Raw genomic sequence first — 70,603 nt, 5'->3', positions numbered from 1 at the left:
TCATGCCACATGTCAACAATGGGTCTGACTGAGGGCCTCCAGGAGAGAAGCCCCAGCAAGATGCGCCCCGAGGAGCGTCTTGCCACATGTCAACACTGGGTCTGACTGAGCGCCTCCAGGAGAGAGGCCCAAGCAAGACGCGCCCCGAGGGGCGTCTTGACACATGTCAACACTGAGTCTGACTGAGGGCCTCAATGAGAGAAGCCCAAGCAAGACGCGCCCCGAGGAGCGTCTTGCCACAAGTCAACACTGGGTCTGACAGAGGGCCTCCAGGAGAGAGGCCCAAGCAATATGTGCCCCGAGGAGCGTCTAGCCACATGTCACCACTGGGTCTGACTGAGCGCCTCCAGGAGAGAGGCCCAAGCAAGACGCGCCCCGAGGAGCGTCTTGCCACATGTCAGCACTCGGTCTGACTGAGCGCCTCCAGGAGAGAGGCCCAAGCAAGACGCACCCCGAGGAGCGTCTTGCCACATGTCACCACTGGGTCTGACTGAGAGCCTCCAGGAGAGAGGCCCAAGCATGACGCGCCCCGAGGAGCGTCCTGACACTTGTCAACACTGGGTCTGACTGAGGGCCTCCATGAGAGAATCCCAAGCAAGATGTGCCCCGAGGAACATCTTGCCACATGTCAACACTGGGTCTGACTGAGCGCCTCCAGGAGAGAGGCCCAAGCAAGAAGCGCCCCGAGGAGCGTCTTGCCACATGTCAACAATGGGTCTGACTGAGCGCCTCAAGGAGAGAGGCCCAAGCAAGACGCGCCCGAGGAGTGTCTTGCCACATGCCAACACTGGGTCTGACAGAGGGCCTCCAGGAGAGAGGCCCAAGCAATACGCGCCCCGAGGAGCGTCTTGCCATATGTCACCACTGGGTCTGACAGAGGGCCTCCAGGAGAGAGGCCCAAGCAAGACGCGCCCCGAGGAGCGTCATGCCACATGTTACTACTCGTTCTGACTGAGCGCCTCCAGGAGAAAGGCCCAAGCAAGACGCGCCCCGAGGAGCGTCTTGCCACGTGTCAACACTGGGTCTGATTGAGGGCCTCCAGGAGAGAGGCCCAAGCAAGACGCGCCCCGAGGAGCGTCTTGCCAAATGTCACCACTGGGTCTGACTGAGCGCCTCCAGGAGAGAGGCCCAAGCAATACACGCCCCGAGGAGCGTCTTGCCACATGTCAACACTGGGTCTGACTGAGCGCCTCCAGGAGAGAGGCCCAAGCAAGACGCGCCCCGAGGAGCGTCTTGCCACGTGTCAACACTGGGTCTGATTGAGGGCCTCCAGGAGAGAGGCCCAAGCAAGACGCGCCCCGAGGAGCGTCTTGCCACATGTCAACACTGGGTCTGACAGAGGGCCTCCAGGAGAAAGGCCCAAGCAATACACGCCCCGAGGAAAGTCTTGCCACATGTCACCACTGGGTCTGACTGAGCGCCTCCAGGAGAGAGGCCCAAGCAATACACGCCCCGAGGAGCGTCTTGCCACATGTCAACACTGGGTCTGACTGAGCTCCTCCAGGAGAGAGGCCCAAGCAAGACGCGCCCCGAGGAAAGTCTTGCCACATGTCACCACTGGGTCTGACTGAGCGCCTCCAGGAGAGAGGACCAAGCAAGACGCGCCCCGAGGAGCGTCTTGCCACATGTCAACACTGGGTCTGACTGAGTGCCTCCATGAGAGAAGCCCCAGCAAGACGCGCCCCGAGGAGCGTCTTGCCACATGTCAACACTGGGTCTGACTGAGCGCCTCCAGGAGAGAGGCCCAAGCAAGACGCGCCCCGAGGAGCGTCTTGACACATGTCAACACTGGGTCTGACTGAGGGCCTCCATGAGAGAAGCCCAAGAAAGACGCGCCCCGAGGAGCGTCTTGCCACATGTCAACACTGGGTCTGACAGAGGAACTCCAGGAGAGAGGCCCAAGCAATACGCGCCCCGAAGAGCGTCTTGCCACATGTCACCACTGGGTCTGACTGAGCACCTCCAGGAGAGAGGCCCAAGCAAGACACGCCCCGGGGAGCGTCTTGCCACATGTCAACAATGGGTCTGACTGAGGGCCTCCAGGAGAGAAGCCCAAGCAAGACGCGCCCCGAGGAGCGTCTTGCCACATGTCAACACTGGGTATGACAGAGGGCCTCCAGGAGAGAGGCCCAAGCAATACGCGCCCCGAGGAAAGTCTTGCCACATGTCGTCACTGGGTCTGACTGAGCGCCTCCAGGAGAGAGGCCCAAGCAATACACGCCCCGAGGAGCGTCTTGCCACATGTCAACACTGGGTCTGACTGAGCGCCTCCAGGAGAGAAGCCCAAGCAAGACGCGCCCCGAGGAGCGTCTTGCCACGTGTCAACACTGGGTCTGATTGAGGGCCTCCAGGAGAGAGGCCCAAGCAAGACGCGCCCCGAGGAGCGTCTTGCCACATGTCAACACTGGGTCTGACAGAGGGCCTCCAGGAGAGAGGCCCAAGCAATACACGCCCCGAGGAAAGTCTTGCCACATGTCACCACTGGGTCTGACTGAGCTCCTCCATGAGAGAAGCCCCAGCAAGACGCGCCCCGAGGAGCGTCTTGCCACATGTCAACACTGGGTCTGACTGAGCGCCTCCAGGAGAGAGGCCCAAGCAAGACGCGCCCCGAGGAGCGTCTTGACACATGTCAACACTGGGTCTGACTGAGGGCCTCCATGAGAGAAGCCCAAGAAAGACGCGCCCCGAGGCGCGTCTTGCCACATGTCAACACTGGGTCTGACTGAGTGCCTCCATGAGAGAAGCCCCAGCAAGACGTGCCCCGAGGAGCATCTTGCCACATGTCAACACTGGGTCTAACTGAGCGCCTCCAGGAGAGAGGCCCAAGCAAGACGCGCCCCGAGGAGCGTCTTGACACATGTCAACACTGGGTCTGACTGAGGGCCTCCATGAGAGAAGCCCAAGCAAGACGCGCCCGGAGGAGCGTCTTGCCACATGTCAACACTGGGTCTGACAGAGGAACTCCAGGAGAGAGGCCCAAGCAATACGCGCCCCGAAGAGCGTCTTGCCACATGTCACCACTGGGTCTGACTGAGCACCTCCAGGAGAGAGGCCCAAGCAAGACACGGCCCGAGGAGCGTCTTGCCACATGTCAACAATGGGTCTGACTGAGGGCCTCCAGGAGAGAAGCCCAAGCAAGACGCGCCCCGAGGAGTGTCTTGCCACATGTAAACACTGGGTCTGACTGAGCGCCTCCAGGAGAGAGGCCCAAGCAAGACGCGCCCCGAGGGGCGTCTTGACACATGTCAACACTGGGTCTGACTGAGGGCCTCAATGAGAAAAGCCCAAGCAAGACGCGCCCCGAGGAGCGTCTTGCCACATGTCTACACTGGGTCTGACAGAGGGCCTCCGGGAGAGAGGCCCAAGCAATACGTGCCCCGAGGAGTGTCTAGCCACATGTCACCACTGGGTCTGACTGAGCGCCTCCAGGAGAGAGGCCCAAGCAAGACGCGCCCCGAGGAGCGTCTTGCCACATGTCAACACTGGGTCTGACTGAGCGCCTCCAAGAGAGAGGCCCAAGCATGACGCGCCCCGAGGAGCGTCTTGCCAAATGTCAACACTGAGTCTGACTGAGCGCCTCCAGGAGAGAGGCCCAAGAAAGACGCGCCCCGAGGAGCGTCTTGCCACATGTCAACACTGGGTCTGACTGAGCGCCTCCAGGAGAGAGGCCCAAGCAAGAAGCGCCCTGAGGAGCGTCTTGACACATGTCAACAATGGGTCTGACTGAGCGCCTCCAGGAGAGAGGCCCAAGCAAGACGCGCCCCGAGGGGCGTCTTGACACATGTCAACACTGGGTCTGACTGAGGGCCTCAATGAGAGAAGCCCAAGCAAGACGCGCCCCGAGGAGCTTCTTGCCACATGTCAACACTGGGTTTGACAGAGGGCCTCAGGGAGAGAGGCCCAGGCAATACGTGCCCCGAGGAGCGTCTAGCCACATGTCACCACTGGGTCTGACTGAGCGCCTCCAGGAGAGAGGCCCAAGCAAGATGCGCCCCGAGGAGCGTCTTGCCACATGTCAACACTGGGTCTGACTGAGCGCCTCCAGGAGAGAGGCCCAAGCAAGACGCGCCCCGAGGGGCGTCTTGACACATGTCAAGCCTGGGTCTGACTGAGGGCCTCAATGAGAGAAGCCCAAGCAAGACACACCCCGAGGAGCGTCTTGCCACATGTCCACACTGGGTCTGACAGAGCGCCTCCAGGAGAGAGGCCCAAGCAATACGTGCCCCGAGGAGCGTCTAGCCACATGTCACCACTGGGTCTGACTGAGCGCCTCCAGGAGAGAGGCCCAAGCAAGACGCGCCCCGAGGAGCGTCTTGCCACATGTCAGCACTCGGTCTGACTGAGCGCCTCCAGGAGAGAGGCCCAAGCAAGACGCGCCCCGAGGAGCGTCTTGCCACATGTCAACACTGGGTCTGACTGAGTGCCTCCATGAGAGAAGCCCCAGCAAGACGCGCCCCGAGGAGCGTCTTGCCACATGTCAACACTGGGTCTGACTGAGCGCCTCCAGGAGAGAGGCCCAAGCAAGACGCGCCCCGAGGAGCGTCTTGCCACATGTCAACACTGGGTCTGACAGAGGGCCTCCAGGAGAGAGGCCCAAGCAATACGCGCCCCGAGGAAAGTCTTGCCACATGTCACCACTGGGTCTGACTGAGCGCCTCCAGGAGAGAGGCCCAAGCAATACGCGCCCCGAGGAGCGTCTTGCCACATGTCAACACTGGGTCTGACTGAGCTCCTCCAGGAGAGAGGCCCAAGCAAGACGCGCCCCGAGGAGCGTCTTGCCACATGTCAACACTGGGTCTGACTGAGTGCCTCCATGAGAGAAGCCCCAGCAAGACGCGCCCCGAGGAGCGTCTTGCCACATGTCAACACTGGGTCTGACTGAGCGCCTCCAGGAGAGAGGCCCAAGCAAGACGCGCCCCGAGGAGCGTTTTGACACATGTCAACACTGGGTCTGACTGAGGGCCTCCATGAGAGAAGCCCAAGCAAGACGCGCCCCGAGGAGCGTCTTGCCACATGTCAACACTGGGTCTGACAGAGGAACTCCAGGAGAGAGGCCCAAGCAATACGCGCCCCGAAGAGCGTCTTGCCACATGTCACCACTGGGTCTGACTGAGCACCTCCAGGAGAGAGGCCCAAGCAAGACACGCCCCGAGGAGCGTCTTGCCACATGTCAACACTGGGTCTGACTGAGCGCCTCCAGGAGAGAGGCCCAAGCAAGACGCGCCCCGAGGGGTGTCTTGACACATGTCAACACTGGGTCTGACTGAGGGCCTTAATGAGAAAAGTTCAAGCAAGACGCGCCCCGAGGAGCGTCTTGCCACATGTCTACACTGGGTCTGACAGAGGGCCTCCGGGAGAGAGGCCCAAGCAATACGTGCCCCGAGGAGTGTCTAGCCACATGTCACCACTGGGTCTGACTGAGCGCCTCCAGGAGAGAGGCCCAAGCAAGACGCGCCCCGAGGAGCGTCTTGCCACATGTCAACACTGGGTCTGACTGAGCGCCTCCAGGAGAGAGGCCCAAGCAAGACGCGCCCCGAGGGGTGTCTTGACACATGTCAACACTGGGTCTGACTGAGGGCCTCAATGAGAAAAGCCCAAGCAAGACGCGCCCCGAGGAGCGTCTTGCCCCATGTCTACACTGGGTCAGACAGAGGGCCTCCGGGAGAGAGGCCCAAGCAATACGCGCCCCGAGGAGCGTCTTGCCACATGTCAACACTGGGTCTGACTGAGCGCCTCCAGGAGAGAGGCCCAAGCAAGACGCGCCCCGAGGGGTGTCTTGACACATGTCAACACTGGGTCTGACTGAGGGCCTCAATGAGAAAAGCCCAAGCAAGACGCGCCCCGAGGAGCGTCTTGCCACATGTCTAGACTGGGTCTGACAGAGGGCCTCCGGGAGAGAGGCCCAAGCAATACGTGCCCCGTGGAGAGTCTTGCCACATGTCAACACTGGGTCTGACTGAGCGCCTCCAGGAGAGAGGCCCAAGCATGATGCGCCCCGAGGAGCGTATTGCCAAATGTCAACACTGGGTCTGACTGAGCGCCTCGAGGAGAGAGGCCCAAGAAAGACGCGCCCCGAGGAGCGTCTTGCCACATGTGAACACTGGGTCTGACTGAGCGCCTCCAGGAGAGAGGCCCAAGCAAGACGCGCCCCGAGGAGCGTCTTGCCACATGTCAACACTGGGTCTGACTGAGCGCCTCCAGGAGAGAGGCCCAAGCAAGAAGCGCCCCGAGGAGCGTCTTGCCACATGTCAACAATGGGTCTGACTGAGCGCCTCCAGGAGAGAGGCCCAAGCAAGACGCGCCCCGAGGAGCGTCATGACACATGTCAACACTGGGTCTGACTGAGGGCCTCCATGAGAGAAGCCCAAGCAAGACGCGCCCCGAGGAGCGTCTTTTCAATTGTCAACACTGGGTCTGACAGAGGGCCTACAGGAGAGAGGCCCAAGCAATACGCGCCCCGAGGAGCGTCTTGCCACATGTCACCACTGGGTCTGACTGAGCGCCTCCAGGAGAGAGGCCCAAGCAAGACACGCCCCGAGGAGCGTCTTGCCACATGTCAACAATGGGTCTGACTGAGGGCCTCCAGGAGAGAAGCCCAAGCAAGACGCGCCCCGAGGAGCGTCTTGCCACATGTCAACACTGGGTCTGACTGAGCGCCTCCAGGAGAGAGGCCCAAGCAAGACGCGCCCCGAGGGGCGTCTTGACACATGTCAACACTGAGTCTGACTGAGGGCCTCAATGAGAGAAGCCCAAGCAAGACGCGCCCCGAGGAGCGTCTTGCCACATGTCAACACTGGGTCTGACAGAGGGCCTCCAGGAGAGAGGCCCAAGCAATATGTGCCCCGAGGAGCGTCTAGCCACATGTCACCACTGGGTCTGACTGAGCGCCTCCAGGAGAGAGGCCCAAGCAAGACGCGCCCCGAGGAGCGTCTTGCCACATGTCAGCACTCGGTCTGACTGAGCGCCTCCAGGAGAGAGGCCCAAGCAAGACGCACCCCGAGGAGCGTCTTGCCACATGTCACCTCTGGGTCTGACTGAGAGCCTCCAGGAGAGAGGCCCAAGCATGACGCGCCCCGAGGAGCGTCCTGACACTTGTCAACACTGGGTCTGACTGAGGGCCTCCATGAGAGAATCCCAAGCAAGACGTGCCCCGAGGAACATCTTGCCACATGTCAACACTGGGTCTGACTGAGCGCCTCCAGGAGAGAGGCCCAAGCAAGAAGCGCCCCGAGGAGCGTCTTGCCACATGTCAACAATGGGTCTGACTGAGCGCCTCAAGGAGAGAGGCCCAAGCAAGACGCGCCCGAGGAGTGTCTTGCCACATGCCAACAATGGGTCTGACAGAGGGCCTCCAGGAGAGAGGCCCAAGCAATACGCGCCCCGAGGAGCGTCTTGCCATATGTCACCACTGGGTCTGACTGAGCGCCTCAGGGAGAGAGGCCCAACCAAGACGCGCCCCGAGGAGCATCTTGCCACATGTCAGCACTCGGTCTGACTGAGCGCCTCCAGGAGAGAGGCCCAAGCAAGACACGCCCCTAGGAGCGTCTAGCCACATGTCAACACTGGATCTGACAGAGGGCCTCCAGGAGAGAGGCCCAATCAAGACGCGCCCCGAGGAGTGTCTTGTCACATGTCACCACTGGGTCTGACTGAGCGCCTCCAGGAGAGAGGCCCAAGCAAGACGCGCCCCGAGGAGCGTAATGCCACATGTCACTACTCGGTCTGACTGAGCGCCTCCAGGAGAGAGGCCCAAGCAAGACGCGCCCCGAGGAGCGTCTTGCCACATGTCAACACTGGGTCTGACAGAGGGCCTCCAGGAGAGAGGCCCAAGCAATACGCGCCCCGAGGAGCGTCTTGCCACATGTCAACACTGGGTCTGACTGAGCTCCTCCAGGGGGAGGCCCAAGCAAGACGCGCCCCGAGGAGCGTTTTGCCACATGTCAACACTGGGTCTGACAGAGGGCCTCCAGGAGAGAGGCCCAAGCAATACGCGCCCCGAGGAAAGTCTTGCCACATGTCACCACTGGGTCTGACTGAGCGCCTCCAGGAGAGAGGCCCAAGCAATACACGCCCCGAGGAGCGTCTTGCCACATGTCAACACTGGGTCTGACTGAGCGCCTCCAGGAGAGAGGCCCAAGCAAGACGCGCCCCGAGGGGCGTCTTGACACATGTCAACACTGGGTCTGACTGAGGGCCTCAATGAGAAAAGCCCAAGCAAGACGCGCCCCGAGGAGCGTCTTGCCACATGTCTACACTGGGTCTGACAGAGGGCCTCCGGGAGAGAGGCCCAAGCAATACGTGCCCCGAGGAGTGTCTAGCCACATGTCACCACTGGGTCTGACTGAGCGCCTCCAGGAGAGAGGCCCAAGCAAGACGCGCCCCGAGGAGCGTCTTGCCACATGTCAACACTGGGTCTGACTGAGCGCCTCCAGGAGAGAGGCCCAAGCATGACGCGCCCCGAGGAGCGTCTTGCCAAATGTCAACACTGGGTCTGACTGAGCGCCTCCAGGAGAGAGGCCCTAGAAAGACACGCCCCGAGGAGCGTCTTGCCACATGTCAACACTGGGTCTGACTGAGCGCCTCCAGGAGAGAGGCCCAAGCAAGAAGCGCCCCGAGGAGCGTCTTGCCACATGTCAACAATGGGTCTGACTGAGCGCCTCCAGGAGAGAGGCCCAAGCAAGACGCGCCCCGAGGGGCGTCTTGACACATGTCAACACTGGGTCTGACTGAGGGCCTCAATGAGAGAAGCCCAAGCAAGACGCGCCCCGAGGAGCTTCTTGCCACATGTCAACACTGGGTTTGACAGAGGGCCTCCGGGAGAGAGGCCCAGGCAATACGTGCCCCGAGGAGCGTCTAGCCACATGTCACCACTGGGTCTGACTGAGCGCCTCCAGGAGAGAGGCCCAAGCAAGACGCGCCCCGAGGAGCGTCTTGCCACATGTCAACACTGGGTCTGACTGAGCGCCTCCAGGAGAGAGGCCCAAGCAAGACGCGCCCCGAGGGGCGTCTTGACACATGTCAAGCCTGGGTCTGACTGAGGGCCTCAATGAGAGAAGCCCAAGCAAGACGCACCCCGAGGAGCGTCTTGCCACATGTCAACACTGGGTCTGACTGAGCGCCTCCAGGAGAGAGGCCCAAGCAAGACGCGCCCCGAGGAGCGTCATGCCACATGTCACTACTCGGTCTGACTGAGCGCCTCCAGGAGAGAGGCCCAAGCAAGACGCGCCCCGAGGAGCGTCTTGCCACATGTCAACACTGGGTCTGACAGAGGGCCTCCAGGAGAGAGGCCCAAGCAATACGCGCCCCGAGGAGCGTCTTGCCACATGTCAACACTGGGTCTGACTGAGCTCCTCCAGGGGGATGCCCAAGCAAGACGGGCCCCGAGGAGCGTCTTGCCACATGTCAACACTGGGTCTGACAGAGGGCCTCCAGGAGAGAGGCCCAAGCAATACGCGCCCCGAGGAAAGTCTTGCCACATGTCACCACTGGGTCTGACTGAGCGCCTCCAGGAGAGAGGCCCAAGCAATACACGCCCCGAGGAGCGTCTTGCCACATGTCAACACTGGGTCTGACTGAGCTCCTCCAGGAGAGAGGCCCAAGCAAGACGCGCCCCGAGGAGCGTCTTGCCACATGTCAAAACTGGGTCTGACTGAGTGCCTCCATGAGAGAAGCCCCAGCAAGACGCGCCCCGAGGAGCATCTTGCCACATGTCAACACTGGGTCTAACTGAGCGCCTCCAGGAGAGAGGCCCAAGCAAGACGCGCCCCGAGGAGCGTCTTGACACATGTCAACACTGGGTCTGACTGAGGGCCTCCATGAGAGAAGCCCAAGCAGGACGCGCCCGGAGGAGCGTCTTGCCACATGTCAACACTGGGTCTGACAGAGGAACTCCAGGAGAGAGGCCCAAGCAATACGCGCCCCGAAGAGCGTCTTGCCACATGTCACCACTGGGTCTGACTGAGCACCTCCAGGAGAGAGGCCCAAGCAAGACACGCCCCGAATAGCGTCTTGCCACATGTCAACAATGGGTCTGACTGAGGTCCTCCAGGAGAGAAGCCCAAGCAAGACGCGCCCCGAGGAGCGTCTTGCCACATGTCAACACTGGGTCTGACTGAGCGCCTCCAGGAGAGAGGCCCAAGCAAGACGCGCCCCAAGGGGCGTCTTGACACATGTCAACACTGGGTCTGACTGAGGGCCTCAATGAGAAAAGCCCAAGCAAGACGCGCCCCGAGGAGCGTCTTGCCACATGTCTACACTGGGTCTGACAGAGGGCCTCCGGGAGAGAGGCCCAAGCAATACGTGCCCCGAGGAGTGTCTAGCCACATGTCACCACTGGGTCTGACTGAGCGCCTCCAGGAGAGAGGCCCAAGCAAGACGCTCCCCGAGGAGCGTCTTGCCACATGTCAACACTGGGTCTGACTGAGCGCCTCCAGGAGAGAGGCCCAAGCATGACGCGCCCCGAGGAGCGTCTTGCCAAATGTCAACACTGGGTCTGACTGAGCGCCTCCAGGAGAGAGGCCCAAGAAAGACACGCCCCGAGGAGTGTCTTGCCACATGTCAACACTGGGTCTGACTGAGCGCCTCCAGGAGAGAGGCCCAAGCAAGAAGCGCCCCGAGGAGCGTCTTGCCACATGTCAACAATGGGTCTGACTGAGCGCCTCCAGGAGAGAGGCCCAAGCAAGACGCGCCCCGAGGGGCGTCTTGACACATGTCAACACTGGGTCTGACTGAGGGCCTCAATGAGAGAAGCCCAAGCAAGACGCGCCCCGAGGAGCTTCTTGCCACATGTCAACACTGGGTTTGACAGAGGGCCTCCGGGAGAGAGGCCCAGGCAATACGTGCCCCGAGGAGCGTCTAGCCACATGTCACCACTGGGTCTGACTGAGCGCCTCCAGGAGAGAGGCCCAAGCAAGACGCGCCCCGAGGAGCGTCTTGCCACATGTCAACACTGGGTCTGACTGAGCGCCTCCAGGAGAGAGGCCCAAGCAAGACGCGCCCCGAGGGGCGTCTTGACACATGTCAAGCCTGGGTCTGACTGAGGGCCTCAATGAGAGAAGCCCAAGCAAGACGCACCCCGAGGAGCGTCTTGCCACATGTCAACACTGGGTCTGACAGAGGGCCTCCAGGAGAGAGGCCCAAGCAATACGTGCCCCGAGGAGCATCTAGCCACATGTCACCACTGGGTCTGACTGAGCGCCTCCAGGAGAGAGGCCCAAGCAAGACGCGCCCCGAGGAGCGTCTTGCCACATGTCAGCACTCGGTCTGACTGAGCGCCTCCAGGAGAGAGGCCCAAGCAAGACGCGCCCCGAGGAGCGTCTTGCCACATGTCAACACTGGGTCTGACAGAGGGCCTCCAGGAGAGAGGCCCAAGCAATACGCGCCCCGAGGAAAGTCTTGCCACATGTCACCACTGGGTCTGACTGAGCGCCTCCAGGAGAGAGGCCCAAGCAATACACGCCCTGAGGAGCGTCTTGCCACATGTCAACACTGGGTCTGACTGAGCTCCTCCAGGAGAGAGGCCCAAGCAAGACGCACCCCGAGGAGCGTCTTGCCACATGTCAACACTGGGTCTGACTGAGTGCCTCCATGAGAGAAGCCCCAGCAAGACGCGCCCAGAGGAGCGTCTTGCCACATGTCAACACCGGGTCTGACTGAGCGCCTCCAGGAGAGAGGCCCAAGCAAGACGCGCCCCGAGGAGCGTCTTGCCACATGTCAACACTGGGTCTGACAGAGGGCCTCCAGGAGAGAGGCCAAAGCAATACGCGCCCCGAGGAAAGTCTTGCCACATGTCACCACTGGGTCTGACTGAGCGCCTCCAGGAGAGAGGCCCAAGCAATACGAGCCCCGAGGAGCGTCTTGCCACATGTCAACACTGGGTCTGACTGAGCTCCTCCAGGAGAGAGGCCCAAGCAAGACGCGCCCCGAGGAGCGTCTTGCCACATGTCAACACTGGGTCTGACTGAGTGCCTCCATGAGAGAAGCCCCAGCAAGACGCGCCCCGAGGAGCGTCTTGCCACATGTCAACACTGGGTCTGACTGAGCACCTCCAGGAGAGAGGCCCAAGCAAGACACGCCCCGAGGAGCGTCTTGCCACATGTCAACAATGGGTCTGACTGAGGGCCTCCAGGAGAGAAGCCCAAGCAAGACGCGCCCCGAGGAGCGTCTTGCCACATGTCAACACTGGGTCTGACTGAGCGCCTCCAGGAGAGAGGCCCAAGCAAGACGCGCCCCGAGGGGTGTCTTGACACATGTCAACACTGGGTCTGACTGAGGGCCTCAATGAGAAAAGCCCAAGCAAGACGCGCCCCGAGGAGCGTCTTGCCACATGTCAACACTGGGTCTGACAGAGGAACTCCAGGAGAGAGGCCCAAGCAATACGCGCCCCGAAGAGCGTCTTGCCACATGTCACCACTGGGTCTGACTGAGCACCTCCAGGAGAGAGGCCCAAGCAAGACACGCCCCGAGGAGCGTCTTGCCACATGTCAACAATGGGTCTGACTGAGGGCCTCCAGGAGAGAAGCCCAAGCAAGACGCGCCCCGAGGAGTGTCTTGCCACATGTCAACACTGGGTCTGACTGAGCGCCTCCAGGAGAGAGGCCCAAGCAAGACGCGCCCCGAGGGGCGTCTTGACACATGTCAACACTGGGTCTGACTGAGGGCCTCAATGAGAAAAGCCCAAGCAAGACGCGCCCCGAGGAGCGTCTTGCCACATGTCTACACTGGGTCTGACAGAGGGCCTCCGGGAGAGAGGCCCAAGCAATACGTGTCCCGAGGAGTGTCTAGCCACATGTCACCACTGGGTCTGACTGAGCGCCTCCAGGAGAGAGGCCCAAGCAAGACGCGCCCCGAGAGCGTCTTGCCACATGTCAACACTGGGTCTGACTGAGCGCCTCCAGGAGAGAGGCCCAAGCATGACGCGCCCCGAGGAGCGTCTTGCCAAATGTCAACACTGGGTCTGACTGAGCGCCTCCAGGAGAGAGGCCCAAGAAAGACGCTCCCCGAGGAGCGTCTTGCCACATGTCAACACTGGGTCTGACTGAGCGCCTCCAGGAGAGAGGCCCAAGCAAGAAGCGCCCTGAGGAGCGTCTTGACACATGTCAACAATGGGTCTGACTGAGCGCCTCCAGGAGAGAGGCCCAAGCAAGACCCGCCCCGAGGGGCGTCTTGACACATGTCAACACTGGGTCTGACTGAGGGCCTCAATGAGACAAGCCCAAGCAAGACGCGCCCCGAGGAGCTTCTTACCACATGTCAACACTGGGTTTGACAGAGGGCCTCCGGGAGAGAGGCCCAGGCAATACGTGCCCCGAGGAGCGTCTAGCCACATGTCACCACTGGGTCTGACTGAGCGCCTCCAGGAGAGAGGCCCAAGCAAGACGCGCCCCGAGGAGCGTCTTGCCACATGTCAACACTGGGTCTGACTGAGCGCCTCCAGGAGAGAGGCCCAAGCAAGACGCGCCCCGAGGGGCGTCTTGACACATGTCAAGCCTGGGTCTGACTGAGGGCCTCAATGAGAGAAGCCCAAGCAAGACGCACCCCGAGGAGCGTCTTGCCACATGTCAACACTGGGTCTGACTGAGGGCCTCCATGAGAGAAGCCCAAGCAGGACGCGCCCGGAGGAGCGTCTTGCCACATGTCAACACTGGGTCTGACAGAGGAACTCCAGGAGAGAGGCCCAAGCAATACGCGCCCCGAAGAGCGTCTTGCCACATGTCACCACTGGGTCTGACTGAGCACCTCCAGGAGAGAGGCCCAAGCAAGACACGCCCCGAATAGCGTCTTGCCACATGTCAACAATGGGTCTGACTGAGGTCCTCCAGGAGAGAAGCCCAAGCAAGACGCGCCCCGAGGAGCGTCTTGCCACATGTCAACACTGGGTCTGACTGAGCGCCTCCAGGAGAGAGGCCCAAGCAAGACGCGCCCCAAGGGGCGTCTTGACACATGTCAACACTGGGTCTGACTGAGGGCCTCAATGAGAAAAGCCCAAGCAAGACGCGCCCCGAGGAGCGTCTTGCCACATGTCTACACTGGGTCTGACAGAGGGCCTCCGGGAGAGAGGCCCAAGCAATACGTGCCCCGAGGAGTGTCTAGCCACATGTCACCACTGGGTCTGACTGAGCGCCTCCAGGAGAGAGGCCCAAGCAAGACGCTCCTCGCCACATGTCAACACTGGGTCTGACTGAGCGCCTCCAGGAGAGAGGCCCAAGCATGACGCGCCCCGAGGAGCGTCTTGCCAAATGTCAACACTGGGTCTGACTGAGCGCCTCCAGGAGAGAGGCCCAAGAAAGACACGCCCCGAGGAGTGTCTTGCCACATGTCAACACTGGGTCTGACTGAGCGCCTCCAGGAGAGAGGCCCAAGCAAGAAGCGCCCCGAGGAGCGTCTTGCCACATGTCAACAATGGGTCTGACTGAGCGCCTCCAGGAGAGAGGCCCAAGCAAGACGCGCCCCGAGGGGCGTCTTGACACATGTCAACACTGGGTCTGACTGAGGGCCTCAATGAGAGAAGCCCAAGCAAGACGCGCCCCGAGGAGCTTCTTGCCACATGTCAACACTGGGTTTGACAGAGGGCCTCCGGGAGAGAGGCCCAGGCAATACGTGCCCCGAGGAGCGTCTAGCCACATGTCACCACTGGGTCTGACTGAGCGCCTCCAGGAGAGAGGCCCAAGCAAGACGCGCCCCGAGGAGCGTCTTGCCACATGTCAACACTGGGTCTGACTGAGCGCCTCCAGGAGAGAGGCCCAAGCAAGACGCGCCCCGAGGGGCGTCTTGACACATGTCAAGCCTGGGTCTGACTGAGGGCCTCAATGAGAGAAGCCCAAGCAAGACGCACCCCGAGGAGCGTCTTGCCACATGTCAACACTGGGTCTGACAGAGGGCCTCCAGGAGAGAGGCCCAAGCAATACGTGCCCCGAGGAGCATCTAGCCACATGTCACCACTGGGTCTGACTGAACGCCTCCAGGAGAGAGGCCCAAGCAAGACGCGCCCCGAGGAGCGTCTTGCCACATGTCAGCACTCGGTCTGACTGAGCGCCTCCAGGAGAGAGGCCCAAGCAAGACGCGCCCCGAGGAGCGTCTTGCCACATGTCAACACTGGGTCTGACAGAGGGCCTCCAGGAGAGAGGCCCAAGCAATACGCGCCCCGAGGAAAGTCTTGCCACATGTCACCACTGGGTCTGACTGAGCGCCTCCAGGAGAGAGGCCCAAGCAATACACGCCCTGAGGAGCGTCTTGCCACATGTCAACACTGGGTCTGACTGAGCTCCTCCAGGAGAGAGGCCCAAGCAAGACGCGCCCCGAGGAGCGTCTTGCCACATGTCAACACTGGGTCTGACTGAGTGCCTCCATGAGAGAAGCCCCAGCAAGACGCGCCCAGAGGAGCGTCTTGCCACATGTCAACACCGGGTCTGACTGAGCGCCTCCAGGAGAGAGGCCCAAGCAAGACGCGCCCCGAGGAGCGTCTTGCCACATGTCAACACTGGGTCTGACAGAGGGCCTCCAGGAGAGAGGCCAAAGCAATACGCGCCCCGAGGAAAGTCTTGCCACATGTCACCACTGGGTCTGACTGAGCGCCTCCAGGAGAGAGGCCCAAGCAATACGAGCCCCGAGGAGCGTCTTGCCACATGTCAACACTGGGTCTGACTGAGCACCTCCAGGAGAGAGGCCCAAGCAAGACACGCCCCGAGGAGCGTCTTGCCACATGTCAACAATGGGTCTGACTGAGGGCCTCCAGGAGAGAAGCCCAAGCAAGACGCGCCCCGAGGAGCGTCTTGCCACATGTCAACACTGGGTCTGACTGAGCGCCTCCAGGAGAGAGGCCCAAGCAAGACACGCCCCGAGGAGCGTCTTGCCACATGTCAACACTGGGTCTGACTGAGCGCCTCCAGGAGAGAGGCCCAAGCAATACGAGCCCCGAGGAGCGTCTTGCCACATGTCAACACTGGGTCTGACTGAGCGCCTCCAGGAGAGAGGCCCAAGCAAGACGCGCCCCGAGGAGCGTCTTGACACATGTCAACACTGGGTCTGACTGAGGGCCTCCATGAGAGAAGCCCAAGCAAGACGCGCCCCGAGGAGCGTCTTGCCACATGTCAACACTGGGTCTGACAGAGGAACTCCAGGAGAGAGGCCCAAGCAATACGCGCCCCGAAGAGCGTCTTGCCACATGTCACCACTGGGTCTGACTGAGCACCTCCAGGAGAGAGGCCCAAGCAAGACACGCCCCGAGGAGCGTCTTGCCACATGTCAACACTGGGTCTGACTGAGCGCCTCCAGGAGAGAGGCCCAAGCAAGACACGCCCCGAGGAGCGTCTTGCCACATGTCAACACTGGGTCTGACTGAGCGCCTCCAGGAGAGAGGCCCAAGCAATACGAGCCCCGAGGAGCGTCTTGCCACATGTCAACACTGGGTCTGACTGAGCGCCTCCAGGAGAGAGGCCCAAGCAAGACGCGCCCCGAGGAGCGTCTTGACACATGTCAACACTGGGTCTGACTGAGGGCCTCCATGAGAGAAGCCCAAGCAAGACGCGCCCCGAGGAGCGTCTTGCCACATGTCAACACTGGGTCTGACAGAGGAACTCCAGGAGAGAGGCCCAAGCAATACGCGCCCCGAAGAGCGTCTTGCCACATGTCACCACTGGGTCTGACTGAGCACCTCCAGGAGAGAGGCCCAAGCAAGACACGCCCCGAGGAGCGTCTTGCCACATGTCAACAATGGGTCTGACTGAGGGCCTCCAGGAGAGAAGCCCAAGCAAGACGCGCCCCGAGGAGCGTCTTGCCACATGTCAACACTGGGTCTGACTGAGCGCCTCCAGGAGAGAGGCCCAAGCAAGACGCGCCCCGAGGGGTGTCTTGACACATGTCAACACTGGGTCTGACTGAGGGCCTCAATGAGAAAAGCCCAAGCAAGACGCGCCCCGAGGAGCGTCTTGCCACATGTCAACACTGGGTCTGACAGAGGAACTCCAGGAGAGAGGCCCAAGCAATACGCGCCCCGAAGAGCGTCTTGCCACATGTCACCACTGGGTCTGACTGAGCACCTCCAGGAGAGAGGCCCAAGCAAGACACGCCCCGAGGAGCGTCTTGCCACATGTCAACAATGGGTCTGACTGAGGGCCTCCAGGAGAGAAGCCCAAGCAAGACGCGCCCCGAGGAGTGTCTTGCCACATGTCAACACTGGGTCTGACTGAGCGCCTCCAGGAGAGAGGCCCAAGCAAGACGCGCCCCGAGGGGCGTCTTGACACATGTCAACACTGGGTCTGACTGAGGGCCTCAATGAGAAAAGCCCAAGCAAGACGCGCCCCGAGGAGCGTCTTGCCACATGTCTACACTGGGTCTGACAGAGGGCCTCCGGGAGAGAGGCCCAAGCAATACGTGCCCCGAGGAGTGTCTAGCCACATGTCACCACTGGGTCTGACTGAGCGCCTCCAGGAGAGAGGCCCAAGCAAGACGCGCCCCGAGGAGCGTCTTGCCACATGTCAACACTGGGTCTGACTGAGCGCCTCCAGGAGAGAGGCCCAAGCATGACGCGCCCCGAGGAGCGTCTTGCCAAATGTCAACACTGGGTCTGACTGAGCGCCTCCAGGAGAGAGGCCCAAGAAAGACGCGCCCTGAGGAGCGTCTTGCCACATGTCAACACTGGGTCTGACTGAGCGCCTCCAGGAGAGAGGCCCAAGCAAGAAGCGCCCTGAGGAGCGTCTTGACACATGTCAACAATGGGTCTGACTGAGCGCCTCCAGGAGAGAGGCCCAAGCAAGACGCGCCCCGAGGGGCGTCTTGACACATGTCAACACTGGGTCTGACTGAGGGCCTCAATGAGAGAAGCCCAAGCAAGACGCGCCCCGAGGAGCTTCTTACCACATGTCAACACTGGGTTTGACAGAGGGCCTCCGGGAGAGAGGCCCAGGCAATACGTGCCCCGAGGAGCGTCTAGCCACATGTCACCACTGGGTCTGACTGAGCGCCTCCAGGAGAGAGGCCCAAGCAAGACGCGCCCCGAGGAGCGTCTTGCCACATGTCAACACTGGGTCTGACTGAGCGCCTCCAGGAGAGAGGCCCAAGCAAGACGCGCCCCGAGGGGCGTCTTGACACATGTCAAGCCTGGGTCTGACTGAGGGCCTCAATGAGAGAAGCCCAAGCAAGACGCACCCCGAGGAGCGTCTTGCCACATGTCAACACTGGGTCTGACAGAGGGCCTCCAGGAGAGAGGCCCAAGCAATACGTGCCCCGAGGAGCGTCTAGCCACATGTCACCACTGGGTCTGACTGAGCGCCTCCAGGAGAGAGGCCCAAGCAAGACGCGCCCCAAGGAGCGTCTTGCCACATGTCAGCACTCGGTCTGACTGAGCGCCTCCAGGAGAGAGGCCCAAGCAAGACGCGCCCCGAGGAGCGTCTTGCCACATGTCAACACTGGGTCTGACTGAGCTCCTCCAGGAGAGAGGCCCAAGCAAGACGCGCCCCGAGGAGCGTCTTGCCACATGTCAACACTGGGTCTGACTGAGTGCCTCCATGAGAGAAGCCCCAGCAAGACGCGCCCCGAAGAGCGTCTTGCCACATGTCACCACTGGGTCTGACTGAGCACCTCCAGGAGAGTGGCCCAAGCAAGACACGCCCCGAGGAGCGTCTTGCCACATGTCAACACTGGGTCTGACTGAGCGCCTCCAGGAGAGAGGCCCAAGCAAGACGCGCCCCGAGGGGTGTCTTGACACATGTCAACACTGGGTCTGACTGAGGGCCTCAATGAGAAAAGCCCAAGCAAGACGCGCCCCGAGGAGCGTCTTGCCACATGTCAACACTGGGTCTGACTGAGCGCCTCCAGGAGAGAGGCCCAAGCAAGACGCGCCCCGAGGGGTGTCTTGACACATGTCAACACTGGGTCTGACTGAGGGCCTCAATGAGAAAAGCCCAAGCAAGACGCGCCCCGAGGAGCGTCTTGCCCCATGTCTACACTGGGTCTGACAGAGGGCCTCCGGGAGAGAGGCCCAAGCAATACGCGCCCCGAGGATCGTCTTGCCACATGTCAACACTGGGTCTGACTGAGCGCCTCCAGGAGAGAGGCCCAAGCAAGACGCGCCCCGAGGGGTGTCTTGACACATGTCAACACTGGGTCTGATTGAGGGCCTCAATGAGAAAAGCCCAAGCAAGACGCGCCCCGAGGAGCGTCTTGCCACATGTCTACACTGGGTCTGACAGAGGGCCTCCGGGAGAGAGGCCCAAGCAATACGTGCCCCGAGGAGAGTCTAGCCACATGTCAACACTGGGTCTGACTGAGCGCCTCCAGGAGAGAGGCCCAAGCATGACGCGCCCCGAGGAGCGTATTGCCAAATGTCAACACTGGGTCTGACTGAGCGCCTCCAGGAGAGAGGCCCAAGAAAGACGCGCCCCGAGGAGCGTCTTGCCACATATGAACACTGGGTCTGACTGAGCGCCTCCAGGAGAGAGGCCCAAGCAAGACGCGCCCCGAGGAGCGTCTTGCCACATGTCAACACTGGGTCTGACTGAGTGCCTCCATGAGAGAAGCCCCAGCAAGACGCGCCCCGAGGAGCGTCTTGCCACATGTCAACACTGGGTCTGACTGAGCGCCTCCAGGAGAGAGGCCCAAGCAAGACGCGCCCCGAGGAGCGTCTTGACACATGTCAACACTGGGTCTGACTGAGGGCCTCCATGAGAGAAGCCCAAGCAAGACGCGCCCCGAGGAGCGTCTTGCCACATGTCAACACTGGGTCTGACAGAGGAACTCCAGGAGAGAGGCCCAAGCAATACGCGCCCCGAAGAGCGTCTTGCCACATGTCACCACTGGGTCTGACTGAGCACCTCCAGGAGAGTGGCCCAAGCAAGACACGCCCCGAGGAGCGTCTTGCCACATGTCAACACTGGGTCTGACTGAGCGCCTCCAGGAGAGAGGCCCAAGCAAGACGCGCCCCGAGGGGTGTCTTGACACATGTCAACACTGGGTCTGACTGAGGGCCTCAATGAGAAAAGCCCAAGCAAGACGCGCCCCGAGGAGCGTCTTGCCACATGTCAACACTGGGTCTGACTGAGCGCCTCCAGGAGAGAGGCCCAAGCAAGACGCGCCCCGAGGGGTGTCTTGACACATGTCAACACTGGGTCTGACTGAGGGCCTCAATGAGAAAAGCCCAAGCAAGACGCGCCCCGAGGAGCGTCTTGCCCCATGTCTACACTGGGTCTGACAGAGGGCCTCCGGGAGAGAGGCCCAAGCAATACGCGCCCCGAGGATCGTCTTGCCACATGTCAACACTGGGTCTGACTGAGCGCCTCCAGGAGAGAGGCCCAAGCAAGACGCGCCCCGAGGGGTGTCTTGACACATGTCAACACTGGGTCTGATTGAGGGCCTCAATGAGAAAAGCCCAAGCAAGACGCGCCCCGAGGAGCGTCTTGCCACATGTCTACACTGGGTCTGACAGAGGGCCTCCGGGAGAGAGGCCCAAGCAATACGTGCCCCGAGGAGAGTCTAGCCACATGTCAACACTGGGTCTGACTGAGCGCCTCCAGGAGAGAGGCCCAAGCATGACGCGCCCCGAGGAGCGTATTGCCAAATGTCAACACTGGGTCTGACTGAGCGCCTCCAGGAGAGAGGCCCAAGAAAGACGCGCCCCGAGGAGCGTCTTGCCACATATGAACACTGGGTCTGACTGAGCGCCTCCAGGAGAGAGGCCCAAGCAAGACGCGCCCCGAGGAGCGTCTTGCCACATGTCAACACTGGGTCTGACTGAGCGCCTCCAGGAGAGAGGCCCAAGCAAGAAGCGCCCCGAGGAGCGTCTTGCCACATGTCAACAATGGGTCTGACTGAGCGCCTCCAGGAGAGAGGCCCAAGCAAGACGCGCCCCGAGGAGCGTGATGACACATGTCAACACTGGGTCTGACTGAGGGCCTCCATGAGAGAAGCCCAAGCAAGACGCGCCCCGAGGAGCGTCTTGCCAAGCTCAACACTGGGTCTGACAGAGGGCCTACAGGAGAGAGGCCCAAGCAATACGCGCCCCGAGGAGCGTCTTGCCACATGTCACCACTGGGTCTGACTGAGCGCCTCCAGGAGAGAGGCCCAAGCAAGACACGCCCCGAGGAGTGTCTTGCCACATGTCAACAATGGGTCTGACTGAGGGCCTCCAGGAGAGAAGCCCAAGCAAGACGCGCCCCGAGGAGCGTCTTGCCACATGTCAACACTGGGTCTGACTGAGCGCCTCCAGGAGAGAGGCCCAAGCAAGACGCGCCCCGAGGGGCGTCTTGACACATGTCAACACTGAGTCTGACTGAGGGCCTCAATGAGAGAAGCCCAAGCAAGACGCGCCCCGAGGAGCGTCTTGCCACATGTCAACACTGGGTCTGACAGAGGGCCTCCAGGAGAGAGGCCCAAGCAATATGTGCCCCGAGGAGCGTCTAGCCACATGTCACCACTGGGTCTGACTGAGCGCCTCCAGGAGAGAGGCCCAAGCAAGACGCGCCCCGAGGAGCGTCTTGCCACATGTCAGCACTCGGTCTGACTGAGCGCCTCCAGGAGAGAGGCCCAAGCAAGACGCACCCCGAGGAGCGTCTTGCCACATGTCACCACTGGGTCTGACTGAGAGCCTCCAGGAGAGAGGCCCAAGCATGACGCGCCCCGAGGAGCGTTCTGACACTTGTCAACACTGGGTCTGACTGAGGGCCTCCATGAGAGAATCCCAAGCAAGACGTGCCCCGAGGAACATCTTGCCACATGTCAACACTGGGTCTGACTGAGCGCCTCCAGGAGAGAGGCCCAAGCAAGAAGCGCCCCGAGGAGCGTCTTGCCACATGTCAACAATGGGTCTGACTGAGCGCCTCAAGGAGAGAGGCCCAAGCAAGACGCGCCCGAGGAGTGTCTTGCCACATGTCAACACTGGGTCTGACAGAGGGCCTCCAGGAGAGAGGCCCAAGCAATACGCGCCCCGAGGAGCGTCTTGCCATATGTCACCACTGGGTCTGACTGAGCGCCTCAGGGAGAGAGGCCCAACCAAGACGCGCCCCGAGGAGCATCTTGCCACATGTCAGCACTCGGTCTGACTGAGCGCCTCCAGGAGAGAGGCCCAAGCAAGACACGCCCCTAGGAGCGTCTAGCCACATGTCAACACTGGTTCTGACAGAGGGCCTCCAGGAGAGAGGCCCAAGCAAGACGCGCCCCGAGGAGTGTCTTGTCACATGTCACCACTGGGTCTGACTGAGCGCCTCCAGGAGAGAGGCCCAAGCAAGACGCGCCCCGAGGAGCGTCATGCCACATGTCACTACTCGGTCTGACTGAGCGCCTCCAGGAGAGAGGCCCAAGCAAGACGCGCCCCGAGGAGCGTCTTGCCACATGCCAACACTGGGTCTGACAGAGGGCCTCCAGGAGAGAGGCCCAAGCAATACGCGCCCCGAGGAGCGTCTTGCCACATGTCAACACTGGGTCTGACTGAGCTCCTCCAGGGGGAGGCCCAAGCAAGACGCGCCCCGAGGAGCGTCTTGCCACATGTCAACACTGGGTCTGACAGAGGGCCTCCAGGAGAGAGGCCCAAGCAATACGCGCCCCGAGGAAAGTCTTGCCACATGTCACCACTGGGTCTGACTGAGCGCCTCCAGGAGAGAGGCCCAAGCAATACACGCCCCGAGGAGTGTCTTGCCACATGTCAACACTGGGTCTGACTGAGCTCCTCCAGGAGAGAGGCCCAAGCAAGACGCGCCCCGAGGAGCGTCTTGCCACATGTCAACACTGGGTCTGACTGAGTGCCTCCATGAGAGAAGCCCCAGCAAGACGCGCCCCGAGCAGCGTCTTGCCACATGTCAACACTGGGTCTGACTGAGCGCCTCCAGGAGAGAGGCCCAAGCAAGACGCGCCCCGAGGAGCGTCTTGCCACATGTCAACACTGGGTCTGACTGAGTGCCTCCATGAGAGAAGCCTCAGCAAGACGCGCCCCGAGGAGCATCTTGCCACATGTCAACACTGGGTCTAACTGAGCGCCTCCAGGAGAGAGGCCCAAGCAAGACGCGCCCCGAGGAGCGTCTTGACACATGTCAACACTGGGTCTGACTGAGGGCCTCCATGAGAGAAGCCCAAGCAGGACGCGACCGGAGGAGCGTCTTGCCACATGTCAACACTGGGTCTGACAGAGGAACTCCAGGAGAGAGGCCCAAGCAATACGCGCCCCAAAGAGCGTCTTGCCACATGTCACCACTGGGTCTGACTGAGCACCTCCAGGAGAGAGGCCCAAGCAAGACACGCCCCGAGGAGCGTCTTGCCACATGTCAACAATGGGTCTGACTGAGGGCCTCCAGGAGAGAAGCCCAAGCAAGACGCGCCCCGAGGAGCGTCTTGCCACATGTCAACACTGGGTCTGACTGAGCGCCTCCAGGAGAGAGGCCCAAGCAAGACGCGCCCCGAGGGGCGTCTTGACACATGTCAACACTGGGTCTGACTGAGGGCCTCAATGAGAAAAGCCCAAGCAAGACGCGCCCCGAGGAGCGTCTTGCCACATGTCTTCACTGGGTCTGACAGAGGGCCTCCGGGAGAGAGGCCCAAGCAATACGTGCCCCGAGGAGTGTCTAGCCACATGTCACCACTGGGTCTGACTGAGCGCCTCCAGGAGAGAGGCCCAAGCAAGACGCGCCCCGAGGAGCGTCTTGCCACATGTCAACACTGGGTCTGACTGAGCGCCTCCAGGAGAGAGGCCCAAGCATGACGCGCCCCGAGGAGCGTCTTGCCAAATGTCAACACTGAGTCTGACTGAGCGCCTCCAGGAGAGAGGCCCAAGAAAGACGCGCCCCGAGGAGCGTCTTGCCACATGTCAACACTGGGTCTGACTGAGCGCCTCCAGGAGAGAGGCCCAAGCAAGAAGCGCCCCGAGGAGCGTCTTGCCACATGTCAACAATGGGTCTGACTGAGCGCCTCCAGGAGAGAGGCCCAAGCAAGACGCGCCCCGAGGGGCGTCTTGACACATGTCAACACTGGGTCTGACTGAGGGCCTCAATGAGAGAAGCCCAAGCAAGACGCGCCCCGAGGAGCTTCTTGCCACATGTCAACACTGGGTTTGACAGAGGGCCTCCGGGAGAGAGGCCCAGGCAATACGTGCCCCGAGGAGCGTCTAGCCACATGTCACCACTGGGTCTGACTGAGCGCCTCCAGGAGAGAGGCCCAAGCAAGACGCGCCCCGAGGAGCGTCTTGCCACATGTCAACACTGGGTCTGACTGAGCGCCTCCAGGAGAGAGGCCCAAGCAAGACGCGCCCCGAGGGGCGTCTTGACACATGTCAAGCCTGGGTCTGACTGAGGGCCTCAATGAGAGAAGCCCAAGCAAGACGCACCCCGAGGAGCGTCTTGCCACATGTCAACACTGGGTGTGACAGAGGGCCTCCAGGAGAGAGGCCCAAGCAATACGTGCCCCGAGGAGCGTCTAGCCACATGTCACCACTGGGTCTGACTGAGCGCCTCCAGGAGAGAGGCCCAAGCAAGACGCGGCCCGCGGAGCGTCTTGCCACATGTCAGCACTCGGTCTGACTGAGCGCCTCCAGGAGAGAGGCCCAAGCAAGACGCGCCCCGAGGAGCGTCTTGCCACATGTCAACACTGGGTCTGACAGAGGGCCTCCAGGAGAGAGGCCCAAGCAATTCGCGCCCCGAAGAAAGTCTTGCCACATGTCACCACTGGGTCTGACTGAGCGCCTCCAGGAGAGAGGCCCAAGCAATACACGCCCTGAGGAGCGTCTTGCCACATGTCAACACTGGGTCTGACTGAGCTCCTCCAGGAGAGAGGCCCAAGCAAGACGCGCCCCGAGGAGCGTCTTGCCACATGTCAACACTGGGTCTGACTGAGTGCCTCCATGAGAGAAGCCCCAGCAAGACGCGCCCCGAGGAGCGTCTTGCCACATGTCAACACTGGGTCTGACTGAGCGCCTCCAGGAGAGAGGCCCAAGCAAGACGCGCCCCGAGGAGCGTCTTGCCACATGTCAACACTGGGTCTGACAGAGGGCCTCCAGGAGAGAGGCCCAAGCAATACGCGCCCCGAGGAAAGTCTTGCCACATGTCACCACTGGGTCTGACTGAGCGCCTCCAGGAGAGAGGCCCAAGCAATACGAGCCCCGAGGAGCGTCTTGCCACATTTCAACACTGGGTCTGACTGAGCTCCTCCAGGAGAGAGGCCCAAGCAAGACGCGCCCCGAGGAGCGTCTTGCCACATGTCAACACTGGGTATGACTGAGCGCCTCCAGGAGAGAGGCCCAAGCAAGACGCGCCCCGAGGAGCGTCTTGACACATGTCAACACTGGGTCTGACTGAGGGCCTCCATGAGAGAAGCCCAAGCAAGATGCGCCCCGAGGAGCGTCTTGCCACATGTCAACACTGGGTCTGACAGAGGAACTCCAGGAGAGAGGCCCAAGCAATACGCGCCCCGAAGAGCTTCTTGCCACATGTCACCACTGGGTCTGACTGAGCACCTCCAGGAGAGACGCCCAAGCAAGACACGCCCCGAGGAGCGTCTTGCCACATGTCAACAATGGGTCTGACTGAGGGCCTCCAGGAGAGAAGCCCAAGCAAGACGCGCCCCGAGGAGCGTCTTGCCACATGTCAACACTGGGTCTGACTGAGCGCCTCCAGGAGAGAGGCCCAAGCAAGACGCGCCCCGAGGGGTGTCTTGACACATGTCAACACTGGGTCTGACTGAGGGCCTCAATGAGAAAAGCCCAAGCAAGACACGCCCCGAGGAGCGTCTTGCCACATGTCTACACTGGGTCTGACAGAGGGCCTCCGGGAGAGAGGCCCAAGCAATACGTGCCCCGAGGAGTGTCTAGCCACATGTCACCACTGGGTCTGACTGAGCGCCTCCAGGAGAGAGGCCCAAGCAAGACGAGCCCCGAGGAGCGTCTTGCCACATGTCAACACTGGGTCTGACTGAGCTCCTCCAGGAGAGAGGCCCAAGCAAGACGCGCCCCGAGGAGCGTCTTGCCACATGTCAACACTGGGTCTGACTGAGTGCCTCCATGAGAGAAGCCCCAGCAAGACGCGCCCCGAGGAGCGTCTTGCCACATGTCAACACTGGGTCTGACTGAGCGCCTCCAGGAGAGAGGCCCAAGCAAGACGCGCCCCGAGGAGCGTCTTGACACATGTCAACACTGGGTCTGACTGAGGGCCTCCATGAGAGAAGCCCAAGCAAGACGCCCCCCGAGGAGCGTCTTGCCACATGTCAACACTGGGTCTGACAGAGGAACTCCAGGAGAGAGGCCCAAGCAATACGTGCCCCGAAGAGCGTCTTGCCACATGTCACCACTGGGTCTGACTGAGCACCTCCAGGAGAGTGGCCCAAGCAAGACACGCCCCGAGGAGCGTCTTGCCACATGTCAACACTGGGTCTGACTGAGCGCCTCCAGGAGAGAGGCCCAAGCAAGACGCGCCCCGAGGGGTGTCTTGACACATGTCAACACTGGGTCTGACTGAGGGCCTCAATGAGAAAAGCCCAAGCAAGACGCGCCCCGAGGAGCGTCTTGCCACATGTCTACACTGGGTCTGACAGAGGGCCTCCGGGAGAGAGGCCCAAGCAATACGTGCCCCGAGGAGTGTCTAGCCACATGTCACCACTGGGTCTGACTGAGCGCCTCCAGGAGAGAGGCCCAAGCAAGACGCGCCCCGAGGAGCGTCTTGCCACATGTCAACACTGGGTCTGACTGAGCGCCTCCAGGAGAGAGGCCCAAGCAAGACGCGCCCCGAGGGGTGTCTTGACACATGTCAACACTGGGTCTGACTGAGGGCCTCAATGAGAAAAGCCCAAGCAAGACGCGCCCCAAAGAGCGTCTTGCCCCATGTCTACACTGGGTCTGACAGAGGGCCTCCGGGAGAGAGGCCCAAGCAATACGCGCCCCGAGGATCGTCTTGCCACATGTCAACACTGGGTCTGACTGAGCGCCTCCAGGAGAGAGGCCCAAGCAAGACGCGCCCCGAGGGGTGTCTTGACACATGTCAACACTGGGTCTGATTGAGGGCCTCAATGAGAAAAGCCCAAGCAAGACGCGCCCCGAGGAGCGTCTTGCCACATGTCTACACTGGGTCTGACAGAGGGCCTCCGGGAGAGAGGCCCAAGCAATACGTGCCCCGAGGAGCGTCTAGCCACATGTCACCACTGGGTCTGACTGAGCGCCTCCAGGAGAGAGGCCCAAGCAAGACGCGGCCCGCGGAGCGTCTTGCCACATGTCAGCACTCGGTCTGACTGAGCGCCTCCAGGAGAGAGGCCCAAGCAAGACGCGCCCCGAGGAGCGTCTTGCCACATGTCAACACTGGGTCTGACAGAGGGCCTCCAGGAGAGAGGCCCAAGCAATTCGCGCCCCGAAGAAAGTCTTGCCACATGTCACCACTGGGTCTGACTGAGCGCCTCCAGGAGAGAGGCCCAAGCAATACACGCCCTGAGGAGCGTCTTGCCACATGTCAACACTGGGTCTGACTGAGCTCCTCCAGGAGAGAGGCCCAAGCAAGACGCGCCCCGAGGAGCGTCTTGCCACATGTCAACACTGGGTCTGACTGAGTGCCTCCATGAGAGAAGCCCCAGCAAGACGCGCCCCGAGGAGCGTCTTGCCACATGTCAACACTGGGTCTGACTGAGCGCCTCCAGGAGAGAGGCCCAAGCAAGACGCGCCCCGAGGGGTGTCTTGACACATGTCAACACTGGGTCTGACTGAGGGCCTCAATGAGAAAAGCCCAAGCAAGACGCGCCCCGAGGAGCGTCTTGCCACATGTCTACACTGGGTCTGACAGAGGGCCTCCGGGAGAGAGGCCCAAGCAATACGTGCCCCGAGGAGTGTCTAGCCACATGTCACCACTGGGTCTGACTGAGCGCCTCCAGGAGAGAGGCCCAAGCAAGACGCGCCCCGAGGAGCGTCTTGCCACATGTCAACACTGGGTCTGACTGAGCGCCTCCAGGAGAGAGGCCCAAGCAAGACGCGCCCCGAGGGGTGTCTTGACACATGTCAACACTGGGTCTGACTGAGGGCCTCAATGAGAAAAGCCCAAGCAAGACGCGCCCCGAGGAGCGTCTTGCCCCATGTCTACACTGGGTCTGACAGAGGGCCTCCGGGAGAGAGGCCCAAGCAATACGCGCCCCGAGGATCGTCTTGCCACATGTCAACACTGGGTCTGACTGAGCGCCTCCAGGAGAGAGGCCCAAGCAAGACGCGCCCCGAGGGGTGTCTTGACACATGTCAACACTGGGTCTGATTGAGGGCCTCAATGAGAAAAGCCCAAGCAAGACGCGCCCCGAGGAGCGTCTTGCCACATGTCTACACTGGGTCTGACAGAGGGCCTCCGGGAGAGAGGCCCAAGCAATACGTGCCCCGAGGAGCGTCTAGCCACATGTCACCACTGGGTCTGACTGAGCGCCTCCAGGAGAGAGGCCCAAGCAAGACGCGGCCCGCGGAGCGTCTTGCCACATGTCAGCACTCGGTCTGACTGAGCGCCTCCAGGAGAGAGGCCCAAGCAAGACGCGCCCCGAGGAGCGTCTTGCCACATGTCAACACTGGGTCTGACAGAGGGCCTCCAGGAGAGAGGCCCAAGCAATTCGCGCCCCGAAGAAAGTCTTGCCACATGTCACCACTGGGTCTGACTGAGCTCCTCCAGGAGAGAGGCCCAAGCAATACACGCCCTGAGGAGCGTCTTGCCACATGTCAACACTGGGTCTGACTGAGCTCCTCCAGGAGAGAGGCCCAAGCAAGACGCGCCCCGAGGAGCGTCTTGCCACATGTCAACACTGGGTCTGACTGAGTGCCTCCATGAGAGAAGCCCCAGCAAGACGCGCCCCGAGGAGCGTCTTGCCACATGTCAACACTGGGTCTGACTGAGCGCCTCCAGGAGAGAGGCCCAAGCAAGACGCGCCCCGAGGAGCGTCTTGCCACATGTCAACACTGGGTCTGACAGAGGGCCTCCAGGAGAGAGGCCCAAGCAATACGCGCCCCGAGGAAAGTCTTGCCACATGTCACCACTGGGTCTGACTGAGCACCTCCAGGAGAGAGGCCCAAGCAATACGAGCCCCGAGGAGCGTCTTGCCACATTTCAACACTGGGTCTGACTGAGCTCCTCCAGGAGAGAGGCCCAAGCAAGACGCGCCCCGAGGAGCGTCTTGCCACATGTCAACACTGGGTCTGACTGAGTGCCTCCATGAGAGAAGCCCCAGCAAGACGCGCCCCGAGGAGCGTCTTGCCACATGTCAACACTGGGTCTGACTGAGCGCCTCCAGGAGAGAGGCCCAAGCAAGACGCGCCCCGAGGAGCGTCTTGACACATGTCAACACTGGGTCTGACTGAGGGCCTCCATGAGAGAAGCCCAAGCAAGATGCGCCCCGAGGAGCGTCTTGCCACATGTCAACACTGGGTCTGACAGAGGAACTCCAGGAGAGAGGCCCAAGCAATAGGCGCCCCGAAGAGCTTCTTGCCACATGTCACCACTGGGTCTGACTGAGCACCTCCAGGAGAGAGGCCCAAGCAAGACACGCCCCGAGGAGCGTCTTGCCACATGTCAACAATGGGTCTGACTGAGGGCCTCCAGGAGAGAAGCCCAAGCAAGACGCGCCCCGAGGAGCGTCTTGCCACATGTCAACACTGGGTCTGACTGAGCGCCTCCAGGAGAGAGGCCCAAGCAAGACGCGCCCCGAGGGGTGTCTTGACACATGTCAACACTGGGTCTGACTGAGGGCCTCAATGAGAAAAGCCCAAGCAAGACACGCCCCGAGGAGCGTCTTGCCACATGTCTACACTGGGTCTGACAGAGGGCCTCCGGGAGAGAGGCCCAAGCAATACGTGCCCCGAGGAGTGTCTAGCCACATGTCACCACTGGGTCTGACTGAGCGCCTCCAGGAGAGAGGCCCAAGCAAGACGAGCCCCGAGGAGCGTCTTGCCACATGTCAACACTGGGTCTGACTGAGCTCCTCCAGGAGAGAGGCCCAAGCAAGACTCGCCCCGAGGAGCGTCTTGCCACATGTCAACACTGGGTCTGACTGAGTGCCTCCATGAGAGAAGCCCCAGCAAGACGCGCCCCGAGGAGCGTCTTGCCACATGTCAACACTGGGTCTGACTGAGCGCCTCCAGGAGAGAGGCCCAAGCAAGACGCGCCCCGAGGAGCGTCTTGACACATGTCAACACTGGGTCTGACTGAGGGCCTCCATGAGAGAAGCCCAAGCAAGACGCGCCCCGAGGAGCGTCTTGCCACATGTCAACACTGGGTCTGACAGAGGAACTCCAGGAGAGAGGCCCAAGCAACACGTGCCCCGAAGAGCGTCTTGCCACATGTCACCACTGGGTCTGACTGAGCACCTCCAGGAGAGTGGCCCAAGCAAGACACGCCCCGAGGAGCGTCTTGCCACATGTCAACACTGGGTCTGACTGAGCGCCTCCAGGAGAGAGGCCCAAGCAAGACGCGCCCCGAGGGGTGTCTTGACACATGTCAACACTGGGTCTGACTGAGGGCCTCAATGAGAAAAGCCCAAGCAAGACGCGCCCCGAGGAGCGTCTTGCCCCATGTCTACACTGGGTCTGACAGAGGGCCTCCGGGAGAGAGGCCCAAGCAATACGCGCCCCGAGGATCGTCTTGCCACATGTCAACACTGGGTCTGACTGAGCGCCTCCAGGAGAGAGGCCCAAGCAAGACACACCCCGAGGGGTGTCTTGACACATGTCAACACTGGGTCTGATTGAGGGCCTCAATGAGAAAAGCCCAAGCAAGACGCGCCCCGAGGAGCGTCTTGCCACATGTCTACACTGGGTCTGACAGAGGGCCTCCGGGAGAGAGGCCCAAGCAATACGTGCCCCGAGGAGAGTCTAGCCACATATCAACACTGGGTCTGACTGAGCGCCTCCAGGAGAGAGGCCCAAGCATGACGCGCCCCGAGGAGCGTATTGCCAAATGTCAACACTGGGTCTGACTGAGCGCCTCCAGGAGAGAGGCCCAAGAAAGACGCGCCCCGAGGAGCGTCTTGCCACATATGAACACTGGGTCTGACTGAGCGCCTCCAGGAGAGAGGCCCAAGCAAGACGCGCCCCGAGGAGCGTCTTGCCACATGTCAACACTGGGTCTGACTGAGCGCCTCCAGGAGAGAGGCCCAAGCAAGAAGCGCCCCGAGGAGCGTCTTGCCACATGTCAACAATGGGTCTGACTGAGCGCCTCCAGGAGAGAGGCCCCAGCAAGACGCGCCCCGAGGAGCGTGATGACACATGTCAACACTGGGTCTGACTGAGGGCCTCCATGAGAGAAGCCCAAGCAAGACGCGCCCCGAGGAGCGTCTTGCCAAATGTCAACACTGGGTCTGACAGAGGGCCTACAGGAGAGAGGCCCAAGCAATACGCGCCCCGAGGAGCGTCTTGCCACATGTCACCACTGGGTCTGACTGAGCGCCTCCAGGAGAGAGGCCCAAGCAAGACACGCCCCGAGGAGTGTCTTGCCACATGTCAACAATGGGTCTGACTGAGGGCCTCAAGGAGAGAAGCCCAAGCAAGACGCGCCCCGAGGAGCGTCTTGCCACATGTCAACACTGGGTCTGACTGAGGGCCTCCAGGAGAGAAGCCCAAGCAAGACGCGCCCCGAGGAGCGTCTTGCCACATGTCAACACTGGGTCTGACTGAGCGCCTCCAGGAGAGAGACCCAAGCAAGACGCGCCCCGAGGGGCGTCTTGACACATGTCAACACTGGGTCTGACTGAGGGCCTCAATGAGAAAAGCCCAAGCAAGACGCGCCCCGAGGAGCGTCTTGCCACATGTCTTCACTGGGTCTGACAGAGGGCCTCCGGGAGAGAGGCCCAAGCAATACGTGCCCCGAGGAGTGTCTAGCCACATGTCACCACTGGGTCTGACTGAGCGCCTCCAGGAGAGAGGCCCAAGCAAGACGCGCCCCGAGGAGCGTCTTGCCACATGTCAACACTTGGTCTGACTGAGCGCCTCCAGGAGAGAGGCCCAAGCATGACGCGCCCCGAGGAGCGTCTTGCCAAATGTCAACACTGGGTCTGACTGAGCGCCTCCAGGAGAGAGGCCCAAGAAAGACGCGCCCCGAGGAGCGTCTTGCCACATGTCAACACTGGGTCTGACTGAGCGCCTCCAGGAGAGAGGCCCAAGCAAGAAGCGCCCCGAGGAGCGTCTTGCCACATGTCAACAATGGGTCTGACTGAGCGCCTCCAGGAGAGAGGCCCAAGCAAGACGCGCCCCGAGGGGCGTCTTGACACATGTCAACACTGGGTCTGACTGAGGGCCTCAATGAGAGAAGCCCAAGCAAGACGCGCCCCGAGGAGCTTCTTGCCACATGTCAACACTGGGTTTGACAGAGGGCCTCCGGGAGAGAGGCCCAGGCAATACGTGCCCCGAGGAGCGTCTAGCCACATGTCACCACTGGGTCTGACTGAGCGCCTCCAGGAGAGAGGCCCAAGCAAGACGCGCCCCGAGGAGCGTCTTGCCACATGTCAACACTGGGTCTGACTGAGCGCCTCCAGGAGAGAGGCCCAAGCAATACGAGCCCCGAGGAGCGTCTTGCCACATTTCAACACTGGGTCTGACTGAGCTCCTCCAGGAGAGAGGCCCAAGCAAGACGCGCCCCGAGGAGCGTCTTGCCACATGTCAACACTGGGTCTGACTGAGTGCCTCCATGAGAGAAGCCCCAGCAAGACGCGCCCCGAGGAGCGTCTTGCCACATGTCAACACTGGGTCTGACTGAGCGCCTCCAGGAGAGAGGCCCAAGCAAGACGCGCCCCGAGGAGCGTCTTGACACATGTCAACACTGGGTCTGACTGAGGGCCTCCATGAGAGAAGCCCAAGCAAGATGCGCCCCGAGGAGCGTCTTGCCACATGTCAACACTGGGTCTGACAGAGGAACTCCAGGAGAGAGGCCCAAGCAATACGCGCCCCGAAGAGCTTCTTGCCACATGTCACCACTGGGTCTGACTGAGCACCTCCAGGAGAGAGGCCCAAGCAAGACACGCCCCGAGGAGCGTCTTGCCACATGTCAACAATGGGTCTGACTGAGGGCCTCCAGGAGAGAAGCCCAAGCAAGACGCGCCCCGAGGAGCGTCTTGCCACATGTCAACACTGGGTCTGACTGAGCGCCTCCAGGAGAGAGGCCCAAGCAAGACGCGCCCCGAGGGGTGTCTTGACACATGTCAACACTGGGTCTGACTGAGGGCCTCAATGAGAAAAGCCCAAGCAAGACACGCCCCGAGGAGCGTCTTGCCACATGTCTACACTGGGTCTGACAGAGGGACTCCGGGAGAGAGGCCCAAGCAATACGTGCCCCGAGGAGTGTCTAGCCACATGTCACCACTGGGTCTGACTGAGCGCCTCCAGGAGAGAGGCCCAAGCAAGACGAGCCCCGAGGAGCGTCTTGCCACATGTCAACACTGGGTCTGACTTAGCTCCTCCAGGAGAGAGGCCCAAGCAAGACGCGCCCCGAGGAGCGTCTTGCCACATGTCAACACTGGGTCTGACTGAGTGCCTCCATGAGAGAAGCCCCAGCAAGACGCGCCCCGAGGAGCGTCTTGCCACATGTCAACACTGGGTCTGACTGAGGGCCTCCATGAGAGAAGCCCAAGCAAGACGTGCCCCGAGGAGCGTCTTGCCACATGTCAACACTGGGTCTGACTGAGCGCCTCCAGGAGAGAGGCCCAAGCAAGACGCGCCCCGAGGAGCGTCTTGACACATGTCAACACTGGGTCTGACTGAGGGCCTCCATGAGAGAAGCCCAAGCAAGACGCGCCCCGAGGAGCGTCTTGCCACATGTCAACACTGGGTCTGACAGAGGAACTCCAGGAGAGAGGCCCAAGCAATACGTGCCCCGAAGAGCGTCTTGCCACATGTCACCACTGGGTCTGACTGAGCACCTCCAGGAGAGTGGCCCAAGCAAGACACGCCCCGAGGAGCGTCTTGCCACATGTCAACACTGGGTCTGACTGAGCGCCTCCAGGAGAGAGGCCCAAGCAAGACGCGCCCCGAGGGGTGTCTTGACACATGTCAACACTGGGTCTGACTGAGGGCCTCCAGGAGAGAGGCCCAAGCAATACGCGCCCCGAGTAAAGTCTTGCCACATGTCACCACTGGGTCTGACTGAGCGCCTCCAGGAGAGAGGCCCAAGCAATACGAGCCCCGAGGAGCGTCTTGCCACATTTCAACACTGGGTCTGACTGAGCTCCTCCAGGAGAGAGGCCCAAGCAAGACGCGCCCCGAGGAGCGTCTTGCCACATGTCAACACTGGGTCTGACTGAGTGCCTCCATGAGAGAAGCCCCAGCAAGACGCGCCCCGAGGAGCGTCTTGCCACATGTCAACACTGGGTCTGACTGAGCGCCTCCAGGAGAGAGGCCCAAGCAAGACGCGCCCCGAGGAGCGTCTTGACACATGTCAACACTGGGTCTGACTGAGGGCCTCCATGAGAGAAGCCCAAGCAAGATGCGCCCCGAGGAGCGTCTTGCCACATGTCAACACTGGGTCTGACAGAGGAACTCCAGGAGAGAGGCCCAAGCAATACGCGCCCCGAAGAGCTTCTTGCCACATGTCACCACTGGGTCTGACTGAGCACCTCCAGGAGAGAGGCCCAAGCAAGACACGCCCCGAGGAGCGTCTTGCCACATGTCAACAATGGGTCTGACTGAGCGCCTCCAGGAGAGAAGCCCAAGCAAGACGCGCCCCGAGGAGCGTCTTGCCACATGTCAACACTGGGTCTGACTGAGCGCCTCCAGGAGAGAGGCCCAAGCAAGACGCGCCCCGAGGGGTGTCTTGACACATGTCAACACTGGGTCTGACTGAGGGCCTCAATGAGAAAAGCCCAAGCAAGACACGCCCCGAGGAGCGTCTTGCCACATGTCTACACTGGGTCTGACAGAGGGCCTCCGGGAGAGAGGCCCAAGCAATACGTGCCCCGAGGAGTGTCTAGCCACATGTCACCACTGGGTCTGACTGAGCGCCTCCAGGAGAGAGGCCCAAGCAAGACGAGCCCCGAGGAGCGTCTTGCCACATGTCAACACTGGGTCTGACTTAGCTTCTCCAGGAGAGAGGCCCAAGCAAGACGCGCCCCGAGGAGCGTCTTGCCACATGTCAACACTGGGTCTGACTGAGTGCCTCCATGAGAGAAGCCCCAGCAAGACGCGCCCCGAGGAGCGTCTTGCCACATGTCAACACTGGGTCTGACTGAGGGCCTCCATGAGAGAAGCCCAAGCAAGACGTGCCCCGAGGAGCGTCTTGCCACATGTCAACACTGGGTCTGACTGAGCGCCTCCAGGAGAGAGGCCCAAGCAAGACGCACCCCGAGGAGCGTCTTGACACATGTCAACACTGGGTCTGACTGAGGGCCTCCATGAGAGAAGCCCAAGCAAGACGCGCCCCGAGGAGCGTCTTGCCACATGTCAACACTGGGTCTGACAGAGGAACTCCAGGAGAGAGGCCCAAGCAATACGTGCCCCGAAGAGCGTCTTGCCACATGTCACCACTGGGTCTGACTGAGCACCTCCAGGAGAGTGGCCCAAGCAAGACACGCCCCGAGGAGCGTCTTGCCACATGTCAACACTGGGTCTGACTGAGCGCCTCCAGGAGAGAGGCCCAAGCAAGACGCGCCCCGAGGGGTGTCTTGACACATGTCAACACTGGGTCTGACTGAGGGCCTCAATGAGAAAAGCCCAAGCAAGACGCGCCCCGAGGAGCGTCTTGCCACATGTCTACACTGGGTCTGACAGAGGGCCTCCGGGAGAGAGGCCCAAGCAATACGTGCCCCGAGGAGTGTCTAGCCACATGTCACCACTGGGTCTGACTGAGCGCCTCCAGGAGATAGGGCCCAAGCAAGACGCGCCCCGAGGAGCGTCTTGCCACATGTCAACACTGGGTCTGACTGAGCGCCTCCAGGAGATAGGGCCCAAGCAAGACGCGCCCCGAGGGGTGTCTTGACACATGTCAACACTGGGTCTGACTGAAGGCCTCAATGAGAAAAGCCCAAGCAAGACGCGCCCCGAGGAGCGTCTTGCCCCATGTCTACACTGGGTCTGACAGAGGGCCTCCGGGAGAGAGGCCCAAGCAATACGCGCCCCGAGGATCGTCTTGCCACATGTCAACACTGGGTCTGACTGAGCGCCTCCAGGAGAGAGGCCCAAGCAAGACGCGCCCCGAGGGGTGTCTTGACACATGTCAACACTGGGTCTGATTGAGGGCCTCAATGAGAAAAGCCCAAGCAAGACGCGCCCCGAGGAGCGTCTTGCCACATGTCTACACTGGGTCTGACAGAGGGCCTCCGGGAGAGAGGCCCAAGCAATACGTGCCCCGAGGAGAGTCTAGCCACATGTCAACACTGGGTCTGACTGAGCGCCTCCAGGAGAGAGGCCCAAGCATGACGCGCCCCGAGGAGCGTATTGCCAAATGTCAACACTGGGTCTGACTGAGCGCCTCCAGGAGAGAGGCCCAAGAAAGACGCGCCCCGAGGAGCGTCTTGCCACATATGAACACTGGGTCTGACTGAGCGCCTCCAGGAGAGAGGCCCAAGCAAGACGCGCCCCGAGGAGCGTCTTGCCACATGTCAACACTGGGTCTGACTGAGCGCCTCCAGGAGAGAGGCCCAAGCAAGAAGCGCCCCGAGGAGCGTCTTGCCACATGTCAACACTGGGTCTGACTGAGCGCCTCCAGGAGAGAGGCCCAAGCAAGACGCGCCCCGAGGAGCGTGATGACACATGTCAACACTGGGTCTGACTGAGGGCCTCCATGAGAGAAGCCCAAGCAAGACGCGCCCCGAGGAGCGTCTTGCCAAATGTCAACACTGGGTCTGACAGAGGGCCTACAGGAGAGAGGCCCAAGCAATACGCGCCCCGAGGAGCGTCTTGCCACATGTCACCACTGGGTCTGACTGAGCGCCTCCAGGAGAGAGGCCCAAGCAAGACACGCCCCGAGGAGTGTCTTGCCACATGTCAACAATGGGTCTGACTGAGGGCCTCCAGGAGAGAAGCCCAAGCAAGACGCGCCCCGAGGAGCGTCTTGCCACATGTCAACACTGGGTCTGACTGAGCGCCTCCAGGAGAGAGGCCCAAGCAAGACGCGCCCCGAGGGGCGTCTTGACACATGTCAACACTGAGTCTGACTGAGGGCCTCAATGAGAGAAGCCCAAGCAAGACGCGCCCCGAGGAGCGTCTTGTCACATGTCAACACTGGGTCTGACAGAGGGCCTCCAGGAGAGAGGCCCAAGCAATATGTGCCCCGAGGAGCGTCTAGCCACATGTCACCACTGGGTCTGACTGAGCGCCTCCAGGAGAGAGGCCCAAGCAAGACGCGCCCCGAGGAGCGTCTTGCCACATGTCAGCACTCGGTCTGACTGAGCGCCTCCAGGAGAGAGGCCCAAGCAATACGCACCCCGAGGAGCGTCTTGCCACATGTCACCACTGGGTCTGACTGAGAGCCTCCAGGAGAGAGGCCCAAGCATGACGCGCCCCGAGGAGCGTCCTGACACTTGTCAACACTGGGTCTGACTGAGGGCCTCCATGAGAGAATCCCAAGCAAGACGTGCCCCGAGGAACATCTTGCCACATGTCAACACTGGGTCTGACTGAGCGCCTCCAGGAGAGAGGCCCAAGCAAGAAGCGCCCCGAGGAGCGTCTTGCCACATGTCAACAATGGGTCTGACTGAGCGCCTCAAGGAGAGAGGCCCAAGCAATACGCGCCCCGAGGAGCGTCTTGCCATATGTCACCACTGGGTCTGACTGAGCGCCTCAGGGAGAGAGGCCCAACCAAGACGCGCCCCGAGGAGCATCTTGCCACATGTCAGCACTCGGTCTGACTGAGCGCCTCCAGGAGAGAGGCCCAAGCAAGACACGCCCCTAGGAGCGTCTAGCCACATGTCAACACTGGTTCTGACAGAGGGCCTCCAGGAGAGAGGCCCAAGCAAGACGCGCCCCGAGGAGTGTCTTGTCACATGTCACCACTGGGTCTGACTGAGCGCCTCCAGGAGAGAGGCCCAAGCAAGACGCGCCCCGAGGAGCGTCATGCCACATGTCACTACTCGGTCTGACTGAGCGCCTCCAGGAGAGAGGCCCAAGCAAGACGCGCCCCGAGGAGCGTCTTGCCACATGCCAACACTGGGTCTGACAGAGGGCCTCCAGGAGAGAGGCCCAAGCAATACGCGCCCCGAGGAGCGTCTTGCCACATGTCAACACTGGGTCTGACTGAGCTCCTCCAGGGGGAGGCCCAAGCAAGACGCGCCCCGAGGAGCGTCTTGCCACATGTCAACACTGGGTCTGACAGAGGGCCTCCAGGAGAGAGGCCCAAGCAATACGCGCCCCGAGGAAAGTCTTGCCACATGTCACCACTGGGTCTGACTGAGCGCCTCCAGGAGAGAGGCCCAAGCAATACACGCCCCGAGGAGCGTCTTGCCACATGTCAACACTGGGTCTGACTGAGCTCCTCCAGGAGAGAGGCCCAAGCAAGACGCGCCCCGAGGAGCGTCTTGCCACATGTCAACACTGGGTCTGACTGAGTGCCTCCATGAGAGAAGCCCCAGCAAGACGCGCCCCGAGCAGCGTCTTGCCACATGTCAACACTGGGTCTGACTGAGCGCCTCCAGGAGAGAGGCCCAAGCAAGACGCGCCCCGAGGAGCGTCTTGCCACATGTCAACACTGGGTCTGACTGAGTGCCTCCATGAGAGAAGCCTCAGCAAGACGCGCCCCGAGGAGCATCTTGCCACATGTCAACACTGGGTCTAACTGAGCGCCTCCAGGAGAGAGGCCCAAGCAAGACGCGCCCCGAGGAGCGTCTTGACACATGTCAACACTGGGTCTGACTGAGGGCCTCCATGAGAGAAGCCCAAGCAGGACGCGCCCGGAGGAGCGTCTTGCCACATGTCAACACTGGGTCTGACAGAGGAACTCCAGGAGAGAGGCCCAAGCAATACGCGCCCCGAAGAGCGTCTTGCCACATGTCACCACTGGGTCTGACTGAGCACCTCCAGGAGAGAGGCCCAAGCAAGACACGCCCCGAGGAGCGTCTTGCCACATGTCAACAATGGGTCTGACTGAGGGCCTCCAGGAGAGAAGCCCAAGCAAGACGCGCCCCGAGGAGCGTCTTGCCACATGTCAACACTGGGTCTGACTGAGCGCCTCCAGGAGAGAGGCCCAAGCAAGACGCGCCCCGAGGGGCGTCTTGACACATGTCAACACTGGGTCTGACTGAGGGCCTCAATGAGAAAAGCCCAAGCAAGACGCGCCCCGAGGAGCGTCTTGCCACATGTCTTCACTGGGTCTGACAGAGGGCCTCCGGGAGAGAGGCCCAAGCAATACGTGCCCCGAGGAGTGTCTAGCCACATGTCACCACTGGGTCTGACTGAGCGCCTCCAGGAGAGAGGCCCAAGCAAGACGCGCCCCGAGGAGCGTCTTGCCACATGTCAACACTGGGTCTGACTGAGCGCCTCCAGGAGAGAGGCCCAAGCATGACGCGCCCCGAGGAGCGTCTTGCCAAATGTCAACACTGGGTCTGACTGAGCGCCTCCAGGAGAGAGGCCCAAGAAAGACGCGCCCCGAGGAGCGTCTTGCCACATGTCAACACTGGGTCTGACTGAGCGCCTCCAGGAGAGAGGCCCAAGCAAGAAGCGCCCCGAGGAGCGTCTTGCCACATGTCAACAATGGGTCTGACTGAGCGCCTCCAGGAGAGAGGCCCAAGCAAGACGTGCCCCGAGGGGCGTCTTGACACATGTCAACACTGGGTCTGACTGAGGGCCTCAATGAGAGAAGCCCAAGCAAGACGCGCCCCGAGGAGCTTCTTGCCACATGTCAACACTGGGGTTGACAGAGGGCCTCCGGGAGAGAGGCCCAGGCAATACGTGCCCCGAGGAGCGTCTAGCCACATGTCACCACTGGGACTGACTGAGCGCCTCCAGGAGAGAGGCCCAAGCAAGACGCGCCCCGAGGAGCGTCTTGCCACATGTCAACACTGGGTCTGACTGAGCGCCTCCAGGAGAGAGGCCCAAGCAAGACGCGCCCCGAGGGGCGTCTTGACACATGTCAAGCCTGGGTCTGACTGAGGGCCTCAATGAGAGAAGCCCAAGCAAGACGCACCCCGAGGAGCGTCTTGCCACATGTCAACACTGGGTCTGACAGAGGGCCTCCAGGAGAGAGGCCCAAGCAATACGTGCCCCGAGGAGCGTCTAGCCACATGTCACCACTGGGTCTGACTGAGCGCCTCCAGGAGAGAGGCCCAAGCAAGACGCGGCCCGCGGAGCGTCTTGCCACATGTCAGCACTCGGTCTGACTGAGCGCCTCCAGGAGAGAGGCCCAAGCAAGACGCGCCCCGAGGAGCGTCTTGCCACATGTCAACACTGGGTCTGACAGAGGGCCTCCAGGAGAGAGGCCCAAGCAATACGCGCCCCGAAGAAAGTCTTGCCACATGTCACCACTGGGTCTGACTGAGCGCCTCCAGGAGAGAGGCCCAAGCAATACACGCCCTGAGGAGCGTCTTGCCACATGTCAACACTGGGTCTGACTGAGCTCCTCCAGGAGAGAGGCCCAAGCAAGACGCGCCCCGAGGAGCGTCTTGCCACATGTCTACACTGGGTCTGACTGAGTGCCTCCATGAGAGAAGCCCCAGCAAGACGCGCCCCGAGGAGCGTCTTGCCACATGTCAACACTGGGTCTGACTGAGCGCCTCCAGGAGAGAGGCCCAAGCAAGACGCGCCCCGAGGAGCGTCTTGCCACATGTCAACACTGGGTCTGACAGAGGGCCTCCAGGAGAGAGGCCCAAGCAATACGCGCCCCGAGGAAAGTCTTGCCACATGTCACCACTGGGTCTGACTGAGCGCCTCCAGGAGAGAGGCCCAAGCAATACGAGCCCCGAGGAGCGTCTTGCCACATTTCAACACTGGGTCTGACTGAGCTCCTCCAGGAGAGAGGCCCAAGCAAGACGCGCCCCGAGGAGCGTCTTGCCACATGTCAACACTGGGTCTGACTGAGTGCCTCCATGAGAGAAGCCCCAGCAAGACGCGCCCCGAGGAGCGTCTTGCCAGATGTCAACACTGGGTCTGACTGAGCGCCTCCAGGAGAGAGGCCCAAGCAAGACGCGCCCCGAGGAGCGTCTTGACACATGTCAACACTGGGTCTGACTGAGGGCCTCCATGAGAGAAGCCCAAGCAATACGCGCCCCGAGGAAAGTCTTGCCACATGTCACCACTGGGTCTGACTGAGCGCCTCCAGGAGAGAGGCCCAAGCAATACGAGCCCCGAGGAGCGTCTTGCCACATTTCAACACTGGGTCTGACTGAGCTCCTCCAGGAGAGAGGCCCAAGCAAGACGCGCCCCGAGGAGCGTCTTGCCACATGTCTACACTGGGTCTGACTGAGTGCCTCCATGAGAGAAGCCCCAGCAAGACGCGCCCCGAGGAGCGTCTTGCCACATGTCAACACTGGGTCTGACTGAGCGCCTCCAGGAGAGAGGCCCAAGCAAGACGCGCCCCGAGGAGCGTCTTGCCACATGTCAACACTGGGTCTGACAGAGGGCCTCCAGGAGAGAGGCCCAAGCAATACGCGCCCCGAGGAAAGTCTTGCCACATGTCACCACTGGGTCTGACTGAGCGCCTCCAGGAGAGAGGCCCAAGCAATACGAGCCCCGAGGAGCGTCTTGCCACATTTCAACACTGGGTCTGACTGAGCTCCTCCAGGAGAGAGGCCCAAGCAAGACGCGCCCCGAGGAGCGTCTTGCCACATGTCAACACTGGGTCTGACTGAGTGCCTCCATGAGAGAAGCCCCAGCAAGACGCGCCCCGAGGAGCGTCTTGCCAGATGTCAACACTGGGTCTGACTGAGCGCCTCCAGGAGAGAGGCCCAAGCAAGACGCGCCCCGAGGAGCGTCTTGACACATGTCAACACTGGGTCTGACTGAGGGCCTCCATGAGAGAAGCCCAAGCAAGATGCGCCCCGAGGAGCGTCTTGCCACATGTCTACACTGGGTCTGACAGAGGGCCTCCGGGAGAGAGGCCCAAGCAATACGTGCCCCGAAGAGCTTCTTGCCACATGTCAACACTGGGTCTGACAGAGGAACTCCAGGAGAGAGGCCCAAGCAAGACGAGCCCCGAGGAGCGTCTTGCCACATGTCAACACTGGGTCTGACTGAGCGCCTCCAGGAGAGAGGCCCAAGCAAGACGCGCCCCGAGGGGTGTCTTGACACATGTCAACACTGGGTCTGACTGAGGGCCTCAATGAGAAAAGCCCAAGCAAGACGCGCCCCGAGGAGAGTCTTGCCCCATGTCTACACTGGGTCTGACAGAGGGCCTCCGGGAGAGAGGCCCAAGCAATACGCGCCCCGAGGAGCGTCTTGCCACATGTCAACACTGGGTCTGACTGAGCGCCTCCAGGAGAGAGGCCCAAGCAAGACGCGCCCCGATGGGTGTCTTGACACATGTCAACACTGGGTCTGACTGAGGGCCTCAATGAGAAAAGCCCAAGCAAGACGCGCCCCGAGGAGCGTCTTGCCACATGTCTACACTGGGTCTGACAGAGGGCCTCCGGGAGAGAGGCCCAAGCAATACGTGCCCCGAGGAGAGTCTAGCCACATGTCAACACTGGGTCTGACTGAGCGCCTCCAGGAGAGAGCCCCAAGCATGACGTGCCCCGAGGAGCGTATTGCCAAATGTCAACACTGGGTCTGACTGAGCGCCTCCAGGAGAGAGGCCCAAGAAAGACGCGCCCCGAGGAGCGTCTTGCCACATGTGAACACTGGGTCTGACTGAGCGCCTCCAGGAGAGAGGCCCAAGCAAGACGCGCCCCGAGGAGCGTCTTGCCACATGTCAACACTGGGTCTGACTGAGCGCCTCCAGGAGAGAGGCCCAAGCAAGAAGCGCCCCGAGGAGCGTCTTGCCACATGTCAACAATGGGTCTGACTGAGCGCCTCCAGGAGAGAGGCCCAAGCAAGATGCGCCCCGAGGAGCGTCATGACACATGTCAACACTGGGTCTGACTGAGGGCCTCCATGAGAGAAGCCCAAGCAAGACGCGCCCCGAGGAGCGTCTTGCCAAATGTCAACACTGGGTCTGACAGAGGTTCTACAGGAGAGAGGCCCAAGCAATACGCGCCCCGAGGAGCGTCTTGCCACATGTCACCACTGGGTCTGACTGAGCGCCTCCAGGAGAGAGGCCCAAGCAAGACACGCCCCGAGGAGCGTCTTGCCACATGTCAACAATGGGTCTGACTGAGGGCCTCCAGGAGAGAAGCCCAAGCAAGACACGCCCCGAGGAGCGTCTTGCCACATGTCAACACTGGGTCTGACTGAGCGCCTCCAGGAGAGAGGCCCAAGCAAGACGCGCCCCGAGGGGCGTCTTGACACATGTCAACACTGGGTCTGACTGAGGGCCTCAATGAGAGAAGCCCAAGCAAGACGCGCCCAGAGGAGCGTCTTGCCACATGTCAACACTGGGTTTGACAGAGGGCCTCCAGGAGAGAGGCCCAAGCAATATGTGCCCCGAGGAGCGTCTAGCCACATGTCACCACTGGGTCTGACTGAGCGCCTCCAGGAGAGAGGCCCAAGCAAGACGCGCCCCGAGGAGCGTCTTGCCACATTTCAGCACTCGGTCTGACTGAGCGCCTCCAGGAGAGAGGCCCAAGCAAGACGCACCCCGAGGAGCGTCTTGCCACATGTCACCACTGGGTCTGACTGAGAGCCTCCAGGAGAGAGGCCCAAGCATGACGCGCCCCGAGGAGCGTCCTGACACTTGTCAACACTGGGTCTGACTGAGGGCCTCCATGAGAGAATCCCAAGCAAGACGTGCCCCGAGGAACATCTTGCCACATGTCAACACTGGGTCTGACTGAGCGCCTCCAGGAGAGAGGCCCAAGCAAGAAGCGCCCCGAGGAGCGTCTTGCCACATGTCAACAATGGGTCTGACTGAGCGCCTCCAGGAGAGTGGCCCAAGCAAGACGCGCCCGAGGAGCGTCTTGCCACATGTCAACACTGGGTCTGACAGAGGGCCTCCAGGAGAGAGGCCCAAGCAAGACGCGCCCCGAGGAGCGTCTTGACACATGTCAACACTGGGTCTGACTGAGGGCCTCGATGAAAGAAGCCCAAGCAATACGCGCCCCGAGGAGCTTCTTGCCACATGTCACCACTGGGTCTGACTGAGCACCTCCAGGAGAGAGGCCCAAGCAAGACACGCCCCGAGGAGCGTCCTGCCACATGTCAACAATGGGTCTGACTGAGGGCCTCCAGGAGAGAAGCCCAAGCAAGACGCGCCCCGAGGGGCGTCTTGACACATGTCAACACTGGGTCTGACTGAGCGCCTCCAGGAGAGAGGCCCAAGCATGACGCGCCCCGAGGAGCGTCTTGCCAAATGTCAACACTGGGTCTGACTGAGCACCTCCAGGAGAGAGGCCCAAGCAAGACGCGCCCCGAGGAGCGTCTTTCCACATGTGAACACTGGGTCTGACTGAGCGCCTCCAGGAGAGAGGCCCAAGCAAGATGTGCCCCGAGGAGCGTCTTGCCACATGTCAACACTGGGTCTGACTGAGCGCCTCCAGGAGAGAGGCCCAAGCAAGAAGCGCCCCGAGGAGCGTCCTGCCACATGTCAACAATGGGTCTGACTGAGGGCCTCCAGGAGAGAAGCCCAAGCAAGACGCGCCCCGAGGAGCGTCCTGCCACATGTCAACAATGGGTCTGACTGAGGGCCTCCAGGAGAGAAGCCCAAGCAAGACGCGCCCCGAGGAGCGTGTTGCCACATGTCAACACTGGGTCTGACTGAGCGCCTCCAGGAGAGAGGCCTAAGCAAGACGTGCCCCGAGGGGCGTCTGGACACATGTCAACACTGGGTCTGACTGAGCGCCTCCAGGAGAGAGGCCCAAGCATGACGCGCCCCGAGGAGCGTCTTGCCAAATGTCAACACTGGGTCTGACTGAGCGCCTCCAGGAGAGAGACCCAAGCAAGACGCGCCCCGCGGAGCGTCTTTCCACATGTGAACACTGGGTCTGACTGAGCGCCTCCAGGAGAGAGGCCCAAGCAAGATGTGCCCCGAGGAGCGTCTTGCCACATGTCAACACTGGGTCTGACTGAGCTCCTCCAGGAGAGAGGCCCAAGCAAGAAGCGCCCCGAGGAGCGTCTTGCCACATGTCAACAATGGGTCTGACTGAGCGCCTCCAGGAGAGAGGCCCAAGCAAGACGCGCCCCGAGGAGCGTCTTGACACTTGTCAACACTGGGTCTGACTGAGGGCCTCCATGAGAGAATCCCAAGCAAGACGCGCCCCGAGGAGTGTCTTGCCACATGTCAACACTGGGTCTGACAGAGGGCCTCCAGGAGAGAGGCCCAAGCAATACGCGCCCCGAGGAGCGTCCTGCCATATGTCACCACTGGGTCTGACTGAGCGCCTCCAGGAGAGAGGCCCAAGCAAGACGCACCCCGAGGAGCATCTTGCCACATGTCAACACTGGGTCTGACTGAGCGCCTCCAGGAGAGAGGCCCAAGCAAGAAGCGCCCCGAGGAGCGTCTTGCCACATGTCAACAATGGGTCTGACTGAGCGCCTCCAGGAGAGTGGCCCAAGCAAGACGCGCCCGAGGAGTGTCTTGCCACATGTCAACACTGGGTCTGACAGAGGGCCTCCAGGAGAGAGGCCCAAGCAATACGCGCCCCGAGGAGCGTCTTGCCATATGTCACCACTGGGTCTGACTGAGCGCCTCAGGGAGAGAGGCCCAACCAAGACGCGCCCCGAGGAGCATCTTGCCACATGTCAGCACTCGGTCTGACTGAGCGCCTCCAGGAGAGAGGCCCAAGCAAGACACGCCCCTAGGAGCGTCTAGCCACATGTCAACACTGGTTCTGACAGAGGGCCTCCAGGAGAGAGGCCCAAGCAAGACGCGCCCCGAGGAGTGTCTTGTCACATGTCACCACTTGGTCTGACTGAGCGCCTCCAGGAGAGAGGCCCAAGCAAGACGCGCCCCGAGGAGCGTCATGCCACATGTCACTACTCGGTCTGACTGAGCGCCTCCAGGAGAGAGGCCCAAGCAAGACGCGCCCCGAGGAGCGTCTTGCCACATGTTAACACTGGGTCTGACAGAGGGCCTCCAGGAGAGAGGCCCAAGCAATACGCGCCCCTAGGAGCGTCTTGCCACATGTCAACACTGGGTCTGACTGAGCTCCTCCAGGGGGAGGCCAAAGCAAGACGCGAACCGAGGAGCGTCTTGCCACATGTCACCACTGGGTCTGACTGAGCGCCTCCAGGAGAGAGGCCCAAGCAAGACGCGCCCCGAGGAGCGTCATGCCACATGTCACTACCCGGTCTGACTGAGCGCCTCCAGGAGAGAGGCCCAAGCAAGACGCGCCCCGAGGAGCGTCTTGCCACATGTCAACACTGGGTCTGACAGAGGGCTTCCAGGAGAGAGGCCCAAGCAATACGCGCCCCGAGGAGCGTCTTGCCACATGTCAACACTGGGTCTGACTGAGCTCCTCGAGGAGAGAGGCACAAGCAAGACGCGCCCCGAGGAGAGTCTTGCCACATGTCAACACTGGGTCTGACTGAGTGCCTCCATGAGAGAAGCCCCAGCAAGACGCGCCCCGAGGAGCGTCTTGACACATGTCAACACTGGGTCTGACTGAGGGCCTCCATGAAAGAAGCCCAAGCAATACGCGCCCCGAGGAGCTTCTTGCCACATGTCACCACTGGGTCTGACTGAGCACCTCCAGGAGAGAGGCCCAAGCAAGACACGCCCCGAGGAGCGTCCTGCCACATGTCAACAATGGGTCTGACTGAGGGCCTCCAGGAGAGAAGCCCAAGCAAGACGCGCCCCGAGGGGCGTCTTGACACATGTCAACACTGGGTCTGACTGAGCGCCTCCAGGAGAGAGGCCCAAGCATGACGCGCCCCGAGGAGCGTCTTGCCAAATGTCAACACTGGGTCTGACTGAGCGCCTCCAGGAGAGAGGCCCAAGCAAGACGCGCCCCGAGGAGCGTCTTTCCACATGTGAACACTGGGTCTGACTGAGCGCCTCCAGGAGAGAGGCCCAAGCAAGATGTGCCCCGAGGAGCGTCTTGCCACATGTCAACACTGGGTCTGACTGAGCGCCTCCAGGAGAGAGGCCCAAGCAAGAAGCGCCCCGAGGAGCGTCTTGCCACATGTCAACAATGGGTCTGACTGAGCGCCTCCAGGAGAGAGGCCCAAGCAAGACGCGCCCCGAGGAGCGTCATGCCACATGTCACTACTCGGTCTGACTGAGCGCCTCCAGGAGAGAGGCCCAAGCAAGACGCGCCCCGAGGAGCGTCTTGCCACATGTCAACACTGGGTCTGACAGAGGGCCTCCAGGAGAGAGGCCCAAGCAATACGCGCCCAGAGGAGCGTCTTGCCACATGTCAACACTGGGTCTGACTGAGCTCCTCCAGGGGGAGGCCCAAGCAAGACGCGAACCGAGGAGCGTCTTGCCACATGTCACCACTGGGTCTGACTGAGCGCCTCCAGGAGAGAGGCCCAAGCAAGACTCGCCCCGAGGAGCGTCATGCCACATGTCACTACCCGGTCTGACTGAGCGCCTCCAGGAGAGAGGCCCAAGCAAGACACGCCCCGAGGAGCGTCTTGCCACATGTCAACACTGGGTCTGACAGAGGGCTTCCAGGAGAGAGGCCCAAGCAATACGCGCCCCGAGGAGCGTCTTGCCACATGTCAACACTGGGTCTGACTGAGCTCCTCGAGGAGAGAGGCACAAGCAAGACGCGCCCCGAGGAGAGTCTTGCCACATGTCAACACTGGGTCTGACTGAGTGCCTCCATGAGAGAAGCCCCAGCAAGACGCGCCCCGAGGAGCGTCTTGACACATGTCAACACTGGGTCTGACTGAGGGCCTCCATGAAAGAAGCCCAAGCAATACGCGCCCCGAGGAGCTTCTTGCCACATGTCACCACTGGGTCTGACTGAGCACCTCCAGGAGAGAGGCCCAAGCAAGACACGCCCCGAGGAGCGTCCTGCCACATGTCAACAATGGGTCTGACTGAGGGCCTCCAGGAGAGAAGCCCAAGCAAGACGCGCCCCGAGGAGCGTCTTGCCACATGTCAACACTGGGTCTGACTGAGCGCCTCCAGGAGAGAGGCCTAAGCAAGACGCGCCCCGAGGGGCGTCTGGACACATGTCAACACTGGGTCTGACTGAGCGCCTCCAGGAGAGAGGCCCAAGCATGACGCGCCCCGAGGAGCGTCTTGCCAAATGTCAACACTGGGTCTGACTGAGCGCCTCCAGGAGAGAGACCCAAGCAAGACGCGCCCCGCGGAGCGTCTTTCCACACATGAACACTGGGTCTGACTGAGCGCCTCCAGGAGAGAGGCCCAAGCAAGATGTGCCCCGAGGAGCGTCTTGCCACATGTCAACACTGGGTCTGACTGAGCGCCTCCAGGAGAGAGGCCCAAGCAAGAAGCGCCCCGAGGAGCGTCTTGCCACATGTCAACAATGGGTCTGACTGAGCGCCTCCAGGAGAGAGGCCCAAGCAAGACGCGCCCCGAGGAGCGTCTTGACACTTGTCAACACTGGGTCTGACTGAGGGCCTCCATGAGAGAATCCCAAGCAAGACGCGCCCCGAGGAGTGTCTTGCCACATGTCAACACTGGGTCTGACAGAGGGCCTCCAGGAGAGAGGCCCAAGCAATACGCGCCCCGAGGAGCGTCCTGCCATATGTCACCACTGGGTCTGACTGAGCGCCTCCAGGAGAGAGGCCCAAGCAAGACGCACCCCGAGGAGCGTCTTGCCACATGTCAGCACTCGGTCTGACTGAGCGCCTCCAGGAGAGAGTCCCAAGCAAAACGCGCCCCTAGGAGCGTCTAGCCACATATCAACACTGGTTCTGACAGAGGGCCTCCAGGAGAGAGGCCCAAGCAAGACGCGCCCCGAGGAGCGTCTTGCCACATGTCACCACTGGGTCTGACTGAGCGCCTCCAGGAGAGAGGCCCAAGCAAGACGCGCCCCGAGGAGCGTCATGCCACATGTCACTACTCGGTCTGACTGAGCGCCTCCAGGAGAGAGGCCCAAGCAAGACGCGCCCCGAAGAGCGTCTTGCCACGTGTCAACACTGGGTCTGATTGAGGGCCTCCAGGAGAGAGGCCCAAGCAAGACGCGCCCCGAGGAGCGTCTTGCCACATGTCAACACTGGGTCTGACAGAGGGCCTCCAGGAGAGAGGCCCAAGCAATACGCGCCCCGAGGAACGTCTTGCCACATGTCACCACTGGGTCTGACTGAGCGCCTCCAGGAGAGAGGCCCAAGCAAGACGCGCCCCGAGGAGCGTCTTGCCACGTGTCAACACTGGGTCCGATTGAGGGCCTCCAGGAGAGAGGCCCAAGCAAGACGTGCCCCGAGGAGCGTCTTGCCACATGTCAACACTGGGTCTGACAGAGGGCCTCCAGGAGAGAGGCCCAAGCAATACGCGCCCCGAGGAGCGTCTTGCCACATGTCACCACTGGGTCTGACCGAGTGCCTGCAGGAGAGAGGCCCAAGCAAGACGCGCCCCGAGGAGCATCTTGCCACATGTCAACACTGGGTCTGACTGAGCGCCTCCAGGAGAGAGGCCCAAGCAAGACGCGCCCCGAGGAGCGTCTTGCCACGTGTCAACACTGGGTCTGATTGAGGGCCTCCAGGAGAGAGGCCCAAGCAAGACGCGCCCCGAGGTGCGTCTTGCCACATGTCAACACTGGGTCTGACAGAGGGCCTCCAGGAGAGAGGCCCAAGCAATACGCGCCCCGAGGAGCGTCTTGCCACATGTCAGCAATGGGTCTGAATGAGGGCCTCCAGGAAAGAAGCCCAAGCAAGACACGCCGCGAGGTGCGTCTTGCCACATGTCAACACTGGGTCTGACTGAGCGCCTCCAGGAGAGAGGCCCAAGCAAGACACGCCCCGAGGAGCGTCTTGACACATGTCAACACTGGGTCTGACTTAGAGCCTCCATGAGAGAAGCCCAAGCAAGACGCGCCCCGAGGAGCGTCTTGCCACATGTCAACACTGGGTCTGACAGAGGGCCTCCAGGAGAGAGGCCCAAGCAATACGCGCCCCGAGGAGCGTCTTGCCACATGTCAACACTGGGTCTGACTGAGCTCCTCCAGGAGAGAGGCACAAGCAAGACGCGCCCCGAGGAGAGTCTTGCCACATGTCAACACTGGGTCTGACTGAGTGCCTCCATGAGAGAAGCCCCAGCAAGACGCGCCCCGAGGAGCGTCTTGACACATGTCAACACTGGGTCTGACTGAGGGCCTCCATGAAAGAAGCCCAAGCAAGACGCGCCCCGAGGAGCGTCTTGCCACATGTCAACACTGGGTATGACAGAGGGCCTCCAGGAGAGAGGCCCAAGCAATACGCGCTCCGAGGAGCGTCTTGCCACATGTCACCACTGGGTCTGACTGAGCACCTCCAGGAGAGAGGCCCAAGCAAGACACGCCCCGAGGAGCGTCTTGCCACATGTCAACAATGGGTCTGACTGAGGGCCTCCAGGAGAGAAGCCCAAGCAAGACGCGCCCCGAGGAGCGTCTTGCCACATGTCAACACTGGGTCTGACTGAGCGCCTCCAGGAGAGAGGCCTAAGCAAGACGCGCCCCGAGGGGCGTCTTGACACATGTCAACACTGGGTCTGACTGAGCGCCTCCAGGAGAGAGGCCCAACCAAGACGCGCCCCGAGGAGCGTCTTTCCACATGTGAACACTGGGTCTGACTGAGCGCCTCCAGGAGAGAGGCCCAAGCAAGATGTGCCCTGAGGAGCGTTTTGCCACATGTCAACACTGGGTCTGACTGAGCGCCTCCAGGAGAGAGGCCCAAGCAAGAAGCGCCCCGAGGAGCGTCTTGCCACATGTCAACAATGGGTCTGACTGAGCGCCTCCAGGAGAGAGGCCCAAGCAAGAAGCGCCCCGAGGAGCGTCTTGCCACATGTCAACACTGGGTCTGACTGAGGGCCTCCATGAGAGAATCCCAAGCAAGACGCGCCCCGAGGAGTGTCTTGCCACATGTCAACACTGGGTCTGACAGAGGGCCTCCAGGAGAGAGGCCCAAGCAAGACGCACCCCGAGGAGCGTCTTGCCACATGTCAACAATGGGTCTGACTGAGGGCCTCCAGGAGAGAAGCCCAAGCAAGACGCGCCCCGAGGAGCGTCTTGCCACATGTCAACACTGGGTCTGACTGAGCGCCTCCAGGAGAGAGGCCTAAGCAAGACGCGCCCCGAGGGGCGTCTTGACACATGTCAACACTGGGTCTGACTGAGCGCCTCCAGGAGAGAGGCCCAACCAAGACGCGCCCCGAGGAGCGTCTTTCCACATGTGAACACTGGGTCTGACTGAGCGCCTCCAGGAGAGAGGCCCAAGCAAGATGTGCCCTGAGGAGCGTTTTGCCACATGTCAACACTGGGTCTGACTGAGCGCCTCCAGGAGAGAGGCCCAAGCAAGAAGCGCCCCGAGGAGCGTCTTGCCACATGTCAACAATGGGTCTGACTGAGCGCCTCCAGGAGAGAGGCCCAAGCAAGAAGCGCCCCGAGGAGCGTCTTGCCACATGTCAACACTGGGTCTGACTGAGGGCCTCCATGAGAGAATCCCAAGCAAGACGCGCCCCGAGGAGTGTCTTGCCACATGTCAACACTGGGTCTGACAGAGGGCCTCCAGGAGAGAGGCCCAAGCAAGACGCACCCCGAGGAGCGTCTTGCCACATGTCAGCACTCGGTCTGACTGAGCGCCTCCAGGAGAGAGTCCCAAGCAAGACGCGCCCCTAGGAGCGTCTAGCCACATATCAACACTGGTTCTGACAGAGGGCCTCCAGGAGAGAGGCCCAAGCAAGACGCGCCCCGAGGAGCGTCATGCCACATGTCACTACTCGGTCTGACTGAGCGCCTCCAGGAGAGAGGCCCAAGCAAGACGCGCCCCGAGGAGCGTCTTGCCACCTGTCAACACTGGGTCTGATTGAGGGCCTCCAGGAGAGAGGCCCAAGCAAGACGCGCCCCGAGGAGCGTCTTGCCACATGTCAACACTGGGTCTGACAGAGGGCCTCCAGGAGAGAGGCCCAAGCAATACGCGCCCCGAGGAATGTCTTGCCACATGTCACCACTGGGTCTGACTGAGCGCCTCCAGGAGAGAGGCCCAAGCAAGATGCGCCCCGAGGAGCGTCTTGCCACGTGTCAACACTCGGTCCGATTGAGGGCCTCCAGGAGAGAGGCCCAAGCAAGACGCGCCCCGAGGAGCGTCTTGCCACATGTCAACACTGGGTCTGACAGAGGGCCTCCAGGAGAGAGGCCCAAGCAATACGCGCCCCGAGGAGCGTCTTGCCACATGTCGCCACTGGGTCTGACCGAGTGCCTCCAGGAGAGAGGCCCAAGCAAGACGCGCCCCGAGGAGCATCTTGCCACATGTCAACACTGGGTCTGACTGAGCGCCTCCAGGAGAGAGGCCCAAGCAAGACGCGCCCCGAGGAGCATCTTGCCACATGTCAGCACTCGGTCTGACTGAGCGCCTCCAGGAGAGAGGCCCAAGCAAGACGCGCCCCTAGGAGCGTCTAGCCACATATCAACACTGGTTCTGACAGAGGGCCTCCAGGAGAGAGGCCCAAGCAAGACGCGCCCCGAGGAGCGTCTTGCCACATGTCACTACTCGGTCTGACTGAGCGCCTCCAGGAGAGAGGTCCAAGCAAGACGCGCCCCGAGGAGCGTCTTGCCACGTGTCAACACTGGGTCTGATTGAGGGCCTCCAGGAGAGAGGCCCAAGCAAGACGCGCCCCGAGGAGCATCTTGCCACATGTCAACACTGGGTCTGACAGAGGGCCTCCAGGAGAGAGGCCCAAGCAATACGCGCCCCGAGGAGCGTCTTGCCACATGTCAGCAATGGGTCTGACTGAGGGCCTCCAGGAAAGAAGCCCAAGCAAGACGCGCCGCGAGGAGCGACTTGCCACATGTCAACACTGGGTCTGACTGAGCGCCTCCAGGAGAGAGGCCCAAGCAAGACACGCCCCGAGGAGCGTCTTGACACATGTCAACACTGGGTCTGACTTAGAGCCTCCATGAGAGAAGCCCAAGCAAGACGCGCCCCGAGGAGCGTCTTGCCACATGTCACCACTGGGTCTGACTGAGCGCCTCCAGGAGAGAGGCCCAAGCAAGACGCGCCCCGAGGAGCGTCTTGACACATGTCAACACTGGGTCTGACTGAGAGCCTCCATGAGAGAAGCCCAAGCAAGACGCGCCCCGAGGAGTGTCTTGGCACATGTCAACACTGGGTCTCACAGAGGGCCTCCAGGAGAGAGGCCCAAGCAAGATGCACCCCGAGGAACGTCTTGCCACATGTCACCACTGGGTCTGACTGAGGGCCTCCAGGAGAGAAGCCCAAGCAAGACGCGCCCCGAGGAGCGTCATGCCACATGTCACTACTCGGTCTGACTGAGCGCCTCCAGGAGAGAGGCCCAAGCAAGACGCGCCCCGAGGAGCGTCTTGCCACGTGTCAACACTGGGTCTGATTGAGGGCCTCCAGGAGAGAGGCCCAAGCAAGACGCGCCCCGAGGAGCGTCTTGCCACATGTCAACACTGGGTCTGACAGAGGGCCTCCAGGAGAGAGGCCCATGCAATACGCGCCCCGAAGAAAGTCTTGCCACATGTCACCACTGGGTCTGACTGAGCGCCTCCAGTAGAGAGGCCCAAGCAATACGCGCCCCGAGGAGCGTCTTGCCACATGCCACCACTGGGTCTGACTGAGCGCCTCCTGGAGAGAGGCCCAAGCAAGACGCGCCCCGAGGAGCATCTTGCCACATGTCAACACTGGTTCTGACTGAGCGCCTCCAGGAGAGAGGCCCAAGCAAGACGCGACCCGAAGAAAGTCTTGCCACATGTCACCACTGGGTCTGACTGAGCGCCTCCAGGAGAGAGGCCCAAGCAATACGCGCCCCGAGGAGCGTCTTGCCACATGTCACCACTTGGTCTGACTGAGCGCCTCCAGGAGAGAGGCCCAAGCAAGACGAGCCCCGAGGAGCGTCTTGCCACATGTCAACACTGGGTCTGACAGAGGGCCTCAAGGAGAGAGGCCCAAGCAATACGCGCCCCGAAGAAAGTCTTGCCACATGTCACCACCTGGTCTGACTGAGCGCCTCCAGGAGAGAGGCCCAAGGAATACGCGCCCCGAGGAGCGTTTTGCAACATGTCACCACTGGGTCTGACTGAGCGCCTCCTGGAGAGAGGCCCAAGCAAGACGCGCCCCGAGGAGCATCTTGCCACATGTCAACACTGGGTCTGACTGAGCGCCTCCAGGAGAGAGGCCCAAGCAAGACGCACCCCGAGGAGCGTCTTGCCACATGTCAGCAATGGGTCTGACTGAGGGCCTCCAGGAAAGAAGCCCAAGCAAGACACGCCGCGAGGAGCGTCTTGCCACATGTCAACACTGGGTCTGACTGAGCGCCTCCAGGAGAGAGGCCCAAGCAAGACACGCCCCGAGGAGCGTCTTGACACATGTCAACACTGGGTCTGACTTAGAGCCTCCATGAGAGAAGCCCAAGCAAGACGCGCCCCGAGGAGCGTCTTGCCACATGTCACCACTGGGTCTGACTGAGCGCCTCCAGGAGAGAGGCCCAAGCAAGACGCGCCCCGAGGAGCGTCTTGACACATGTCAACTCTGGGTCTGACTGAGCGCCTCCAGGAGAGAGGCCCAAGCATGACGCGCCCCGAGGAGCGTCTTGACACATGTCAACACTGGGTCTGACTGAGAGCCTCCATAAGAGAAGCCCAAGCAAGACGCGCCCCGAGGAGTGTCTTGCCAAATGTCAACACTGGGTCTGACAGAGGGCCTCCAGGAGAGAGGCCCAAGCAAGATGCACCCCGAGGAGCGTCTTGCCACATGTCAACACTGGGTCTGACTGAGCGCCTCCAGGAGAGAGGCCCAAGCAAGAAGCGCCCAGAGGAGCGTCTTGCCACATGTCAACAATGGGTCTGACTGAGGGCCTCCAGGAGAGAAGCCCAAGCAAGATGCGCCCCGAGGAGCGTCTTGCCACATGTCAACAATGGGTCTGACTGAGCGCCTCCAGGAGAGAGGCCTAAGCAAGACGCGCCCCGAGGATCGTCTTGACACTTGTCAACACTGGGTCTGACTGAGAGCCTCCATGAGAGAAGCCCAAGCAAGACGCGCCCCGAGGAGCGTCTTGCCACATGTCACCACTGGGTCTGACTGAGCGCCTCCAGGAGAGAGGCCCAAGCAAGACGCGCCCCGAGGAGCGTCTTGACACATGTCAACACTGGGTCTGACTGAGCGCCTCCAGGAGAGAGGCCCAAGCATGACGCGCCCCGAGGAGCGTCTTGACACATGTCAACACTGGGTCTGACTGAGAGCCTCCATGAGAGAAGCCCAAGCAAGACGCGCCCCGAGGAGTGTCTTGCCAAATGTCAACACTGGGTCTGACAGAGGGCCTCCAGGAGAGAGGCCCAAGCAAGATGCACCCCGAGGAGCGTCTTGCCACATGTCAACACTGGGTCTGACTGAGCGCCTCCAGGAGAGAGGCCCAAGCAAGAAGCACCCAGAGGAGCGTCTTGCCACATGTCAACAATGGGTCTGACTGAGGGCCTCCAGGAGAGAAGCCCAAGCAAGATGCACCCCGAGGAGCGTCTTGCCACATGTCAACAATGGGTCTGACTGAGCGCCTCCAGGAGAGAGGCCTAAGCAAGACGCGCCCCGAGGATCGTCTTGACACTTGTCAACACTGGGTCTGACTGAGGGCATCCATGAGAGAAGCCCAAGCAAGACGCGCCCCGAGGAGTGTCTTGCCACATGTCAGCACTGGGTCTGACTGAGCGCCTCCAGGAGAGAGGCCCCAGCAAGACGCGCCCCGAGGAGCATCTTTCCTTATGTCTCACACGGTCTGACTGAGCACCTCCAGGATAGAGGCCCAAGCAAGACGCGCCCCGAGGAGCGTCTTGCCACATGTAAACAATGGGTCTGACTGAGGGCCTCCAGGAGAGAGGCCCAAGCAAGACGCGCCCCGAGGAGCTTCTTGCCACATGTCAGCACTCGGTCTGACTGAGCGCCTCCAGGAGAGAGGCCAAAGCAAGACGCACCCCGAGGAGCGTCTTGACACATGTCAACACTGGGTCTGACAGAGGGCCTCCATGAGAGAGGCCCAAGCAAGACGTGCCCCGAGGAGCATCTTGACACATATCAACACTGGGTCTGACTGAGCGCCTCCAGGAGAGAGGCCCAAGCAAGACACGCCCCGAGGAGCGTCTTGACACATGTCAACACTGGGTCTGACTGAGCGCCTCCAGGAGAGAGGCCCAAGCAAGACACGCCCCGAGGAGCGTCTTGACACATGTCAACACTGGGTCTGACTTAGAGCCTCCATGAGAGAAGCCCAAGCAAGACGCGCCCCGAGGAGCGTCTTGCCACATGTCACCACTGGGTCTGACTGAGCGCCTCCAGGAGAGATGCCCAAGCAAGACGCGCCCCGAGGAGCGTCTTGACACATGTCAACACTGGGTCTGACTGAGAGCCTCCATGAGAGAAGCCCAAGCAAGACGGGCACCGAGGAGTGTCTTGCCACATATCAACACTGGGTCTGACAGAGGGCCTCCAGGAGAGAGGCCCAAGCAAGATGCACCCCGAGGAGCGTCTTGCCACATGTCACCACTGGGTCTGACTGAGCGCCTCCAGGAGAGAAGCCCAAGCAAGACGCGCCCCGAGGAGCGTCATGCCACATGTCACTACTCGGTCTGACTGAGCGCCTCCAGGAGAGAGGCCCAAGCAAGACGCGCCCCAAGGAGCGTCTTGCCACGTGTCAACACTGGGTCTGATTGAGGGCCTCCAGGAGAGAGGCCCAAGCAAGACGCGCCCCGAGGAGCGTCTTGCCACATGTCACCACTGGGTCTGACTGAGCGCCTCCAGGAGAGAGGCCCAAGCAATACGCGCCCCGAGGAGAATCTTGCCACATGTCACCACTGGGTCTGACTGAGCGCCTCCAGGACAGAGGCCCAAGCAAGACGCGCCCCGAGGAGCATCTTGCCACATGTCAACTCTGGGTCTGACTGAGCGCCTCCAGGAGAGAGGCCCAAGCAAGACGCGCCCCGAGGAGCGTCTTGCCAAATGTCAGCAATGGGTCTGACTGAGGGCCTCCAGGAAAGAAGCCCAAGCAAGACGCGCCGCGAGGAGCGTCTTGCCACATGTCAACACTGGGTCTGACTGAGCGCCTCCAGGAGAGAGGCCCAAGCAAGACACGCCCCGAGGAGCATCTTGACACATGTCAACACTGGGTGTGACTTAGAGCCTCCATGAGAGAAGCCCAAGCAAGACGCGCCCCGAGGAGCGTCTTGCCACATGTCACCACTGGGTCTGACTGAGCGCCTCCAGGAGAGAGGCCCAAGCAAGACGCGCCCCGAGGAGCGTCTTGACACATGTCAACACTGGGTCTGACTGAGCGCCTCCAGGAGAGAGGCCCAAGCAAGACACGCCCCGAGGAGCGTCTTGACACATGTCAACACTGGGTCTGACTTAGAGCCTCCATGAGAGAAGCCCAAGCAAGACGCGCCCCGAGGAGCGTCTTGCCACATGTCACCACTGGGTCTGACTGAGCGCCTCCAGGAGAGAGGCCCAAGCAAGACGCGCCCCGAGGAGTGTCTTGCCACATGTCAACACTGGGTCTGACAGAGGGCCTCCAGGAGAGAAGCCGAAGCAAGACGCGCCCCGAGGAGCGTCATGCCACATGTCACTACTAAGTCTGACTGAGCGCCTCCAGGAGAGAGGCCCAAGCAAGACGCGCCCCGAGGAGCGTCTTGCCACGTGTCAACACTGGGTCTGATTGAGGGCCTCCAGGAGAGAAGCCCAAGCAAGACGCGCCCCGAGGAGCGTCTTGCCACATGTCACCACTGGGTCTGACTGAGCGCCTCCAGGAGAGAGGCCCAAGCATGACGCGCCCCGAGGAGCGTCTTGACACATGTCAGCACTCGGTCTGACTGAGCGCCTCCAGGAGAGAGGCCAAAGCAAGACGCGCCCCGAGGAGCGTCTTGACACATGTCAACACTGGGTCTGACTTAGAGCCTCCATGAGAGAAGCCCAAGCAAGACACGCCCCGAGGAGTGTCTTGCCACATGTCAACACTGGGTCTGACAGAGGGCCTCCAGGAGAGAGGCCCAAGCAAGATGCACCTCGAGGAGCGTCTTGCCACATGTCAACACTGGGTCTGAATGAGCGCCTCCAGGAGAGAGGCCCAAGCAAGAAGCGCCCAGAGGAGCGTCTTGCCACATGTCAACAATGGGTCTGACTGAGGTCCTCCAGGAGAGAAGCCCAAGCAAGATGCGCCCCGAGGAGCGTCTTGCCACATGTCAACAATGGGTCTGACTGAGCGCCTCCAGGAGAGAAGCCCAAGCAAGACGCGCCCCGAGGAGCGTCTTTCCACATGTCAACAATGGGTCTTACTGAGGGCCTCCAGGAGAGGAGTCCAAGCAAGACGCGCCCCGAGGAGCTTCTTGCCACATGTCAGCACTCGGTCTGACTGAGTGCCTCCAGGAGAGAGGCCAAAGCAAGACGCGCCCCGAGGAGCGTCTTGACACATGTCAACACTGGGTCTGACAGAGGGCCTCCATGAGAGAGGCCCAAGCATGACGCGCCCCGAGGAGCGTCTTGACACATGTCAACACTGGGTCTGACTGAGCGCCTCCAGGAGAGAGGCCCAAGCAAGACGCGCCCCGAGGAGCGTCTTGACACATGTCAACACTGGGTCTGACTGAGCGCCTCCAGGAGAGAGGCCCAAGCATGACGCGCCCCGAGGAGCGTCTTGACACATGTCAACACTGGGTCTGACTGAGAGCCTCCATGAGAGAAGCCCAAGCAAGACGCGCCCCGAGGAGTGTCTTGCCACATGTCAACACTGGGTCTGACAGAGGGCCTCCAGGAGAGAAGCCCAAGCAAGACGCGCCCCGAGGAGCGTCATGCCACATGTCACTACTAAGTCTGACTGAGCGCCTCCAGGAGAGAGGCCCAAGCAAGACGCGCCCCGAGGAGCGTCTTGCCACGTGTCAACACTGGGTCTGATTGAGGGCCTCCAGGAGAGAGGCCCAAGCAAGACGCGCCCCGAGGAGCGTCTTGCCACATGTCAACACTGGGTCTGACAGAGGGCCTCCAGGAGAGAGGCCCAAGCAATACGCGCCCCGAAGAAAGTCTTGCCACATGTCACCACTGGGTCTGACTGAGCGCCTCCAGGAGAGAGGCCCAAGCAATACGCGCCCAGAGGAGCGTCTTGCCACATGTCACCACTGGGTCTGACTGAGCGCCTCCAGGAGAGAGGCCCAAGCAAGACGCGCCCCGAGGAGCATCTTGCCACATGTCAACACTGGGTCTGACTGAGCGCCTCCAGGAGAGAGGCCCAAGCAAGACGCGCCCCGAGGAGCGTCTTGCCACATGTCAGCAATGGGTCTGACTGAGGGCCTCCAGGAAAGAAGCCCAAGCAAGACGCGCCGCGAGGAGCGTCTTGCCACATGTCAACACTGGGTCTGACTGAGCGCCTCCAGGAGAGAGGCCCAAGCAAGACACGCCCCGAGGAGCGTCTTGACACATGTCAACACTGGGTCTGACTTAGAGCCTCCATGAGAGAAGCCCAAGCAAGACGCGCCCCAAGGAGCGTCTTGCCACATGTCACCACTGGGTCTGACTGAGCGCCTCCAGGAGGGAGGCCCAAGCAAGACGCGCCCCGAGGAGCGTCTTGACACATGTCAACACTGGGTCTGACTGAGAGCCTCCATGAGAGAAGCCCAAGCAAGACACGCCCCGAGGAGTGTCTTGCCACATGTCAACACTGGGTCTGACAGAGGGCCTCCAGGAGAGAGGCCCAAGCAAGATGCACCTCGAGGAGCGTCTTGCCACATGTCAACACTGGGTCTGAATGAGCGCCTCCAGGAGAGAGGCCCAAGCAAGAAGCGCCCAGAGGAGCGTCTTGCCACATGTCAACAATGGGTCTGACTGAGGTCCTCCAGGAGAGAAGCCCAAGCAAGATGCGCCCCGAGGAGCGTCTTGCCACATGTCAACAATGGGTCTGACTGAGCGCCTCCAGGAGAGAAGCCCAAGCAAGACGCGCCCCGAGGAGCGTCTTTCCACATGTCAACAATGGGTCTTACTGAGGGCCTCCAGGAGAGGAGTCCAAGCAAGACGCGCCCCGAGGAGCTTCTTGCCACATGTCAGCACTCGGTCTGACTGAGCGCCTCCAGGAGAGAGGCCAAAGCAAGACGCGCCCCGAGGAGCGTCTTGACACATGTCAACACTGGGTCTGACAGAGGGCCTCCATGAGAGAGGCCCAAGCATGACGCGCCCCGAGGAGCGTCTTGACACATGTCAACACTGGGTCTGACTGAGCGCCTCCAGGAGAGAGGCCCAAGCAAGACGCGCCCCGAGGAGCGTCTTGACACATGTCAACACTGGGTCTGACTGAGCGCCTCCAGGAGAGAGGCCCAAGCATGACGCGCCCCGAGGAGCGTCTTGACACATGTCAACACTGGGTCTGACTGAGAGCCTCCATGAGAGAAGCCCAAGCAAGACGCGCCCCGAGGAGTGTCTTGCCAAATGTCAACACTGGGTCTGACAGAGGGCCTCCAGGAGAGAGGCCCAAGCAAGATGCACTCCGAGGAGCGTCTTGCCACAAGTCAACACTGGGTCTGACTGAGCGCCTCCAGGAGAGAGGCCCAAGCAAGAAGCACCCAGAGGAGCGTCTTGCCACATGTCAACAATGGGTCTGACTGAGGGCCTCCAGGAGAGAAGCCCAAGCAAGATGCGCCCCGAGGAGCGTCTTGCCACATGTCAACAATGGGTCTGACTGAGCGCCTCCAGGAGAGAGGCCTAAGCAAGACGCGCCCCGAGGATCGTCTTGACACTTGTCAACACTGTGTCTGACTGAGGGCATCCATGAGAGAAGCCCAAGCAAGACGCGCCCCGAGGAGTGTCTTGCCACATGTCAGCACTGGGTCTGACTGAGCGCCTCCAGGAGAGAGGCCCCAGCAAGACGCGCCCCGAGGAGCGTCTTTCCTTATGTCTCACACGGTCTGACTGAGCACCTCCAGGAGAGAGGCCCAAGCAAGACGCGCCCCGAGGAGCGTCTTGCCACATGTAAACAATGGGTCTGACTGAGGGCCTCCAGGAGAGAGGCCCAAGCAAGACGCGCCCCGAGGAGCTTCTTGCCACATGTCAGCACTCGGTCTGACTAAGCGCCTCCAGGAGAGAGGCCAAAGCAAGACGCACCCCGAGGAGCGTCTTGACACATGTCAACACTGGGTCTGACTGAGCGCCTCCAGGAGAGAGGCCCAAGCAAGACACGCCCCAAGGAGCGTCTTGACACATGTCAACACTGGGTCTGACTGAGCGCCTCCAGGAGAGAGGCCCAAGCAAGACACGCCCCGAGGAGCGTCTTGACACATGTCAACACTGGGTCTGACTTAGAGTCTCCATGAGAGAAGCCCAAGCAAGACGCGCCCCGAGGAGCGTCTTGCCACATGTCACCACTGGGTCTGACTGAGCGCCTCCAGGAGAGAGGCCCAAGCAAGACGCGCCCCGAGGAGCGTCTTGACACATGTCAACACTGGGTCTGACTGAGAGCCTCCATGAGAGAAGCCCAAGCAAGACGCGCCCCAAGGAGTGTCTTGCCACATATCAACACTGGGTCTGACTTAGAGCCTCCATGAGAGAAGCCCAAGCAAGATGCGCCCCGAGGAGCGTCTTGCCACATGTCACCACTGGGTCTAACTGAGCGCCTCCAGGAGAGAGGCCCAAGCAAGACGCGCCCCGAGGAGCGTCTTGACACATGTCAACACTGGGTCTGACTGAGCGCCTCCAGGAGAGAGGCCCAAGCATGACGTGCCCCGAGGAGCGTCTTGACACATGTCAACACTGGGTCTGACTGAGAGCCTCCATGAGAGAAGCCCAAGCAAGACGCGCCCCGAGGAGTGTCTTGCCAAATGTCAACACTGGGTCTGACAGAGGGCCTCCAGGAGAGAGGCCCAAGCAAGATGCACCCCGAGGAGCGTCTTGCCACATGTCAACACTGGGTCTGACTGAGCGCCTCCAGGAGAGAGGCCCAAGCAAGAAGCGCCCAGAGGAGCGTCTTGCCACATGTCAACAATGGGTCTGACTGAGGGCCTCCAGGAGAGAAGCCCAAGCAAGATGCACCCCGAGGAGCGTCTTGCCACATGTCAACAATGGGTCTGACTGAGCGCCTCCAGGAGAGAGGCCTAAGCAAGACGCGCCCCGAGGATCGTCTTGACACTTGTCAACACTGGGTCTGACTGAGGGCATCCATGAGAGAAGCCCAAGCAAGACGCGCCCCGAGGAGTGTCTTGCCACATGTCAGCACTGGGTCTGACTGAGCGCCTCCAGGAGAGAGGCCCCAGCAAGATGCACCCCGAGGAGCGTCTTGCCACATGTCAACAATGGGTCTGACTGAGGTCCTCCAGGAGAGAAGCCCAAGCAAGATGCGCCCCGAGGAGCGTCTTGCCACATGTCAACAATGGGTCTGACTGAGCGCCTCCAGGAGAGAAGCCCAAGCAAGACGCGCCCCGAGGAGCGTCTTTCCACATGTCAACAATGGGTCTTACTGAGGGCCTCCAGGAGAGAAGTCCAAGCAAGACGCGCCCCGAGGAGCTTCTTGCCACATGTCAGCACTCGGTCTGACTGAGCGCCTCCAGGAGAGAGGCCAAAGCAAGACGCGCCCCGAGGAGCGTCTTGACACATGTCAACACTGGGTCTGACAGAGGGCCTCCATGAGAGAGGCCTAAGAAAGACGCGCCCCGAGGAGTGTCTTGCCACATGTCAACACTCGGTCTGATTGAGCGCCTCCAGGAGAGAGGCCCAAGCAAGACGCGCCCCGAGGAGTGTCTTGCCACGTTTCAACACTGGGTCTGACTTAGCGTCTCCAGGAGAGAGGCCCAAGCAAGATGCGCCCCGAGGAGCATCTCGCCACGTGTCACCACTGGGTCTGACTGAGCTCCTCCAGGAGAGAGGCCCAAGCATGACGCGCCCCGAGGAGCGTCTTGCCACGTGTCACCACTGGGTCTGATTTAGCACCTCCAGGAGAGAGGCCCCAGCAAGACGCGCCCCGAGGAGCGTCTTGCCTTATGTCAGCACTCGGTCTGACTGAGCGCCTCCAGGAGAGAGGCCCAAGCAAGACGCGCCCCGAGGAGCGTCTTGACACATGTCACTACTCGGTCTAACTGAGCGCCTCCAGGAAAGAGGTCCAAGCAAGATGCGCCCCGAGGAGCGTCTTGCCAGATGTCACTACTCGGTCTGACTGAGCGCCTCCAGGAGAGAGGTCCAAGCAAGACGCGCCCCGAGGAGCGTCTTGCCACATGTCACTACTCGGTCTAACTGAGCGCCTCCAGGAGAGAGGCCCAAGCAAGACGTGCCCCGAGGAGCGTCTTGCCACATGTCAACAATGGGTCTGACTGAGGGCCTCCATGAGAGAAGCCCAAGCAAGACGCGCCCCGAGGAGATTCTTGCCACATGTCAACACTCGGTCTGACAGAGGGCATCCAGGAGAGATGCCCAAGCAAGACGCGCCCCGAGGAGCGTCTTGCCACATGTCACTACTCGGTCTGAATGAGCGCCTCCAGGAGAGAGGCCCAAGCAAGACGTGCCCCGAGGAGCGTCTTGCCACATGTCACCACTGGGTCTGATTGAGCGCCTCCAGGAGAGAGGCCCAACCAAGACGCACCCCGAGGAGCGTCTTGCCACATGCCAACACTGGGTCTGACTGAGCGTCTCCAGGAGAGAGGCCCAAGCAAGACGCGCCCCGAGGAGCGTCTTGCCACATGTCACCTCTGATTCTGACTGAGCACCTCCAGGAGAGAGGCCCAAGCAAGACGCGCCCCGAGGAGCGTCTTGTCACATGTCAACACTGGGTCCGTCTGAGCGCCTCCAGGAAAGAAGCCCAAGCAAGAGGCGCGCCGAGGAGCGTCTTGCCACATGTAGACAATGGGTCTGACTGAGGGCCTCCAGGAGAGAAGCCCAAGCAAGACGCGCCCCCAGGAGCGTCTTGACATATGTCAACACTGGGTCTGACCATGGGCCTCCAGGAGAGAGGCCCAAGCAAGACGCGCCCCGAGGAGTGTCTTGCCACATGTCACCACTGGGTCTGACTGAGCACCTCCAGGAGAGAGGCCCAAGCAAGACGCGCCCCGAGGAGCGTCAGGCCACATGTCACTACTCAGTCTGACTGAGCGCCTCCAGGAGAGAGGCCCAAGCAAGACGCGCCCCGGGGAGCGTCTTGCCTTATGTCACCTCTGGTTCTGACTGAGCGCCTCCAGGAGAGAGGCCCAAGCAAGACGCGCCCAGAGGAGCGTCTTGTCACATGTCAACACTGGGTCTTTCTGAGCGCCTCCAGGAGAGAAGCCCAAGCAAGATGCTCCCCGGGGCGCGTCTTGCCTTATGTCAGCACTCGGTCTGACTGAGCGCCTCCAGGAGAGAGGCCCAAGCAAGACGCGCCCCGAGGAGCGTCTTGTCACATGTCAACACTGGGTCTTTCTGAGCGCCTCCAGGAGAGAAGCCCAAGCAAGACGCGCCCTGAGGAGCGTCTTGCCACATGTCAGCACTCGGTCTGACTGAGCGCCTCCAGGAGAGAGGCCCAAGAAAGATGCGCCCCGAGGAGCGTCTTGCCACATGTCAACAATGGGTCTGACTGAGGGCCTCCAGGAGAGAAGCCCAAGCAACACGCGGCCCGAGGAGCGTCTTGCCACATGTCAGCACTCGGTCTGACTGAGCGCCTCCAGGAGAGAGGCCCAAGCAAGATGCGCCCCGAGGAGCGTCTTGCCACATGTGAACAATGGGTCTGACTGAGGGCCTCCAGGAGAGAAGCCCAAGCAAGACGTGCCCCGAGGAGTGTCTTGACACATTTCATCACTGGGTCTGACAGAGGACCTCCAGGAGAGAGGCCCAAGCAAGACGCGCCCCGAGGAGTGTCATGCCACATGTCACCACTGGGTCTGACTGAGCGCCTCCAGGAGAGAGGCCCAAGCAAGACGCGCCCCGAGGAGCGTCAGGCCACATGTCACTACTCAGTCTGACTGAGCGCCTCCAGGAGAGAGGCCCAAGCAAGACGCGCCCCGAGGAGCAACTTGCCACGTGTCAACACTGGGTCTGATTGAGGGCCTTCTGGAGAGAGGCCCAAGCAAGACACGCCCCGAGGAGTGTCTTGCCACATGTCAACAATGGGTCTTACTGAGGGCCTCCAGGAGAGAAGCCCAAGCTAGACGCGCCCCGAGGAGCTTCTTGCCACATGTCACCTCTGGTTCTGACTGAGCGCCTCCAGGTGAGAGGCCCAAGCAAGACGCGCCCCGAGGAGCGTCTTGTCACATGTCAACACTGGGTCTTTCTGAGCGCCTCCAGGAGAGAAGCCCAAGCAAGATGCGCCCGGAGGAGCGTCTTGCCACATGTCACTACTCGGTCTGACTGAGCGCCTCCAGGAGAGAGGTCCAAGCAAGACGCGCCCCGAGGAGCGTCTTGCCAAGTGTCACCACTGGGTCTGACTGAGCGCCTCCAGGAGAGAGGCCCAAGCAAGACGTGCCCCGTGGAGCGTCTTGCCACGTGTCAACACTGGGTCTGACTGAGCGCCTCCAGGAGAGAGGCCCAAGCAAGACGCGCCCCGAGGAGCGTCTTGCCACATGTCAACAATGGGTCTGACTGAGGGCCTCCAGGAGAGAGGCCCAAGCAAGATGCGCCCGGAGGAGCGTCTTGCCACATGTCACTACTCGGTCTGACTGAGCGCCTCCAGGAGAGAGGTCCAAGCAAGACGCGCCCCGAGGAGCGTCTTGCCAAGTGTCACCACTGGGTCTGACTGAGCGCCTCCAGGAGAGAGGCCCAAGCAAGACGTGCCCCGTGGAGCGTCTTGCCACGTGTCAACACTGGGTCTGACTGAGCGCCTCCAGGAGAGAGGCCCAAGCAAGACGCGCCCCGAGGAGCGTCTTGCCACATGTCAGCACTGGGTCTGACTGAGCGCCTCCAGGAGAGAGGCCCAAGCAAGACGCGGCCCGAGGAGCGTCTTGCCACGTGTCACCACTGGGTCTGATTGAGCGCCTCCAGGAGAGAGGCCCCAGCAAGACGCGCCCCGAGCAGCGTCTTGCCTTATGTCAGCACTCGGTCTGACTGAGCGCCTCCAGGAGAGAGGCCCAAGCAAGACACGCCCCGAGGAACGTCTTGCCACATGTCAGCACTGGGTCTGACTGAGCGCCTCCAGGAGAGAGGCCCCAGCAAGATGCGCCCCGAGGAGCGTCTTGCCCTATGTCAGCACTGGGTCTGACAGAGGGCCTCCATGAGAGAGGCCCAAGCAAGACGCGCCCCGAGGAGTGTCTTGCCACATGTCAACACTGGGTCTGACTGAGCGCCTCCAGGAGAGAGGCCCAAGCAAGACGCGCCCCGAGGAGCGTCTTGCCACATGTAAACAATGGGTCTGACTGAGGGCCTCCAGGAGAGAGGCCCAAGCAAGACGCGCCCCGAGGAGCTTCTTGCCCCATGTCAGGACTCGGTCTGACTGAGCGCCTCCAGGAGAGAGGCCAAAGCAAGACGCGCCCCGAGGAGCGTCTTGACACATGTCAACACTGGGTCTGACAGAGGGCCTCCATGAGAGAGGCCCAAGCAAGACGCGCCCCGAGGAGCGTCTTGCCACATGTCAACACTGGGTCTGACTGAGCGCCTCCAGGAGAGAGGCCCAAGCAAGACGCGCCCCGAGGAGCGTCTTGCCACGTGTCAACTCTGGGTCTGACTGAGTGCCTCCAGGAGAGAGGCCCAAGCAAGATGCGCCCCGAGGAGCGTCTTGCCACGTGTCACCACTGGGTCTGACTGAGCGCCTCAAGGAGAGAGGCCCAATCAAGACGCGCCCCGAGGAGCGTCTTGCCACGTGTCACCACTGGGTCTGATTGAGCGCCTCCAGGAGAGAGGCCCCAGCAAGACGCGCCCCGAGGAGCGTCTTGCCTTATGTCAGCACTCGGTCTGACTGAGCGCCTCCAGGAGAGAGGCCCAAGCAAGACACGCCCCGAGGAGCGTCTTGCCACATGTCACTACTCGGTCTAACTGAGCGCCTCCAGGAGAGAAGTCCAAGCAAGATGCGCCCCGAGGAGCGTATTGCCACATGTCACTACTCGGTCTGACTGAGCGCCTCCAGGAGAGAGGTCCAAGCAAGATGCGCCCCGAGGAGCGTCTTGCCACATGTCAACACTGGGTCTGACTGAGTGCCTCCAGGAGAGAAGCCCCAGCAAGACGCGCCCCGAGGAGCGTCTTGCCACGTGTCAACACTGGGTCTGACTGAGCGCCTTCAGGAGAGAGACCCAAGCAAGACGCGCCCTGAGGAGCGTCTTGCCATGTGTCACCACTGGGTCTGACTGAGCGCCTCCAGGAGAGAGGCCGAGGCAAGACGCGCCCCGAGGAGCGTCTTGCCACATGTCAACACTGGGTCTGACTGAGCGCCTCCAGGAGAGAGGCCCAAAAAAGACGCGCCCCGAGGAGCTTCTGGCCGCATGTCAGCACTCGGTCTTACTGAGCGCCTCCAGGAGAGAGGCCCAAGCAAGACGCGCCCCGAGGAGCGTCTTGCCACATGTCACCTCTGATTCTGACTGAGCACCTCCAGGAGAGAGGCCCAAGCAAGACGCGCCCCGAGGAGCGTCTTGTCACATGTCAACACTGGGTCCGTCTGAGCGCCTCCAGGAGAGAAGCCCAAGCAAGAGGCGCGCCGAGGAGCGTCTTGCCACATGTAGACAATGGGTCTGACTGAGGGCCTCCAGGAGAGAAGCCCAAGCAAGACGCGCCCCCAGGAGCGTCTTGACATATGTCAACACTGGGTCTGACCATGGGCCTCCAGGAGAGAGGCCCAAGCAAGACGCGCCCCGAGGAGTGTCTTGCCACATGTCACCACTGGGTCTGACTGAGCACCTCCAGGAGAGAGGCCCAAGCAAGACGCGCCCCGAGGAGCGTCAGGCCACATGTCACTACTCAGTCTGACTGAGCGCCTCCAGGAGAGAGGCCCAAGCAAGACGCGCCCCGGGGAGCGTCTTGCCTTATGTCACCTCTGGTTCTGACTGAGCGCCTCCAGGAGAGAGGCCCAAGCAAGACGCGCCCAGAGGAGCGTCTTGTCACATGTCAACACTGGGTCTTTCTGAGCGCCTCCAGGAGAGAAGCCCAAGCAAGATGCTCCCCGGGGCGCGTCTTGCCTTATGTCAGCACTCGGTCTGACTGAGCGCCTCCAGGAGAGAGGCCCAAGCAAGACGCGCCCCGAGGAGCGTCTTGTCACATGTCAACACTGGGTCTTTCTGAGCGCCTCCAGGAGAGAAGCCCAAGCAAGACGCGCCCTGAGGAGCGTCTTGCCACATGTCAGCACTCGGTCTGACTGAGCGCCTCCAGGAGAGAGGCCCAAGAAAGATGCACCCCGAGGAGCGTCTTGCCACATGTCAACAATGGGTCTGACTGAGGGCCTCCAGGAGAGAAGCCCAAGCAACACGCGGCCCGAGGAGCGTCTTGCCACATGTCAGCACTCGGTCTGACTGAGCGCCTCCAGGAGAGAGGCCCAAGCAAGATGCGCCCCGAGGAGCGTCTTGCCACATGTGAACAATGGGTCTGACTGAGGGCCTCCAGGAGAGAAGCCCAAGCAAGACGTGCCCCGAGGAGTGTCTTGACACATTTCATCACTGGGTCTGACAGAGGACCTCCAGGAGAGAGGCCCAAGCAAGACGCGCCCCGAGGAGTGTCATGCCACATGTCACCACTGGGTCTGACTGAGCGCCTCCAGGAGAGAGGCCCAAGCAAGACGCGCCCCGAGGAGCGTCAGGCCACATGTCACTACTCAGTCTGACTGAGCGCCTCCAGGAGAGAGGCCCAAGCAAGACGCGCCCCGAGGAGCAACTTGCCACGTGTCAACACTGGGTCTGATTGAGGGCCTTCTGGAGAGAGGCCCAAGCAAGACACGCCCCGAGGAGTGTCTTGCCACATGTCAACAATGGGTCTTACTGAGGGCCTCCAGGAGAGAAGCCCAAGCTAGACGCGCCCCGAGGAGCTTCTTGCCACATGTCACCTCTGGTTCTGACTGAGCGCCTCCAGGTGAGAGGCCCAAGCAAGACGCGCCCCGAGGAGCGTCTTGTCACATGTCAACACTGGGTCTTTCTGAGCGCCTCCAGGAGAGAAGCCCAAGCAAGACGCTTCCCGGGGCGCGTCTTGCCTTATGTCAGCACTCGATCTGACTGAGCGCCTCCAGGAGAGAGGCCCAAGATAGACGCGCCCCGAGGAGCGTCTTGCCACATGTCAACAATGGGTCTGACTGAGGGCCTCCAGGAGAGAGGCCCAAGCAAGATGCGCCCGGAGGAGCGTCTTGCCACATGTCACTACTCGGTCTGACTGAGCGCCTCCAGGAGAGAGGTCCAAGCAAGACGCGCCCCGAGGAGCGTCTTGCCAAGTGTCACCACTGGGTCTGACTGAGCGCCTCCAGGAGAGAGGCCCAAGCAAGACGTGCCCCGTGGAGCGTCTTGCCACGTGTCAACACTGGGTCTGACTGAGCGCCTCCAGGAGAGAGGCCCAAGCAAGACGCGCCCCGAGGAGCGTCTTGCCACATGTCAGCACTGGGTCTGACTGAGCGCCTCCAGGAGAGAGGCCCAAGCAAGACGCGGCCCGAGGAGCGTCTTGCCACGTGTCACCACTGGGTCTGATTGAGCGCCTCCAGGAGAGAGGCCCCAGCAAGACCCGCCCCGAGCAGCGTCTTGCCTTATGTCAGCACTCGGTCTGACTGAGCGCCTCCAGGAGAGAGGCCCAAGCAAGACACGCCCCGAGGAACGTCTTGTCACATGTCAGCACTGGGTCTGACTGAGCGCCTCCAGGAGAGAGGCCCCAGCAAGATGCGCCCCGAGGAGCGTCTTGCCCTATGTCAGCACTGGGTCTGACAGAGGGCCTCCATGAGAGAGGCCCAAGCAAGACGCGCCCCGAGGAGTGTCTTGCCACATGTCAACACTGGGTCTGACTGAGCGCCTCCAGGAGAGAGGCCCAAGCAAGACGCGCCCCGAGGAGCGTCTTGCCACATGTAAACAATGGGTCTGACTGAGGGCCTCCAGGAGAGAGGCCCAAGCAAGACGCGCCCCGAGGAGCTTCTTGCCCCATGTCAGGACTCGGTCTGACTGAGCGCCTCCAGGAGAGAGGCCAAAGCAAGACGCGCCCCGAGGAGCGTCTTGACACATGTCAACACTGGGTCTGACAGAGGGCCTCCATGAGAGAGGCCCAAGCAAGACGCGCCCCGAGGAGCGTCTTGCCACATGTCAACACTGGGTCTGACTGAGCGCCTCCAGGAGAGAGGCCCAAGCAAGACGCGCCCCGAGGAGCGTCTTGCCACGTGTCAACTCTGGGTCTGACTGAGTGCCTCCAGGAGAGAGGCCCAAGCAAGATGCGCCCCGAGGAGCGTCTTGCCACGTGTCACCACTGGGTCTGACTGAGCGCCTCAAGGAGAGAGGCCCAATCAAGACGCGCCCCGAGGAGCGTCTTGCCACGTGTCACCACTGGGTCTGATTGAGCGCCTCCAGGAGAGAGGCCCCAGCAAGACGCGCCCCGAGGAGCGTCTTGCCTTATGTCAGCACTCGGTCTGACTGAGCGCCTCCAGGAGAGAGGCCCAAGCAAGACACGCCCCGAGGAGCGTCTTGCCACATGTCACTACTCGGTCTAACTGAGCGCCTCCAGGAGAGAAGTCCAAGCAAGATGCGCCCCGAGGAGCGTATTGCCACATGTCACTAC

This window comes from Nothobranchius furzeri, chromosome 16 (assembly GCF_043380555.1).
Source record: "Nothobranchius furzeri strain GRZ-AD chromosome 16, NfurGRZ-RIMD1, whole genome shotgun sequence".
Lineage (NCBI taxonomy): Eukaryota > Metazoa > Chordata > Actinopteri > Cyprinodontiformes > Nothobranchiidae > Nothobranchius > Nothobranchius furzeri.
Note: the sequence above shows the minus strand (reverse complement) of the source record.